This window comes from Dendrobates tinctorius, unplaced genomic scaffold (genome assembly GCF_039654945.1).
Source record: "Dendrobates tinctorius isolate UK_male_01 unplaced genomic scaffold, ASM3965494v1 ptg000056l, whole genome shotgun sequence".
Lineage (NCBI taxonomy): Eukaryota > Metazoa > Chordata > Amphibia > Anura > Dendrobatidae > Dendrobates > Dendrobates tinctorius.
Genome location: NW_027361724.1, coordinates 15,592,351 through 15,664,439, shown reverse-complemented (window position 1 = coordinate 15,664,439; position 72,089 = coordinate 15,592,351). Strand labels below are relative to the sequence as shown.

Genomic DNA, 72,089 nt, shown 5'->3' with positions numbered 1-72,089 from the left:
AATAAACTCCAGGGCAGCGCTGGAGTGACCGTATCTTTAGAGGATGAGAAATGTTCATTTTTGTTATTTTCAAATATTAGTTACCTTTGCGTCAGTTTTTGTAACCTCTTTAAGCAGTTGCTAAAATGTACCTGTGAATGCAGGTTCAAGTCCACCAGAAACTTTTGTTTTTATTTCATTAAAAAAAAAATAATGTACCCCAAAATCTATATACAGTATATATAAAATTGAAAGTATGTGTGTATCACCCACCAATCACGAAGCATCTTTCATTTCACCAGAGCTGTTTAAAAGAAGCTGAGCTGTGATTGGTTGCTATGAGCAACAGTTTTCCTTGCAGCCAATCACTAAGCATCTTTCATTTCACCAAAGCTATTTAATAGATGAAAGCTGTGCTGTGATTGGTTGCTATGAGCAACAGTTTTCCCACTCCACAACTCCTCAGCAGACGCTGACCGGGTGGGAGAAATCTAGCATCCCCGGAAACATAAGCTCCCAGCCATTGTCTGCCCCCCAGAAAGGAGCATATAGCACATGACAGAAATGAATCGCCCCCTCCCGTGCCCATATACCCATCACACATCCTCCATCCCATAGGTACATCTTCCCTCTGAAAAAGGAATCTCCGGTATGAAAGTTAGGGCAAATCCCTCAGCGCTATGATTCTGACCCCAGGTTTCTATTAAAAGGATCATTGGTATGGAAGTCAGGGCAAATCCATCCAGCGCTTTGGTTTTGACCCCAGGCCTCTCTTAAAGGAATACCCGGTATGGAAGTTAGGACCGTTCCACTCAGCGCTCTGGTCCTGTCCCCAGGCTGACAGGATGATGTGGGATATTAGGGGTAGTACGGTACAGACCAAAAGTTTGGAGACACCTTCTCATTCAAAAAGTTTTCTTTATTTTCATGACTATGAAAATTGTAGATTCACTCGGAAGGCATCAAAACTATGAATTAACACGTGTGGAATTATATAATTAACAAAAAAGTGTGAAACAACTGAAAATATGTCTTATATTCTAGGTTCTTCAAAGTAGCCACCTTTTGCTTTGATTATTACTTTGCACACTCTTGGCATTCTCTTGATGAGCTTCAAGAGGTAGTCACCGGAAATGGTCTTGAAGGAGTTCCCAGAGATGCTTTGCACTTGTTGGCCCTTTTGCCTTCACTCTGCGGTCCAGGTCACCCCAAACCATCTCGATTGGGTTCAGGTCTGGTGACTGTGGAGGCCAGGTCATCTGGCGTAGCACCCCATCACTCTCCTTCTTGGTCAAATAGCCCTTACAAAGCCTGGAGGTGTGTTTGTGGTCATTGTCCTGTTGAAAAATAAATGATGATCCACCTAAACGCAAACCGGATTGAATAGTATGCCGCTGCAAGATGCGGTGGTAGCCATGCTGGTTCAGTATGCCTTCAATTTTGAATAAATCCCCAACAGTGTCACCAGCAAAGCACCCCCACACCATCACACCTCCTCCATGCTTCACGGTGGGAAGCAGGCATGTAGAGTCCATCCGTTCACCTTTTCTGCATCACACAAAGACACGGTGGTTGGAACCAAAGATCTCAAATTTGGACTCATCAGACCAGTAACGGGGTCTACCAAGCTGGGGTACCTCTTTCAGTACCACCCCGTGTTTTCGGAGGTCCGCTCTGCGTTGGCTGGAGTCTGAATGAATGACGCTGGCTGGAATCCCTTGTTTACATGGGCGCATATAAAAGATCACTGCTTCTCCATGTATTTCCAGTCTGATAACACTTTACTCACAGGACACAGAATATATCACACAGATACAGAGGGCAGGCCAATAGAAAAGCGGCAGGCCAGACATGCATTACAAAAGCCGCAGGTGGCCGGAGCCTGCCGATTTTTACTGTGGAAATTACAAAGGTGGGGGCAGGGCGGACAAAAGGGGATTGCTGATGCATTAGGGACATGCATCTCACATAGAACCTATTATCCATACATATAACTGCACAACATATTCTGGGTGCTAATTGGTTCTGTAACACGTAACAAGACCAAAGCACAGATTTCCACTGGTCTAATGTCCATTCCTTGTGTTCTTTAGCCCAAACAAATCTCTTCTGCTTGTTGCCTGTCCTTAGCAGTGGTTTCCTAGCAGCTATTTTACCATGAAGGCCTGCTGCACAAAGTCTCCTCTTAACATTTGTTGTAGAGATTTGTCTGCTGCTGGAACTCTGTGTGGCATTGACCTGTTCTCTAATCTGAGCTGCTGTTAACCTGTGATTTCTGAGGCTGGTGACTCGGATGAACTTATCCTCTGGAGCAGAGGTGACTCTTGGTCTTCCTTTCCTGGGGCGGTCCTCATGTGAGCCAGTTTCTTTGTAGCGCATGATGGTTTTTGCCACTGCACTTGGGGACACTTTCAAAGTTTTCCCAATTTTTCGGACTGACTGACCTTCCTTTCTTAAAGTAATGATGGCCACTTGTTTTTCTTTACTTAGCTGCTTTTTTCTTGCCATAATACAACTAACAGTCTATTCAGTAGAACTATCAGCTGTGTATCCACCAGACTTCTGCACAACACAACTGATGGTCCAACCCCATTTATAAGGCATGAAAACCCACTTATTAAACCTGACAGTGCACACCTGTGAAGTGAAAACCACTTCCGGTGACAACCTCTTGAAGCTCATCAAGAGTATGCCAAGAGTGTGCAAAGCAGTAATCGAAGCAAAAGGTGGCTACTTTGAAGAACCTAGAATATAAGACATATTTTCAGTTGTTTCACACTTTTTTGTTAATTATATAATTCAACATGTGTTAATTCATAGTTTTGATGCCTTCCGAGTGAATGTACAATTTTCATAGTCATGAAAATAAAGAAAACTCTTTGAATGAGAAGGTGTGTCCAAACTTTTGGTCTGTACTGTGTGTGTGTGTGTATATATGTATATGTGTATATATATATAATATATTTATTTCTCCTATGCCTCATTGGGGGACACAGAGACCGTGGGTGTTATGCTTTCCTGCCACTAGGTGGTTAAAACTAAAAGAGAAAGAGCGCAATAGGGTCTTACCCAGGTAAAAGGGATATAGTTCAAGCTATTATACTCACCAATAGCAGGAGAGTTGGAGGCATAAAGGAATAGAAGTCAAAGCTGCTGCACATCCAAATGGCCACTCCGTGACCATAAATCATCAGATATCAAAGAAATAATTTTCGGATTAACCGTGCGCTGCTAGACAAAACGACTCCTTTCCAGATTGTGTACTTGTATACTTTTATTTTCCCAACGCGTTTCGAAGTTTCAAACTTCTTCCTCAGGGGATGATATGTACAAACAGACAGAGTAGCTCCCAGTTTTATACATACAAATTTCAAATATTGGCGCCAAAGGTCACATGTTACAGGGAAAGAATGTCAAAGGTCATCAGTACCAAAAAAATGTACAAAAAAATGTTTAAAACTGCATTGTTTCTACCTTAATACATTCTCTTAAAATATTTATTTGCAGGTCATAAAAAGAAAAAGAAGAATAAATGAAAAAAGCAATGAAATAAATATATAAAAATATAAAATGATAGACCTGTGCTAGAACTTATAAAAAAAAGCAAGGAGCAGTAAATCACAGCTCAAACCATCATCCTAAATGGGCAGACGAAAGAGAACGAGAAAAAGAAGAAAAGAAGAAAATGATTATATACATATATATATATATATATATATATATATATATATATATATATATATATATATATATTAAAAAGATTCTTTTATTCAATATAATAAAATAATAAAATAATTTTTTATTATATTGAATAAAAGAATCTTTTTAATATATATATATATATATATATATATATATATATATATATGTATATTCATTATCCATCATTTTCTTCTTTTTCTCGTTCTCTTTCGTCTGCCCATTTAGGATGATGGTTTGAGCTGTGATTTACTGCTCCTTCTTGCTTTTTTTTTTATAAGTTCTAGCACAGGTCTATCATTTTATATTTTTATATATTTATTTCATTGCTTTTTTCGTTTATTCTTTTTCTTTTTATGACCTGCAAATAAATATTTTAAGAGAATGTATTAAGGTAGAAACAATGCAGTTTTAAACATTTTTTTGTACATTTTTTTGGTACTGATGACCTTTGACATTCTTTCCCTGTAACATGTGACCTTTGGCGCCAATATTTGAAATTTGTATGTATAAAACTGGGAGCTACTCTGTCTGTTTGTACATATCATCCCCTGTGGAAGAAGTTTGAAACTTCGAAACGCGTTGGGAAAATAAAAGTATACAAGTACACAATCTGGAAAGGAGTCGTTTTGTCTAGCAGCGCACGGTTAATCCGAAAATTATTTCTTTGATATCTGATTCCTGCCACTAGGAGGACACTAAGTAAACTAGGAAAAGTTAACTCCTCCCCTGCAGCATACACCCTCTCGCTGGATGAGATCTCATCAGTTCTTGCTTAGTGTCTGTAGGAGGCACTTGGGTCTGGTTTCAGACCCCATCTTTTTTATTTTATTTTTGAATTTTTCTGTAAATTTTTATTTTTTAATTAACGGAGTGAAGGGGGCGACGGTTCCTTTCTACGGCCCGCGCTCCCCCGAATCAACAACAGGCAAGCACGTGGAGTAACCCTTCACGTACACTTTTCTGCAACAAATAGGGACTGGTTCTTTACCGATCACGGATTCAAGGGCGAGCGCAGAAGACCCGTTTTGGAGAAGATCGTACAGCGCTTTCTTCAGCCCTGAGTCAGCCCCATAGCTCTCCGTCCCCGATTGAGCATGCCTCTTTAAGCTCTCCATCCCCCTGCTCATAGGGAGGACCGATTGAGCATACTTCTTTAAGCTCTCCGTCCCCCTGCCCAGAGGGAGGACCGATCGACCATCCCCCTTCAAGAACTCCAGCTCTGCTACATCAGTCCAGGATGAGAAGAATGGACTCGGCGCTGAGTGAGCACTGGAGTGGAGGTATGGGGTCGGGTCCTGACCCCGGGAGAAGCGCTGACTTAGCGTCAGCGGCGGCACACCGGCGCCCTCGCGGCCCCCGCGTTCAGCGTTCTCGGGTGGCCCGAGAAATGTTGTCCTCGGCTTTTTCCGGCCTGCTAGGCCGCAATCTCCATAGCGCCGCCCCGGCGCCTACCGCGGGTAGGCCAGAAATTGAGCCCCCGGCTTTTCAGGCCTACTAGGCCGCAGTTTGCATAGCGCCGCCCGCACTATTAACCCCGCCCCCTCCTCTTGGCGCCTCTCATTACTGGCGAGACGCGCAATTGTAATCTCGGGGGCCATCTCCTTTTACCTCAGAGCTGTGAGGTGACCTTTCAGGCGGAAACCGGGTGACACTACAACAGCTATTCCTCCAGGGGGACGCAGTACAGGATCGGGTAAGCTGCATCTGCCTTCAGACTAAGGCTTAACCCTTTCCCGGCACATTCTCTGCTGCTGCAGTTAGACTTTGCCGTTAACCCTTTCCGGAGCGCTAAGCAGGCTGCTAAGAAGCACACTATGTTCTATGCCGTGTGTGCCACTTGCAAATCTACTCTGCCCTGCGCCAGATTAATCCGTTATGCACAGACTGCAACGCGGCCTGCGCCCAAACGCCTCTCGTCGCCGCTGCTGCGAGTCTTCCTGCGTTTAGTCCCCCTGAGTGGGCTGCTCCCCTGTCACGGCCGGTGGAGTCACGGACTACAGGCTATAGACTCTCTCCGGGAAGCCTCTTTAAATCGGAGGGCATCTTCGCGGGGAACCGTCCACCAGCAGGGACCGTACTTGTTCAAGGGACAGTCAAGCGAGAGAGCGGACCCATGACACGTCCCCCAGTCACGCTCGTGCTTCAGCACCAGCAAGTTCTGTTTCTCGCTCTCCCTCTCCTAATGGTGACAGCGAGTACGACTCTGAATTGGAATCTGACGCTTCAGCTCCCCAATCCTCCAACTGGCCAAGAGTCGCTTGATTCACTTATAGAATCCGTCATCAGGATTCTGGAGTTAAAGGAGGAAAATACTCCTCCTCCAGCACACGCTTTGTCGTTTAAGAGGACCAAGCGTGTACGCAAATTATTTACCAGCCACCCTGATTTTAAGGACATTGTCCAGAGACATAGGAATCGACCACATAAGAGATTCTCAGGGCATAAGTCTATTCAGGCTGAATACCCTTTTCACCCAGGCCTAATGAAAGATTGGTTGGAGTCCCCATCTGTGGACCCTGCTGTATTGAGGTTGGCTTCTAAGACGCTCCTATCCGTTTCGGAAGGTTCCTCGGTGAGAAACCTCTCCGATTGTCAAACTGATTATCTCGCCCGCTCAGTTTTTGAGGTTTCAGGAGCAGTGTTTTCCATCGTTTGCAGCGATTTGGGTCACTAAGGCTATGGCCGCTTGGACAGAGGTCTTAATCACTGCTCTTTAGGGAAGCAATCTCCCTCCGGGAGCTACCAAGGTCGCCAGGCTGATAGTTCACGCAGGAGATTTTGTAGTTGATGCCTGTTTTGATGCCGCCAATGGGGCTGCTCAAATTGCTGCTAATGCAATCTCCATTAGAAGAGCTCTTTGGCTCCGTGACTGGCGAGCGGACGCCATGTCTAAAAGTTCGCTGACTTCTCTACCTTATCAGTCTGGTCGCCTCTTTGGGAGAAGCTGGACCAGCTCACCTCTGATTCTACCGGGGGAAAAAAGTAATTTCCCTCCTCAGCAAAAGGCTGTTCGGCCGTTTCGGAACCAACAGCCGACGCGATTTCTTTTCGCAATAACTCGGTTGGTCCTCCTCTACCTTCTCTTCCGACTCTAGTCGGCCCCCATGCGGAGACGGAGGCACCCAGGTCTCATACAGACCTAATCGCTCTTGGAAACCCAGACCCAGGGCATCCGGTTCTCGAGGACCCTGATCCCACAAATCTTCTACGCAATGAGTTGTTGCGGTATCCGGCGGACGATGGCAGAGTACGAGATCGTCTAATTTCATCCAGTCACACCTGGCTCGCAGTCGTCCACGACAAGTGGGTCAGGGAACTGGTGTCCTCCGGATACAAGATAAAATTCTCCGTCAACACGTTTCTTCCCATCCTTCCTCCCCAAAAAGTAGACAACAGCCTCCTTCGGGCTGTGTAGGCGCTGCAAAAGGACGGAGTTGTCATTCCAGTCCTTCAGGACGAACGGTTCAGAGGTTTTTATTCAAACCTTTTTGTGGTTCCAAAGAGGGACGGGACGATGCGGCCCATACTGGACCTCAAACTGTTAAATCAGTTTGTCAAGGTACGACGGTTCCGAATGGAATCTCTCCGATCAGTTGTCACTTCCTTGGAAAAAGGAGAGTTCCTAGCATCCACCCACATCAAGGACTCTTACCTTCACATTCCGATATGCGCGTCCCGCCAGCAGTTCCTACGTTTTGCAATTCACGAGAAACACTTCCAGTTCGTTGCCTTGCCCTTCGGACTCGCCACCGCCCCCAGGGTCTTTGCCAAGGTCATGGCGGCTGTCACGGCCATTCTTCACTCTCTGGGAGTGGTAGTGTTACCGTATCTGGACGTCCTGCTCATCAAGAGCCCGTCCTTTCCAGCATCCGAGAATCCGTAAATATAACAGTTAATGCACTTTCTCGCCTGGGCTGGAAAATAAACTTCGAAGAGTCCTTCCCAAAGCCGGCTCAACAGTTTTCCTTTTTGGGAATGATATTTGATACTTCCCGTGGTTGGTCATTCTCCCTCCAGAGAAGACCCGAGCCTTACAACAAGCAGCGCGGTCTCTCTCTCAACCAGTTTCTCTCTCCATTCGTTTCACCATAAGAATTCTCGGACAGATGGTAGCAGCGATGGAGGCTGTCCCGTTCGCCCAGTTCCATCTCCGTCCCTTGCAACATGTGAGTCTGTTAGCCTGGGACAAGAACCCGTTCTCTCTGGACCATCGGTTCCTCCTGTCTCTGCGGGTCAGACAAGCCCTCAAGTGGTGGACTCTGAAATCCTCCCTGAATCAAGAGAAGTCTTTTCTCCCAGTACAATGGTTGCTTGGTAGTAACTACTGACGCAAGTCTTCTGGGCTGGGGTGCGGGTTTTTGTCGCCACACGGCACTGGGTCGGTGGTCTCCTCGAGAGTCTCGGCTCCCCACCAACATCCTAGAGATTCGAGCGATCAGATTAACCCTACAGAGTTTTCACCATCTCCTTGCAGGCCACTTCATCAGGATCCAATCCGACCATGCCACGTTTGTGGCGTATATCAACCGCCAGGGGAGAACTCGAAGCAGGATGGCCATGCACGAAGTGAGTCACATTCTCCATTGGGCCGAAACCAATCATTCGCCCATCTCGGCAGTCGACATCCCGGGCGTAGAAAATTGGGCAGCAGATTTTCTCAGCCGCAAGGGCCTGGCCTCGGGAGAGTGGTCTCTTCATCCGGAGGTTTTAAGCAGATTTGCCATCTTTCGGGGACTCCGGATGTTGATCTCATGGCTTCGAGATTAAACAACAAGGTTCTTCAATCCATCGCCCGATCACGCGATCCACGCGCCATCGGTGTGGACGCCCTAGTTCTGTCGTGGCACCAGTTCCGGCTCCCGTACATCTTTCCTCTCTTCCCTTGCTTCCGAGGGTCATCAAGAAGATCAGATCGGAAAGACTACCAGTGATTCTTGTCGTGCCAGATTGGCCGCGCTTGGTACGCAGAACTGATTCAACTAGTCGCCGATGTTCCCTGGCATCTTCCAGATCGTCCAGATCTGCTCTCTCAGGGTCCGTTTGACCACCAGAACTCCGGGGCCTTGTCCTTAACGGCGTGGCCGTTGAATTCTGGATTTTAACAAAGGCTGGGTTTTCTCACAACGTGATTTCCACAATGATAAGTGCTAGGAAGCCTGTGTCCATGCGCATCTATCACCACACCTGGAAAACCTTTTTTCTTGTGGTGCAAGGATCGTGGCCGATTCCCTGTGACGTTCTCCATTCCTACTATCTTGGAATTCCTTCAATCCGGACTAACGTCGGGCCTCGCACTTAGTTCCCTCAACGGCCAGATCCCAGCCTTGTCAGTGTTATTCCAACGCAGACTTGCCACCAAACCTCAAGTCAGGACATTCCTTCAGGGACTTGCCCATGTGGCGGCTCCTTATAGACGACCATTGGAACCTGGGGACCTTATCCTGGTTCTTGGGGCCCTACAGTAGGCTCCCTTTGAACCCCTCAACGACGTTCCGCTGACTGTTCTGTCTTGGAAGGTGGTCTTTTTAGTGACAATTGCGTCAATCCGACGTCTTTCAGAATCGGCGGCTCTATCTTGCCGCCCTCTGTTCCTGAATTTTCATCAGTGCAAGGAAGTCCTCAAGACTGCTCTGTCCTTCCTGCCCAAGGTCGTATCCTCTTTCCACCTCACTGAGGAAATTGTTTTGCCTTCTTTTTGTCCGGCACCAGTCCATCGTATTGAGGAAGCCCTCCACACTCTGGATGTGGTTAGGGCTCTGAGATAGGACATCTCGCGGACGGCTCCCTTCCGCAAGTCAAATGCCCTGTTCATACTTCCAGACGGGCATAAGAAGAGGCTAGCCAGGTGGATCCGCATCGCGATTCAAGAATCTTATCGTGTCAGGAACACGCCTGTCCCAGCAGGGATTACGGCACATTCTACCCGCTCAGTGGGCGCCTCTTCGGCCATTCGGCACCTGGCCTCGGCAGTACAGGTCTGCAAAGCTGCGACTTGGTCCAGTCTGCATACCTTTACAAAGCATTACCTGATTCATTCTCAGGCCTCTGCGGATGCAGCGCTCGGCAGACGCATCCTGCAAGCGGCAGTACCTCAGAGTTCAATCAGTGGTACATGGGGTTTTAGCACATGTATGCTCCCCACCCAGGGACTGCTTTAGGACGTCCCACGGTCTCTGTGTCCCCCAATGAGGCGTAGGATAAATAGGGATTTTTGTGTATTCACCGTAAAATCGTTTTCTCCGAGCCATTCATTGGGGGACACAGCACCCACCCGGTGTTTAGCATCTTTATGTTGTGACATAGTTATAGTACAACTGATTAAGCTCCTACTGCTTTTTCACCGAACTGATGAGATCTCGTCCAGCGAGAGGGTGTATGCTGCAGGGGAGGAGGTAACTTTTTCTAGTTTACTTAGTGTCCTCCTAGTGGCAGGAAAGCATAACACCCACGGTCTCTGTGTCCCCCAATGAATGGCTCGGAGAAAAGGATTTTATGGTGAGTACACAAAAATCCCTGTGTGTGTGTGTGTGTGTGTGTGTGTGTATATATATATATGTGTGTGTATAACTTGTTATAACTAACAATAGTTAGTTACCATGCCCAGGCAATGCCGGACTCTTCAGCTAGTGATACCAATAAAAACGACATATCACCTCCAAAAAATAAAAGCTGTAAAAAACAATATTTTTATATTTACAATGTGATGATTGCAGAGATTATGAAAAAGTGCGTTACACTCATTCTCTAGGGTCATACATGGCCTGGGCAACCCCTTTAAGAGAAAATATTTTTATGGAAAGCTTTAGAAAATAATTACAAACTTGAAAGCCATTCTGTATTAAACGATCGACTATTTTCTTGGCTTTATATTTCCTTCTCTCAGGTCTTCTCTGCTGTAGAGTTTTTGCTGACCCACTGGCACCACTCCTTGGAACTTCGCAGCCTCCCTTTCCGACAGTACATAGAGGACGGCGTTTGCAGTGCGTTCAGCAATACCTTCTATCACGATCAGATGGAAAGGAAGAAATCTGGGCTTCCCTCACAAGATCCTGCTGCCATCATTGACTTGTACAATTATGCCATTGCGTTTCTAGCACAGGCAGTTTCTTCAGAGCGACTCACCGAACTGTCCTGGCCAGTAACGGAGTTTTCATCTCCTGATGGCAGCTCTCTAATGCCGCCTACAGACTGGAACAGTCCCAGCCATCTTTCCTGGCTAAAGAAGGCTGTACTTTCTTTCCAGCTTCCACAAATGGACAAGCCTCCACATGGAGGTGAGCAAGTAGATATACAAATAGTATAGCTATAGAAATGGGGTTGCTGATGTTGAAACAAACAAGCATTGCAACGAGGCTCTAATTTAGTGTAACAGTTTCAGCTTGGCTTTGCTTCTGTAATCATTTTGTGCAATTGAGTTTATCTGAAATATTACGGTCATCTCTTCCTGGCAGCTCCTTGGGTCCCAGTTTGCTCCATGATTATGGACTACGTGTCACAGATCACGCGGTCACCAGCAGGTCTTCCCTTGTTGTTCTCTGAAGTTGAGCTCCTCCTGGGTCGCATAAAGAAACCGTTTGCACAGGAATGCACTGCCGGCATCACACCATCGGTACAAGATGTTCCATGGGATGAGATTATTGCTCTTTGCATCAACCACAAACTAAGAGCCTGGGACCCGCCTTTAATTCCTGAATCCAAAGGTAAACTTATGTTCTACATAAGAGAATTTTCTTTTTTGCATTATGTAAAACATTTAATAAACTTAAATTTCTTTCAATTATACTTTTTTATATGGATTTTTGCAAACATAGGGTTAATATGGTAGGAAGAGATGGAACAACAGAGGCACAACCCCCTTTCCTTTTATTAATAATATATATGAAAACCAGCTTACTGTCCCAGGTCTGCTGATGTGTGACGACAAAGAAGAATCATGCAGGATGTGGCCAATAACATGTCATTTGTATGCTGGGCTACAATCCGTGTGATGCTTATCAGTGTCACACGTACCGGTGCCTGGGAAAAAGCAGTATAGTTCGCGCTGTTTCCAGGTGCTGGGTGCTGAAGGCAGCTCTCATCATTTTCGCCTGGTTGCGCTGATCTCAGGGAAACCAGGCAACAATGATGAGAGCTGCTTTAAGTACCCAGTGCGAACTGTACTGGTACGTGTCACACTGGTATGCGTCACACGGATGCCACACATATGTAACACATGGATAGCTCCTTTACTGGTTTTTCCAGTACCGGAAATATAAGGACATGTGAAGGGGGACTTACTCATTGGACCATGGAGGTATGTGTGCTTATAATACTGGTCTTCTGTTAGTTGAGACACGGCATCTCAGTCTCGGAGCTCTGCTTCTTCAGATTTCAGAGTGTCCCGATACATGACTATCATGGGTGCCATTTGAATTATGCAATGGGGGCTGTATATTATAATATTGCAAAACTCCTTTAACTAGGATATTTTACATGGCAGGCTGCATTTAGAGGGACACTGTCAGCAGATTTTTTTTAGACCTCAAACTAATGTCCTCGATGTAAAGTACCTGTAAATGTGGATGATGTCCGTACCTTTGTTTTAGAAGTCTTGTGCCTCTGTGTTCCAGAAATCCTTTGGCTAATTTGTATGCAGATGAGCCACCAGTATGGGGATTTGGCACTTTTCACTGTGACTTACTCTCCTGTCCAAGATCTTGCACAGGCGCTGTCATTCCAGGGGGTAGCAGTCCTGGGCGAGCATCTTGCAATGTCAACAGGACCTAACTACCCATGTGCCACCTTCTGAGAATGATTGTGTCTTTGCAAGATCTCAGATGGAGGTCCGGGTCTTAGAGAATAGTGACTTGTCAGTCACTGACAGGAGGACACAGGTGGGCAGAGGAGATGCCTGAGAACTGTAAGTGCAGAGGGCCTATAAAACAAAAGTATGGACGTTATTAACATGACAGGGACTGTACTGCGATGATGATAATTTGAGGTGTAAACCTACTGCCGGGCTCTCTTTAACTCCAAATGTGCATATCGTATTGGTATTAAATAGGCCATTGCTGTTTATTTCTTGACAGTTTCCCAAGAAGATTTTTATGTGTATTTCTTTGAGGAAGATTTGAGAGACTACACATATCCGGATACATGGGAAAATGCTCGTCTCTCCACTCATCAGAACGGACTAGAAACGTCAAACATGTAATCGTTTTTTTTTTATTTGCGTTTTTAAAATCTGGAATAGCCTGAACCCAAGAGAAATGGTGTATTCTGTTTCATTATTCTAGTGCTTCAAGTGAACCATTGTGTTTCCTTACATTGCAGCCCCCAATGTAACAGGAAGCCTTCCGTACAGACACCTCGGACTCTACACACGGGCCTTGTATCCAGTAAAAATGATACTGAGAACATCATGAGAAATCCAGAGCTGTCTGATCTCGAGTCTCTTTCGTCACAGCTAAACCGCTCCCTCTTAGCCGAGAAAGAGGAGGATGAAAGGTAATGGCAGTCTTCTTCTAATGGCGATTCCTCTTAATATCAGCTTTTGGGGAGGTCAAAACAATCAGCAAAAATAATTTACTGATAAATTACTGATATTGATTAAATTACTGATAAAATACTTTGTATAATTATCATTTTAATTATAATGTGGATTTATAATTACAGATTCAATGAAAAACTGCAGCAGCTACTGGTGGAAGAACCTCTTGATGATGCATCCCTTTGCCTACCTTTATACCTACCCATCCCTTCACTGTCAGATTCTCTAGAAAATTCAATTATAGTTCCAGCTTTGCAGAAGTCCTCAACACGAGGCGCTAAATATTCTCCAGCCAAGACAGATCTTACTGTGCACTTCTCCGCACTAAAACCATCCATGAAAGACAGAATAAATGAGTTATGTGTGAATTTGAGAAGGAATCAGCAAGAGGATATTGCGTTCAGCTTACACCTTAGCAACCTGCTTTCTATGGCAGAAATTGATGAAGAGAGCAGTTCTTCAAATAAATAAGACCCTATTTACATCCAGTGGTGCTGGTCTTGGCTTATTAATATCTAGAAGTCTAAGGAAATGATCCACATCTGCTATAGTCTATCAGCGATTATTACACCATTACAATGGTATTAAAGTGATCAGTTCTTTCATTTGGCTTGTTACAAGATCCAATAAATATATCTTCTGATATTTCTTTTCTTTTAGAACATTAAGTGAAAAATGTTCAGTTTGCAGAGCTGTGTTAGATTTGAAAAATGAAATGGAAAATATTTGCCAAATTATTTAGCCAGCAATTTGTACATATAAAATGGAGTAAAAAATGTATAGTTTTCAGCATATTATGACTATATTTGCTGTGTGTATTTTATTTTATGAAATTGTGAATCACAATAAATTTCAAGTCTGTATAATTCTTATTGAGGTTGCAATATCTGAAAGCTGGATACATGTCTTTTATTTGTGTGTTTTGTTTTTTTTTTATTAAGAATTTGAACTAATCGTAGCCGGAAGTGTGTTCTATGGAGCTGACATAATCGGATAATCTGATCACGTACACCCATACAAATCTATGGGTGCTAGTGAAACAATGTCGTATGAGCCCTGAGAGCATTTGTAATAGCACGGCACATATGGATGTGTTTTGGTGTTACTGTGAAGTAAAACAAAATGAATTCGTTTTAATATCTCTTATCCACATGAAGCAGAGAAATGTCTATTTAGAAATTGACATGCAATGTAGTTCTTAAAGGGAAGCTGTTGCCAGGTTATTGCTACCTAATTTGAGAGCAGCACAATGGAGGGGTAGAGACCCTGACTCCGATATATCACTCACTACGTTAGTTACTGGCGTTTTTTTCTTTTTTTTTAAATCGCTGTTTTATCAGTAGAAGATTATCACTAGAGGACTACTTAAAGGGGTTGTCCACTGCTAGGACAACCCCTTCTTGATCTAAATGTTTGGCCCTGATAAAATTAAAAAAAGCTTATACTTGCCTCCCTTCGCCTTTCTTGCTGTGTTGGCAGTCGCGGTCCTGGGGCTCTCATGCGGTTGTTGTGACACATGAACCTGGCACCCAGTCAGCGCTGGCGTCACTGTCTCCGCCTTCTGTGGAATTGAACACGAAGAGGAAGCCCGGGCTAGAGCTGATCTCCGACTTCCTCTTCATGCTCAATTTGTAGGAAGGTGGGGCCAGTGAAGCCAGCGCCGATTGGGCACCAGGCACTCCATGCCGTACAACCACACGGGAGCCCCGGGAATGTGAGTGCTGGAATGACGCCGACAAGGAGGTGCGTATAGGCTTTTTTATTTTATCGGGGGTCAAATATTTAGATCCAGAAGTTGGTCTAGTAGTGGACAACCCCTTTTAACCTGCTGCTATGTAGTTCAACCTTGTGCCCCACCACTGTTTGGCAGCTTTATGCCTATGCACAGTGTACACAAAAGCTGCCAATCGGTAGTGTGGACGGGGTTATACAGAGCTCAGCCTTCAGAGAACTACTAGATCTGCAACAGAGAAAAGTTTTTAATCAAAACTACAGCAACCACTAAAGTAAGTGATACATCGCTGGATTCCTGTCCTCTGCCCCTATGTCATGCTGTTCTCAGATGGGGTAGCAAAATCTGGTGACAGATTCTCATTAAATCCGCAATGTGTCAGTTATTTCTGCAGGTTGTAATGCATAGGGTAGAATCGGCTGGAAAACCATGATGAAATTTGTGTGTTGATTTGCCTGAAAAGTCTGTAGAATAGCCATCTTCTAAGGGCTCGCTCATACTGGCGTATAACATGGCCGAGTGCTGTCCAATGTTTTATCAGCTAGCACTCAGCTCATTGTTATACTATGGGGCAGTGCAGATCAGTGATTTGTTTTTTCCCTCTTGACAATTCAGCATGAGTCAACAGTCGCCGCGTGCATCCGATAATTGGGCCATGTGCACCCATACAAATCCATGGGTGAAACATCTGACTGCACTCTGATATCATCCTAGAACAGTCCTATGTACGCAAACAGAGAGAATGGAGAAGTAGAAGAAATTAAGTTCTCTATGTTCTCCACACCTGTGATACAATGCTGTCATGCAAAATAATCGGATCACAGTAAGATAACGCTGAAATCGCACTCCGACAGAGTTTGAGATGATTGTGATTAACATAATCGGCCCGATTCTCTTGCATTAGAGAATTGACAGCCGTGTGCCCCCTGCCTAATGGAGTAACTTGTCTTGATGCCATGCACACTCCACAACATTTTAATTGTAAAGCCAAGCAGGAAAAAATGTAGGATTGTGGAAATTGCAGTATGGATAGACATGTTTATGATAAGCAAATGATAAAAAAAAAAATTGAAACAACATTTTTTAAATAATTCTGTATTTTGTGCGAGTGATAGGTGCAGAAATCTGCACACTTGGCACGATATCAGTGAGGTTATTGGTTATCTGAAAATGTTCTGCTACACTGGATGCATTTGAGCAAATGATTAAGATCCGCTGCTGGCAGCTCCCTGTGCAATTGCCGCCAGTGACGTCCCGGATGTGCTCGATGGTTTTCCAACCTAGAGACTTTGTAGGCCATGGTAACTCATTTAGGTCAGGCGGGTTGCATACAGTAGCACAAGCAACATGCAACCTGCCATTGTCGTGTAGAAAAACAACTGGGATACTGGAGAGATGGCCATACCACTACTTTCATCATACATCAATTCTTTGCAAGTGATGTTGGATGTCACATACAAAGCCTAAGGCGTTAAACACTGGCCAAACCATTTGAAGGCATGACATTGGGGTATGAACCTGATGTCCAGCTTCAGGTGCCTGTTGACCTCTTACCACCGCCCACAAAGACCATCATGGTGCAGAGGAAGAGGGCAATAGTGGGTGAAATGGAAGTCTATGCTGCAAGGCTAGGTTCAGATTTGCGGATGTCAGCACTTCGGAGGGCTGTGTACTTCCGTGAAGCTCCGCCCACTGTCGCACCTCCTCCGTTCAGCTCCGTCTATGTCTGCATGCGGCCTGTGTACCTATCTTTAACATTGGGTACACAGGCCATGTGGATGTATGCGGATGTCAACGCTTGCGTTGTTTTGACGCTGCGGCAACCGCAACAAAATGCAACATGTTGCGTTCGACGCAGGTCGCCGCAGCGTCAAAACGACGCCTGCGTACCCAATGTTAAAGATAGGTACGCAGGCTGCATGCAGACGTAGGCGGAGCTTCATGGAAGAACTCTGCAGCTCTGAGATCCGCAAATCTGAAACCAGACTAAGACAATAGTCCAGCATTTGTCTTGGACAGAATGATAGCCGGAAATTGGTTTGGAGACTCTGTACACGCCATTCAGAAACTTTCACAAGGAAACCTCGCACCAGTCCTACTTCCAGAATTTTAATGTAGGGTGACAATATATGGTAATCAGACTGTTCTTCAGTCTAGCTATACTAACATCTTGGTATTCTAGTGATTTGGTGGTGATTCCCATGATATGTCCATTTCTCCAAAGGAACCCTTTTTCAAACCAGCAACACCAGGCCACATGTTGCTTATGATACTGTGAGCTGCCTGCATGGCCTAAACATGCTACCATGGCCTGCAGCGTCTCCAGTCTTGTCTCTCATCAAGGACATCATTGATGATTTGCCTAAGTGCATTCATTGTGGTAGAACGTTCCTCAGACAACCATTAATACATTCATTGATGGCAGCCAAGGCGTGTAAGTGTTGGGATTTCTGCATGTTACGCTCATATTCAATACTGAATAAACTGAGATGTTTGGAAAATTTTGTTTCCATTTCTTCCTTTTGCATAAGACTAAATATCTATCCATCCTGTGATTTCCATAATTTCACAACTTCTCCATCTCTGTTGCAATTTCAATGTTGATTGAATAAGTAGCTTTCCGGTTATTCAGTGTCTGACAGATAAGGAAGTCTAGAAGCATGACTAGGGATTCTAGTTGAATTAGAGGTGTTTCCACTTGTAAATGGCTGTGTCAGGGTACCTGTCCCTAATTACCATAGATGTAGTGCAGCTAGGCTGGGTGAGAGGCCTACAGATGTACAGTGCCTTGCGAACGTATTCGGCCCCCTGGAACTTTTCAACCTTTTCCCACATATCATGCTTCAAACATAAAGATACCAAATGTAAATTTTTGATGAAGAATCAACATCAAGTGGGGCACAATTGTGAAGTTGAGCAAAATTTATTGGTTATTTTAAATTGTTGTGGAAATTCAAAAACTGAAAAGTGGGGCGTGCAATATTATTCGGCCCCTTTAACTTAATACCCTGTTGCGCCACTTTTTGCTGTGATTACAGCTGCAAGTCGCTTGGGGTATGTCTCTATCAGTTTTGTACATCGGGAGACTGAAATTTTTGCCCATTCTTCCTTGGCAAACAGCTCGAGCTTAGTGAGGTTTGAAGGAGATCGTTTGAGAACAGCAGTTTTCAGCTCTTTCCACAGATTCTCGATTGGATTGAGATCTGGACTTTGACTTGGCCATTCTAACACCTGGATACGTTTATTTGTGAACCATTCCATTGTAGATTTTGCTTTATGTTTGGGATCATTGTCTTGTTGGAAGACAAATCTACGTCCCAGTCTCACGTCTTTTGCAGACTCCAACAGGTTTTCTTCAAGAATGGTCCTGTATTTGGCTCCATCAATTTTAACCATCTTCCCTGTCCCTGCTGAAGAAAAGCAGACCCAAACCATGATGTTGCCACCACCATGTTTGACAGGGGGGATGGTGTGTTCAGGGTGATGAGCTGTGTTGCCTTTACACCAGACATATCGTTTGGCATTATTGCCAAAAAGTTCAATTTTGGCTTCATCCACCTTCTTCCACATGTTTGGTGTGTCTCCCAGGTGGCTTGTTGCAAACTTTAAACGACACTTTTTATGGATATCTTTGAGAAATGGCTTTCTTCTTGCTACTCTTCCATAAAGGCCAGATATGTGCAGTGTACGGCTGATTGTTGTCCTATGGACAGACTGTCCCACCTCAGCTGTAGATCTCTGCGGTTCATCCAGAGTGATCATGGGCCTCTTGGCTGCCATATATGATCAGTCTTCTCCTTGTTTGAGATGACAGTTTAGAGGGACGGCCAGGTCTTGGTAGATTTGCAGTGGTATGATACTCCTTCCATTTCAATATGTTCGCTTGCACAGTGCTCCTTGGGATGTTTAAAGTTTTGGAAATCATTTTGTATCCAAATCCGGCTTTAAACTTCTCCACAACAGTATCACGGACCTGCCTGTTGTGTTCCTTGGTCTTCATGATGCTCTCTGTGCTTCAAACAGAACCCTGAGACTATCACAGAGCAGGTGCATTTATACGGAGACTTGATTACACACAGGTGGATTACATTTATCATCATTAGTCATTTAGGACAACATTGGATCATTCAGAGATCCACAATGAACTTCTGGAGTGAGTTTGCTGCACTGAAAGTAAAGGGGCCGAATAATATTGCACGCCCCACTTTTAAGTTTTTGAATTTCCACAAAAATTTAAAATAACCAATAAATTTCGTTCAACTTCACAATTGTGTCCCACTGCTTGTTGATTCTTCACCAAAAATTTACATTTGGTATCTTTATGTTTGAAGAATGATATGTGGGAAAAGGTTGAAAAGTTCCAGGGGGCTGAATACTTTCACAAGGCACTGTACCTCTAGGGGATATTGTAGATACAGCTGGCATTGGGAGTCTTGCAGACATGCCTTTTCTCAATGTGCATTAACTCTAAGAATAAGGATTTTCTCATTGACAATAAGTGATAGATATAGCTCTTTAATAGGTAGCTTTCCACATCACAATCAGATTTGTAATGTGTTGTGCACCTACTGCTCTACAGCTGTAATGTGAAGCTGATCTGGCTGTGAATACAGCATGTTTTCTGGTCGCTTGGTGTAGTGACACCGGATACCAGCCATATTGTTTGAACTTTTTGGTGCATGTCAATGTGCAAGTTGCATGGACCTGGCTGGTGGTCCACAGAAAAGGGTTGGCAACTGCACATTGACACGTCCTCGAGTGAGTATATGCTACCCAACGGGAGCTTCGTGGCAGTACAAGGAGGCTGCTCCGCACCACTCTATATCCATTTATAGTAGATGAACCCGTAGCGCTCATTCATTCAGACATCTGTATTTTTCACAAAAAAAGTTATTCTACCTTGTATCTAACAGTCCCTGAAGAACGTTTGGCTTCTTAGTGTTTGATTTTTTCACAGACCCATAAGTTATATTGCCGATTTGTCTTGGATGAATATCGGACATGTCTGTGATTTTGCGCTGAGCACCAGGTCTATAAAAAAAAGATTGGACATACAAACAGCTCCGTAGAATATATACAAGGTCTATCCATTAAAAACTCAGAACTCAAACGCTAAAAACCGTCGTCTGAATGAGCCTTTATACAAAATGAGCGGCCTGTACAAATAACCATCCCCCATCTCTATGTGAACATGAGGTTATACACGAGGTTATAAGCTGCTTTTAAAAATAATTTCTGTAGAAACTTGTTTGATCAATAAGATAAGTAAATAATAGAAACCTGAGCATCTGGTATATTTCACACGTTGAGGGATCAGACGTTTTCTTGCCAGAGATTCTGCGGCTCATAGTTGCAGATTTAGGAATGATGGTGAATAAAACAGTCCCTGCATAACGATAGATAAGCATTGTATAAGAATGGACACAACACTTACGCAAATGCAAAGTATAAACACATGGTCCAAATATGTCCTCATGCAAATTCTACCATTATTGGTTACAGAATTTCAAACACCGAATGGATACAAAATATAAAGAAATACAAACTCTTCCATAAAGGGAACCAGAGAGCGACTTCATGCTGTATTGAATAGTATGGTCCCAAGTCATCAAATTATTTATTTATGCCAGAAAACTGGTATAAAACACTTTAAAAAGTTGCAATTTTTTTTTTTTTGCACATTGCAGAGTTGTGCAAAAAGTTTTATGTATTTTGGCTAAAATGGAAGGAGCTGTGATGGTGCAAATTCATCAAGAGTGACAGCATGTTTTACCCCAGAAATGTTACGCCAGTAGAGTAGCATTTCATAGAGGCGCAAGGAGGCACACGCCACTGAGAAGCTGCACCATATTACGTGGCGTTCACCTCTCAATGAATCTGCCGCATCTGACTCCAAAGCGACCTTTTATTAAGCCTGGAGTATACAACACCATCGGACCCCATGTATGTAATTTATGGTGTAGCCAAAAACACAATTTATTTGTATCAGTGCAATAACAGATGAGACAGGAAGTTAATAAATTAATTAATTGGCTAAAAGCAAGGACATAAGAGTCGATGTAGAGAAAATGTGCCCAAAAAAATGGAAAAAAAAACGTGCACTAGGCAGCTTTTCTCTTTATAATAAACTAGCTGAAGAGCCCGGCGCTGCCTCGGCATAGTATCTAACTGTGGTTAGTTATAGCAAATTATAATTATCCTCCATCCCATAGTCCAGTGCCTATATACCCATCATACATATCCACGATCCCATAGGCCCGTGCCCATATACCCATCATACATATCCTCCATCCCATAGTCGAGTGCCCATATACCCATCACACATCCTCCATCCCATAGGCCCGTGCCCATATACCCATCATACATATTCTCCATCCCATAGTCGAGTGCCCATATACCCATCACACATCCTCCATCCCATAGTCCAGTGCCCATATACCCATCATACATATCCTCCATCCCATAGTCGAGTGCCCATATACCCATCACACATCCTCCATCCCATAGGCCCGTGCCCATATACCCATCATGCATATCCTCCATCCCATAGTCGAGTGCCCATATACCCATCACACATCCTCCATCCCATAGGCCCGTACCCATATACCCATCATACATATCCTCCATCCCATAGTCGAGTGCCCATATACCCATCACACATCCATCCCATAGTCCAGTGCCCATATACCCATCATACATATTCTCCATCCCATAGGCCCGTGCCCATATACCCATCATACATATTCCCCATCCCATAGTCCCATGCCCATATACCCTTCATACGTATCCTCCATCCCATAGTCCCGTGCCCATATACCATCATACATATCCGCCATCCCATAGTTCCGTACCCATATACCCGTCATACATATCCTCCATCCCATAGTCCCGTGCCCATATATCCATCATACATATTCTCCATCCCATAGGCCCGTGCCCATATACCCATCATACATATCCTCCATCCCATAGTCGAGTGCCCATATACCCATCACACATCCTCCATCCCATAGGCCCGTGCCCATATACCCATCATACATATCCTCCATCCCATAGTCGAGTGCCCATATACCCATCACACATCCTCCATCCCATAGTCCAGTGCCCATATACCCATCATACATATTCTCCATCCCATAGGCCCGTGCCCATATACCCATCACACATATTCCCCATCCCATAGTCCCATGCCCATATACCCATCATACATATCCTCCATCCCATAGTCCCATGCCCATATACCCATCATACATATCCGCCATCCCATAGTTCCGTGCCCATATACCCGTCATACATATCCTCCATCCCATAGTCCCGTGCCCATATACCCGTCATACATATCCGCCATCCCATAGTTCCGTGCCCATATACCCATCATACATATCCGCCATCCCATAGTTCCGTGCCCATATATCCATCATACATATTCTCCATCCCATAGTCCCGTGCCCATATGCCCATCATACATATCCTCCATCCCATAGTCCCATGCCCATATACCCATCACACATATCCTCCATCCCATAGTCAAGTGCCCATATACCCATCACACATCCTTCATCTCATAGTCCCATGCCCATATACCCATCATACATATCCTCCATCCCATAGTAGCGTGCCCATATACCCATCATACATATCCTCCATCCCATAGTCCAGTGCCCATATACCCATCATACATATCCTCCATCCCATAGTCGAGTGCCCATATACCCATCACACATCCTCCATCCCATAGGCCCGTGCCCATATACCCATCATGCATATCCTCCATCCCATAGTCGAGTGCCCATATACCCATCACACATCCTCCATCCCATAGGCCCGTGCCCATATACCCATCATACATATCCTCCATCCCATAGTCGAGTGCCCATATACCCATCACACATCCATCCCATAGTCCAGTGCCCATATACCCATCATACATATTCTCCATCCCATAGGCCCGTGCCCATATACCCATCATACATATTCCCCATCCCATAGTCCCATGCCCATATACCCTTCATACGTATCCTCCATCCCATAGTCCCGTGCCCATATACCATCATACATATCCGCCATCCCATAGTTCCGTGCCCATATACCCGTCATACATATCCTCCATCCCATAGTCCCGTGCCCATATATCCATCATACATATTCTCCATCCCATAGGCCCGTGCCCATATACCCATCATACATATCCTCCATCCCATAGTCGAGTGCCCATATACCCATCACACATCCTCCATCCCATAGGCCCGTGCCCATATACCCATCATACATATCCTCCATCCCATAGTCGAGTGCCCATATACCCATCACACATCCTCCATCCCATAGTCCAGTGCCCATATACCCATCATACATATTCTCCATCCCATAGGCCCGTGCCCATATACCCATCACACATATTCCCCATCCCATAGTCCCATGCCCATATACCCATCATACATATCCTCCATCCCATAGTCCCATGCCCATATACCCATCATACATATCCGCCATCCCATAGTTCCGTGCCCATATACCCGTCATACATATCCTCCATCCCATAGTCCCGTGCCCATATACCCATCATACATATCCGCCATCCCATAGTTCCGTGCCCATATACCCATCATACATATCCGCCATCCCATAGTTCCGTGCCCATATATCCATCATACATATTCTCCATCCCATAGTCCCGTGCCCATATGCCCATCATACATATCCTCCATCCCATAGTCCCATGCCCATATACCCATCACACATATCCTCCATCCCATAGTCAAGTGCCCATATACCCATCACACATCCTTCATCTCATAGTCCCATGCCCATATACCCATCATACATATCCTCCATCCCATAGTAGCGTGCCCATATACCCATCATACATATCCTCCATCCCATAGTCCAGTGCCCATATACCCATCATACATATCCTCCATCCCATAGTCCCATGCCCATATACCCATCACACATCCTCCATCCCATAGTCCCATGCCCATATACCCATCATACATATCCTCCATCCCATAGGCCCGTGCCCATATACCCATCACAAATCCTCCATCCCATAGTCCCGTGCCCATATACCCGTCATACATATCCTCCATCCCATAGTCCAGTGCCCATATACCCATCACAAATCCTCCATCCCATAGTCAACCATTATGACATCATAATGAGCGGCGGGGCTTGATGACATCAGCGTCGCGATGGCAACCATTGTGACATCATAATGAGGGGCGGGGCTTGACGTGCACACACTGTTTCCCCATTATGTAGACAGGGGAAAAATTGTTTGGTGAATTGGAACGCGCGGGGTTAAAATTTCACCTCACAACATAGCTTAGGACGCTCTTGGGGTCCAGACGTGTGACTGCCAAATTTTATGGCTGTAGCTGCGACGGTGCGGATGCCTATCCCGGACATACAAACACACATACATACATACATACACACTTTGAGCTTTATATATTAGATCGGTAACTTGTTGCAAGCAGATTGAAATCATTTTTTAATATAGATTTTGTTGTGGAATGTTGACAGTTTTTTTGTATCTTTCTCTTTTTCCACTACACAAAAATACACAATAGGCCTCCTTGACACATGGGGTCTGATTCATCATTTTAATTTTTTAAAGTCACTTTTCTTTTTTTGTCTTGTGGTCTTCGTTAATTTTTTTTTTTTTTAGCCAAGTTCTTCAAAATAGCCCTCCCGATTCATGAATTTTGTGCAAAATTAAAAATTCTCTTAATTTTTGTCTTGAGCCTGTTTTACCACTTCTTTGCACAAAAAGTCACCTGTTAACACTAAAATGTCACAAAGCTGCACAAAAATTATAGGTGGCATAAAATCTCTCCAAAGAATTGCACATTTGTGGAAAAATGTTACTACTTTTTAAAAAGCCGTACTTTAATATTCAGCCGAAAGTATCTGGAAAGCCCAAAACTCCATCCACAAACATAAAAAACAAGCAAAGACGTATATAAAGACTTCCAAAAAGGCACAAATTACAAGGAAGAAGGCTAAAGACACCAAAAATGATAGGAAAAAAAGGCACAAATACAGTAATGAATCAGGCCTGTTGTTTTTTTTTTTATAGCTTTTTTGATGGTGAAAAGCACTAGGACTTGCATGCAAACTAACAATATCTTAAAGTGGTTACGATTTCAGAAAGATCCACGGCACCAAAGAATTTTCATAGGGATAAAATGTAGCCTTTGGTCCATTTTTAAAACAATACGGCGAAAGTTAAAAATAAAGTAGATGATGTGACGTTTCGGCCATAATTGGCCTCTTTCAGGCATTGTCTGGCTTGAAAAAGGCCTTTTATGGTCGAAACGTTGCATCATCTACCTCATTATTTTACTTTTGCCACATGTTTTTAAAAATGGATTAAGGCTATGTGCACACGCTGCGGATTCACCCGCGGATTTGTATCTGCGGATCCGCAGCTAAAATGACCTGCGGTTTTACCTGCGGATTGGCCAGCGGTTTTCCCCTGCGGTTTTACCTGCGGATTGGCCAGCGGTTTTCCCCTGCGGTTTTACCTGCGGATTGGCCAGCGGTTTCCCCTGCGGTTTGACACCTGGACAATGGAATAGGTGGAAAACCGCAGCGGAATCCGCAGAAAGAATTGACATGTCAATTCTTTCTGCGGATTCAAAACCGCAGCTTTTCCGCAGTTGAAAAACCGCAGCGTGTGCACAGCAGAATGTAAATCACATAGACTTACATGGTACTGTACACTGTCTGCAGAACTGCTGCGGATCCGCAGAGGCGAAATCCGCAGCAGATCTGCAACAGAATCCGCAGCGTGTGCACATAGCCTAAAAGCTACGTTTTAGCCCTATGAAAATTCTCTGGTGCCTCGGAACTTGTGGGGGGGTCACCCCGAGTCTTCACAGAGCAGCCATTGGTGCATGAGAAATATCCCCTGGATTCATTAATATCTTAAAGGGGTTTGCCGGGCCAGGCCAAGTTTTGGCAAGCACCGTAGCATGCCGAATCTGTAACATTGGATTCACAAACATATGGCAACGTGACAACCATTCACACAAGCAGAGCCAAATCTTTACAGTGCGTATATTACACGCTTTTAGGGCAGGTTCAGACGAGTGTACTTTCAGTCCGAGTGCGATACGACAACACATTACATCACACTTGGACCAATGTTTTGCTTAGGGAGCGTGCATATGTCCAATTTAGACTATGTGGAAAAAAAATCATTATGGCGGAGATTGATCCAATATTCAGATTGCACTCGGCCATGCAAGTCAATGAGTGCATGGAAAACATCAGACTGCACTTGGATGACATCTGAGTGCAGTCCGATTTCCGTACACTGACAGAATGGAGAAGATGGAGACTTTATTTCTCTATCTTCTCCTCTGAGAGAATCAGATTACACTTTGATCAAACTATGATTAGAGTCTGAGCAGAGTGTGATTAGTATAATTGATCCAATTTTCGCTGATGGCAAAATATATGCTTGTCTGCGCCTGCCATTAGGATTAGGATAGTACTTGCTGAAAATTTGTCCCAAACTAGAAAACCCCTTTAAGCTATAATGATGCTGCTGGTTCAGGTCAGGACTCAGGAGGCGCATTGATTATGGACAAGAAATACGTCTGCTATATGGTCATGTGAACTAGCCCTTATATTCGGTCCTTCTTGGAGGGAATTGCTTCTCCGATAGAGGTTTTTGTCCTTTCTCACTATATAAGCCTGGATGTAGGTATTACCCATTAGCCTTATTTGCTTAGAGTTCTTGCACAACACCTGGTTAAATATTAAATGGGACCAGTTACCTTTGTCTGTCTGTACAGGACTGTGACTCCCAAATATGACTGTTTTGTAGAAAGTGTTCTCAGACCACAGCAGTGATCTGGAATACGCCGCTCTCTGAACTACATCTTGTCAGGTCATATTGAGAGTTGCAATATTAAAAGGGTCGTCCAGGAACAAAATACTGATGCACGATCCACAGCATAGGTCATCAGTATCAGATCTGTGGGGGTCCGAAACCTTGCACCCCCTTGATCAATTGCTCTAACTGCGGCTGGAGATGTACACATGGACCTGAGCAGCAGAAACCAGCGCTATGTAAGGGTATGTGCACACGTTGCGGATTCTGGTGCAGATTTTGCTAAATCCGCAGGTAAAATGACCTGCGTTTTACTTTCGGATTTAGTGCAGATTTCCTGAGGATTTTCTGCAGATTTCCTGCGGATTTCTATAATGGAGCGGGTGTAAAACCGCTGCAGATTCCGCACAAAGAATCGACATGCTGCTGATTCAAATCCGCATCAAATCTGAGTGGAAAACGCCGCAGCGTGTGCACAGCGTTTTTTGATTTACATAGAATAGAATGGTACTGTACAACGCAGGAGAATCTGCTGCAGATCCGCAGCAGAATCCACAACGTGTGCACACACCCTAAGGCCTCGTTCAGACGTTCGCATTGTATCTTTTTCTGTCACAGATACATGTACCCATTATAATTATAATTGGTGCTGCTATTCACAGGTCCATGTTTTTTAACGGATTGTGTTTCCGTATAAAATACACTGAGACACATTTCCGTTTTTTTCCGGTATCATGGATGAAAAGGGCCGATATAAGTCTATGGGTCCGTGACAAATACGTACAGCACAGGGATGGCATCAGCGTGCAGTCTGTGTGCTGTCCCTGTATAACATTACAAAGCATAGGAGAAGTTGTGGCATTTATTTATATATCCATCCATGAAAAATACTGATGGTAAAAATACACTGATGACACCGGTACCATTATGTTCACGTACGTCGAAACACAGCCTAATATGTAGTGGCTGCCGCCAAGTCCTGCAGGACAGCTTCTAGTCTTTTGCGAGCTTGGTTCTGATCAAATCATTTAAATAAATTTTAATAAATTAAAGTTGAATTTTGGCAATAACATAAATGTTGCAAAAATAGTTTTTTTGGCATACCAACACTATTACATTATATTGATTACAAAATATTCATTAAACAATAACATAGACCTCTGTGAGGCGTCTGGAGTTTTCTTTCTCATCATGTGACTCCAATTGATTAGTTAATTTGTAACTGCTGCGTGTAGGACAACAAACAGCTCCCTGAATCGCTCCGCAGACAGACTGACAGCTTTCAGTAGAAGAGCAGGTGAACGTGAGCGGAAATATGTCCAAACTTGTGGAATGTGTCCCGAATTTCTCAGAAGGGACAAAGAAAGAGGTACCGGAAATGTGTTACTTTTCCAGCAATGTTTGTGACGCTTTGCACATCTGATTTTTCTATATGCTATTACTACTTGGGTCATCTGGGAAACTAGGTTTTTATCCTAGTAGTCAGTGTGCCTTTTCATAAAGTGGACAGACAAAAGATGTTCTCTTATATTTTTTTTTTTATCTTTTGCTGGAATTGGATGTAATTCTGGTGCTGTATGCTTGATATTAACTTTTGAAAGAGGATGTAACAAGACTACCCTATTAACAAATTTGTGCAACAAATGTCTCTAAAAATAAAAGGCTCTGCTCACATGTGGGTTGGGGCTCAGTTAGGCGTCTGTTGTTCGCACATGAGAGCTATGTGTTTTGTTTTGTTTTTTTCAGTTTGAACTCTTACCTAGTATAGTCTATGGGGCTGTGTGCATACATACTTTATATGTTTTTACAGACTGATACATGTGGATTTGCTCAATATTGATCTGGGTGTTAAGATTTGCACTGATGATTTTGATCCATGGCTCTATGAAAAAAAAAATTGACTACATTTGGATGCCATCTGAGTGCAACCCATTTTTCATGGGCTGCTAGATACCTTGTTTTTTTTCCCATCTATGAAAGGCACACCCATCTGAGACCAGTTTTCTTGTATGTCAAGGGGGGGGGGAACAGACGTATGAATGAGCCCTTGCTTTTGTTCCATGGGGAAAGAATATCGAGATTATTAAGCTTTTTCTTGCTGTTATACATAAGAAAAGCAAAAAAACCTCCAAAGGAAAAACTGACCGATTTTGAATTAATTAAATCATAATTTGTTGGTATCTGTTTGCAATTGTATCCAAGATAAGTTTTATATAATCCACTCTTCCATTATCCAGACTGTTGATGCGCTGGCAGCAGCTATATTTCAGACTGAGGGATGTCGATTGTTGGATGTGGACCCCGGCGCGTCCACCAACAGAACGGTGTACACCTTTGTGGGTTCCCCCGAGGCAGTCGTTGAAGGGGCGCTGAATGCGGCACGCATTGCTTTTAAGATGATCGATATGAGCAAACACAAAGGTAAGCGTCTGCCTCTCTCGTATTAACCTGACCTCATTGGAAACGCAGCACAGTCTATAATATAGCCTGAAAATCAGAGGTAGCAGCAGTCCTGGATGAGAAAGTGGTTCCTGGTTTCAATAATAATTTTGATCAGGGTTTGGGCTGATGGTGTGTTTTTTTTTTTTTTTTTTTTTTTTGTTTTTTTTTTCCCTCGAGAATTGACCACTGGTTCTCAACTGGATTGAGATCTGGTAAGTTTCCTGTCCTTGGCCCGAAAATATTTTGCTCACCGAGTCACTGTCACCTTTGCCTTGTAACACGGTGCTTCATCATGCTGGAAAAAACACTGTTCATAACCAAGTTGCTCCTCGATTATTGGGAGAAGTTGCTCTTGGAGGATGTTTAGATACATTTTCCATCCCTGATTCATTGGTATTTGTTAGCGATGTGCTAACAAACAGGTAATCCTTGCATGTGTGGCGGCTGTCAAACGGCTGCGTGACAGGCAGCCGTTGGGACAAGGAACGTATTTTTAGAGCTCACCAAAGTCGCTATGTTCGCACACAAGCATGCTCAGATAACACCTTATCTCAGCACGTTCACGCATGACTAGTTAGCAGATTTGTAGGACGGTAATTAATGTATAGCTGACTACATATTCCACACAGTTATATCCTTGCCCTTCAGGTGAGCATCCTCGTATGGGCGCTCTGGATGTGTGTCCATTTATTCCTGTCCGAAACGTGACCATGGCTGAATGTGTTTCCTGCGCAAACAACTTCGCTGAAAGACTAGCGACTGAGCTGCATGTCCCAGGTAAGAAATGTGCATTTATAGCCCTTATTCTGGTGACATTTGATTGCTAGTCAAAGAATCATACGAAGTTAAGTGAAGCCTAATTCATGAGGCCAACTTGGGGAAATAAGGCTCCGTGCTAAATACAGAAAATTATAAAACCATATAAAATCTTGGTGCCAAATTGCAACTTCTTAGTCCAATTTCTAGAAGGAGCTAGGCTCTTTGACAGAATGCCGAGTTGTAGATACAATCTTGTTAACGTAATCCACAAATCAAGTCTTAATTTTGGCCTCACTTAAAAATTACCATGATTATTTGCCAGGTATAACCCATATTTACCAGCAGAAATACGACATTAACAGTGAAAATGTAGGTAGGAACATGGCTGAAATGTCAGCCAAGAGTGGCAAGCCCAGCAGTTGAGGCGACCATTGAGCCATATAAGAATCCTGTTGGGAGATGGGAGCTGATGCCTAATAGAGGGGTAAGAATGGCAAACTGTATAACCGAAAAGGCAGAAACTGGAGACGTCTGGATGAGGGCAAGTGAGGGCTACGTGTGACGGCATCTTAACTCGCAAGATAATGTTAATGGGATATTGATCTTTGCTGTAATTTACTAGTGATCTTTTACCTTCACTATATTTTATTCATAGCTTCATTAATTCCACATCTTTTACATTTGCAGACATTATCACTGTCCCCATTGGGGCCCACAATCCCTATCACTATGTGTTTCTTTCCAAACTCCTCGCAGATGTTGTCGTTGTATTTCTTCCCCCTATGTCGGCAGCCTGTTGCATTGAAATTACTCATTAATATCCTGTAGCACTTGTCTACTAAACTATCAAACTTTTTTTTTTCTCTTATTCTAGTGTATCTTTATGCTGAGGCCGCACGCACTGAAAATCGAAGAACTCTCCCCACTGTGAGAGCTGGAGAGTATGAAGCTCTTCCCACCAAGGTAATTTAGATTACTTTTTACAAATATTATTGTTAATTTTCAAACTTTTTTTTTTACCCTGTAACATATTTGTCATTTATTTAGGTAGCTGTATATGTACAATAGGAAGTTATTTTAGATAAATATGGTCACTACAATAGGTCATGACAAATGTTTTACCAATCTTGTATCTTAAATTGCGGATCAATTTTAGTGGGGCCCTTTACAGCAATGGGTAATCTGTCACCTCTGATTCCAGCAATGTGTCACTTACTGGGCTGCTTGCTGTAGTTGTGGGGAAGGTGACTTGACGGACAGACGTGACTGGTAGAAGGCGGGGACGGTTTGTGCACTAGGGACAGAGATTGACAGGTTAGAAAGGTAACAGCAGGGAAAGACAGAAAAGGGAGTGCAGTACCGTGAAATGACCACAAGATGGCAGGGGAGAGTAGTACAGCGCAGATCCTGTTATCACAGAATGATGTGATTCCCGGGCACTGTGCTTGGGGTGCGCGCTCCCCCTTGTTAAGGGGCCGCTCACACTGTCCTAAAGTGTCCCCAGCCAATGGCTAGGAGACACTTATTTAAGGCACCTCCTCCTGCATGGAGGTGCCTGTGCAACCTTGTTAGTTCGTTATGAACACACTTGCTACTTCCTAGGTTCCTGCCTAGTTTGGCTAGTGTCTGTCCATCCCTAACATCCGTGCCAGCACCTGCCTTTGTCAGCCTGTATACCAGCCATGCTCATCTACATCTGTGTTCCTATCTTGCCTGCCTGTACTCAGCTTCCTGTCCCTTGGGGGTCAACTCTTGTGTCTGAGGTCTGTTATAGATTAGCACCTGGTGTCCATTGGGAGCCAAGTAGAGGCTCTAGTGAAGTCGGGTGCTTACCTAGTTCCTCCCCTCCAGGCTCTTCTCAGACCACAGGACAGTGGTTCCACCACTCCTATTACAGAACTTTTTTTTTTTTTTTTTTTGAATGGTTTTCCCCATTCTATAGCCACAGAATATAAGCACACATAGGTTGCAGCAGACTGAAAAATGGAACAATGCAAATGGCTAAATCTGTCTGGAAAATTCACAGTATAAATGGAGATGGTAGAGATCTCTATTCCACAGAACTAATGAATCAAATCTCAGTGTTATGGATGAAATCTCTAAGTTTACTACGTTTTGCTGTCAGCCTCCAATAGGCATACACGGCTGCAAATGATGCACGACAGAGCCCACGGTGACTCCATCTGCTTCATTAGTCCATGACCTCGCTGGTGCATGCGCCAGAATCCTTTTGTTGAGTGGTGCAGATGTAAGCTCCGATGATGCCACTGAATGTGTGTGGTGGTGGTGGAGCGCGCAATATGAAGGGGGGCCGCAAGTGATGAGTATGATTAATGGGCAATGGTGCTCATCCAAGCTTCACAATTCCTTTAAAACAGCTGATTGCTGGGAATTAGACTCCATCAATCTAATATTGATAGCCTTTCCTAAGAGCAGAACATCACTATAAAAATATCCCTGTGTAATTCAGACTGAACTCTAGTTTACTTTAATCTTTTGTTTTTTTGTTTTTTTTTTCCCCTCTAGTTGCAAAACTCAGAATGGAAACCAGATTATGGAGAGCCAGTTTTTGTTCCAAGTTGGGGGGCAACTGTGACGGGAGCACGGAAATTTCTCATAGCGTACAATATAAATCTATTAACTACAAAGGAACTTGCTCATCGTATAGCGCTTAACATCAGAGAAGGTGGTCGCGGGAAAGGTCAGGTGAGCAGAAATGGGTCTTTATGTGCTAAAGTATGACAAAATGTAATGGAATTTTTTGCAATCTGAATAGAGGGCCTGGCTTTAGAAATGAGATACAAAATGTTCACTATAAGACAGTTTTGAGATCTCTGATGGTGATAATGGGACCAGCCATGGGTTTCCTGACCACTCGGATATGAGGCTGTTGAGTTTGGCTAAGGAGACCACCGGCCGGTCGGGATAACTATACCCGTATTCGGACCCCAACGGTATGTCTTGCACGTACTTCTGCATACTTATTCACATTGACTTCAATTTTGGAGGATCTGTAGCCAGGCTTGCACTACAGGTTAATATATAGTGAGCGAAACCCTGATGGTCTGTCACCTAATAGGATGTTTTTGTAGCACTTTTCTATATCTGCTGCTCTTGATTACAGGCGACAGAATGCTAAAATTGGAGTCTCTCAAATAAGGCTGCCTAAATCTTGTGCCAGATTTTATTTAACTCATGTGAGACTTGCGGCTAAGAGGTTTCTTTCATTGACACGGTCATTTGATTGGTAACACCGGTGGTTACTCTGATACTTGTCATGATCAGACCACTTTCAAAAAAGCTGTTCTTGACATATATTTGCATAGGAAAAGCTCTGCAATGTGCATTTATTTTTCTCCCTGTTTTATTTCAGTCTGGACGTCTCAAAAAAGTGCAGGCGATTGGCTGGTATCTGCAAGAAGAGAATCTGGCTCAAGTGTCTGCAAACATATTAGATTATGAAATTACTCCTCTTCACATGGTGTATGAAGAAACGCGCAAAGATGCCAAGGTGCTTGATATTCCTTTTTGTGCCTGTAAGCTGTGTAGGTGTTTTTTTTTTTTTTTTTTTTTCCTCTTCGCCACGACAGCACCCACTGAGAGAGGGGCTCCGCCCCCGGAACAGGAAACCTACAGAGAGATAAATGGGGCGGTCCCCCTCGCTCCCTCAGTTTGGTTTCCTGTTCCTGGAAAGGAACCCGCAGAAGAGGATACCTGGTCTGGTAGCCGCCTGCGTGCATAATATGAGCAGCAGGGGCCCCAGGACTGGAAGCGGCGTCGGGCGGAGAGGCGATATTATTTATTTATTTTTTATTTTTTTATTTTTTTCCCCCCCCAGAGCTGGTAATGCAGGTGAGGCCGGAGGTAAGAATATTACCCCCCCCCCCCCCCCCCCCCAGGAAGGGGCGAGCGCATTACAGAGGCCATGAGGGCATATCCGGGATGGTGGCCGTGCGCCCCCCCCCCCGGGAGAAAGCAGAAGAGCCTGAGCGTTGTGCCAGGCAGCGCTACTGGGGATCATACCTGTGGCAAGGGGTGTGGCCGGGTGCGTGGGTGTCACTGTCCGGCGGCTGCTGCATCAGACTTCCAGCGGCGCTCCCAGGCAGAGGCGACCCGGAAGTGGTATGACAACTTCCGGGGTCAACACAGGAGGCGGCGATCGCGGGGAAACGCCCGCGCATGCGCAGATGGGGCAGAAAGAGAAAAAAAAAAAAAAAAAATGGTGGAGCATCAATAATAAAACCTATAAAAAGAAGCCACGAGCACAGCGCCAATGCGCAGTCATGTCATCCATAGATGACCCAGCTTCGCTCCCGTTAAATCAGCCAGTGAAATCCCCACATGGCAGCAGACAAAGCGGTACTACAAGGAGGAGAAGTAGCACCAGAAGAAGTGGCAGCTCCAGGAAGGAATCTAGCGGACCTTCCAGACAAGACGAGCCCTTAGAGAAAAAACGTAAAGAGAAAAAACCGTCCCACGCCTCGCCTAGGCCTGAGTCACGGACCCCGCAGCCGGTAGTTTACTGACGAAACTCACGGGTGAGTGTTTTTAGTCAGAATAAATAACTGATGTTCGTTTTTTCTGGTCCACACCCCCCTTTTTTTAGGCCAAAAGAACGGAGAAGGCGAAAAATAGAGAGTGTGCCTTATGTTCTCAGCCCCTCCCAGACGGCCACCCTAAGAAATTATGTCAGTCGTGTATTGAGGAGGCCTTACAGGACGAATCCTCGCGGAAGAAAGAGGATATCCGAGCGATAATTAGAGAAGAGCTACGGGCCTTAGGCAACTCCAGTAGTCTGGGAGGTCACGCCTCCGTGAGAGAAATAGGTTCACCGAGAGGGGGAGCTTCGCCGGCGTCAAACTCACCGTCAGAAACCGGGGATCTAGACTGATATATCCCAGGAATACCCTTGCTCAGAGGATGAGGAACAGACGTGCTTCCCTACAGATGGCGTCAGTAACTTGGTTAAGTCTGTCCGGAATACCATGGGGCTACCAGAGAGTAGGGACCCCAAGACTCCGCAAGACATAATGTTTGCAGGCATTTCCCGTAGAAAGGTCCGAGCGTTCCCAGTGGTCCCAGCTATAAAAGAGCTAGTAAAAAGGGAGTGGGAGAAACAGGGGCAGAGAACCTTCCTCCCCTTAACGTCAAAGCGTAAATACCCTTTTGACGACGAGGGATTGACGGCTTGGTCGAGAGCCCCCAAGGTGGATGCGGCAGTGGCCTCTACCTCTCGTAGATCCTCCCTGCCGGTAGAGGATTCAGGAACTTTGGATGACTCATTGGATCGTAAGACCGATACATCCTTAAACAATCCTGGGAAGCATGTACGGCAGCTTTTAAGCCCACAATAGCAGCCACGTGTACGGCAAGGTCAATGTTGGTGTGGCTGAATGACCTAGAGGACAATATTAAAAATGGAGTGGCCAGGAATAAACTCCTGTCCTCTATGCCCCTCATTAAAGGAGCAGCTGCCTTCCTCTCCGATTCCTCAGCGGACTCTCTCCGTTTATCCGCTAGAGCAGCAGGACTAACCAATGCAGGCCGGCGGGCCTTATGGTTGAAGGGGTGGAAAGGAGACACGCAAACAAAAACTAAACTGTGTGCTATACCCTGCCAGGGTAAGTACCTATTTGGCACGGAACTGGACGAGATCTTAACAAAAGCGGGGGAGAGAAAGAGAGGTTTTCCTAACCCGTATATTCCCTTTAATAGCAGGGCCTACAGAAAACCGCCGTTTGGCAAAAAGACTTTAAACCCCAGGATCGCTGGGGAAATAAGGAGCAATCTATTCGGAAAACGTCCCTTCAGAGGAGACAGGTTCCGCTAATACCAGTACACCGGTAGGTGGCAGACTACTGAAATTGAGCCACCAATGGGGGAAGGTAACATCCAACCCATGGGCCATTGATATCGTCTCATCGGGCCTAAAACTAGAATTCGTTCGGCATCCACCGAACCTCTTCCTATTGACTTCCATGAAATCCCAGATACAGCAGGAAGCACTAGAGATGGAGATTGCAGTACTACTAACTAAACAGGTCCTGATAGAGGTCCCAAGGGACGAAAGAGGAATGGGCTTTTAGTCTCCTCTATTTTTAATCCCAAAACCAGATGGCTCTTTCAGGACTATAATAAATTTAAAGAAGCTTAATACCTTCTTGAGGCTGAGGCCATTTAAGATGGAGTCAATAAATTCTGCAATAAAACTTTTGTTTCCCAGGTGTTATATGGCAGTCTTGGACCTAAAGGATGCCTATTACCATCTCCCCATATTCCGAGAGCACCAGAAGTTCCTGCGGGTAGCGGTCTGGTTCAAGGGTCGGATTCAGCATTTCCAGTTTGCGGCAATGCCATTCGGGCTATCCATGGCTCCTCGGGTATTTACCAAATTGATGCTGGAGGTGATGTCGTATGTAAGACTGAATGACACCCTAGTGATCCCTTACTTGGACGACCTGCTCGTAGTGGGGAATTCTGTTTCTCAGTGCGAAACAAGAATGGCTAAGATTATCTCATCCTTACAAACACTAGGCTGGCTAATCAACTGGGAGAAGTCCAGGCTAGAACCAGTGACCTGTCAGAGGTTCCTAGGCCTGCAAGTAGATTCCGTAAGTCAGAAATGCTTTCTACCAGACGCTAAAGCGGTGGCCATAATCAATAAGATACAAAATACTATAGGAAGACCCGTAATATCATTGAGACAGGGTATGTCCTTGCTGGGGTCCTGATATTGTGCATCCCGGCGGTGCAATGGGCTCAGTTCCACTCCAGAAAGCTACAGTGGGCTATTCTGCAGGAAACAGACTGCAGGGACGGTTGGAAGGGAGGATGTCCCTATCGCCGGAAGTGGTTAATTCCCTAAAGTGGTTGAATCCTACCAATTTGTCAAAGGGAGTGCAATGGTGGGTAACTCCCTCCAAGGTGCTCACCACGGATGCTAGCCCCTTGGGTTGGGGGGCCCACCTGGAGGAGCACATGATGCTAGGCCGGTGGCGTAAACATGAAATAGAAACCTCCTCTAATGTAAAGGAGCTAAAAGCAATTTACTATGCGATGTCTCAATTTCTCCCGCAGTTAAGAGGAACCCACGTGAGGGTCCAGACAGACAATACCACCGCAGTGGCCTATATAAACTGACAAGGAGGTACGCGATCGGGACCGTTGATGTCTATCGCGGAAAAGATCCTACAAGTAGCCGAGGTACATCTTCACTCCTTGTCGGCGCTCCACATAAGAGGAGTGGACAACTCTCAAGCAGACTATCTCAGTCGCCAGGTCCTATATCAGGGCGAGTGGGTCCTCAGCAGGCACGTCTTCGAGACGATAGCGAAAGAATGGGGCAGACAGACCTGTTCGCGACCAGAGCCAACAGACGTGTAAGAAGGGTTGCTTCGCTCTACAGGTCAGACAACCCAGACATCTTGATAGCCCCGTTTTGGCCCAAAAGGCCGTAGTTTTCATGGCTGAGAGCCATGTCAATAACCGACCCGTGGATCCTGCCGCTGCACCAGGATTTTCTCTCGCAAGGACCCTGCTACCATCCACAGGTCAAAGCCCTACACCTAGCGGCCTGGAATTTGAAAGGGAACTATTAAAGCAGAAAGGCTTTTCGAAAAACCTGATTAATACCCTGCTACAAAGTAGAAAAGAATCTACAACAAGAATATACGCTAAGGTGTGGAGGAAATTCCTGACCTTTCACCCAGCAGAGCTAGCCGGTGAACCACCCATTACGGCCATCTTAGAGTTTCTTCAAAGAGGCCGAGAATTGGGCCTCTCAGTAAATACTCTTAAAGTCCATATATCGGCCTTAGGAGCCCTATTTAACTATAACGTGGCAGCAAATAGATGGGTGACCCGTTTTGTTTCAGCCTGTCAACGATCAGAACCGGTGCATATTCCTCGGCTTCCTGCATGGGACCTTACTCTGGTCTTGGATGCCTTTACTCAGGCCCCGTTTGAACCCATAGATTCAGCATCAGTGAAGTGCCTTTCATTGAAAACTGCTACACTAGTGGCTTTAGTATCAGCTAGAAGAGTAGGTGATCTTCATGCTCTCTCAATAGACCCTCCGTTCTTGTCAACACGAGACAGACAGATCCGTCCTACCTTCCCAAACGGGTAACTAAATTTCTTAGGTCTCAGGAGATATGCCTACCTTCCTTCTACGAAAACCCGTCAAACCAGGACGAGGTGAAATATCACACCTTAGATGTGAGAAGAGCTGTGCTAGCCTACCTTGATAGGACCAGTCCCTGGAGGCAGAGTAGGTCTCTTTTTGTCTCCTTCCAGGGCAACAGAAAGGGGTCTGGAGTTACAACAGGCACACTATCCAGGTGGATTAGAGATGCGATCACAATGGCATATTTGGCTAAAGGTTAGAACCTCCGCTGGGGATTAAGGCGCACTCTACTAGAGCCATATCATCCTCCTGGGCCGAGAGGGCAAACGTCCCAATTGAACAAATATGTAAGGCTGCAACCTGGTCTTCTCCATCTACCTTTTATAGTCACTATAGACTAGATTTATCCTCTACCGAGGATTTGTCTTTCGGTAGATCAGTCCTTAACACGGTGTGCCCTCCCAGGTGGTGATCTCTGGAAATCTCTCAGTGGGTGCTGTCGTGGCGAAGAGGAAAAACCGGATTACTTACCGGTAATACTCTTTTGTAGAGTCCACGACAGCACCCGCTCACTTCCCTCCCGTAAAATTTTTGTTTCACATGGGTCTCCTTGGTGGCGGAGACTGTAATTAGAATTTAATACGTGGTTAAGCTTGGCGAACATAAACGATGTAGGGGTAAGATAGATGAATCGCCCAAACAAATTGACTAAAACATGTATGGCGGTTCCTCCGTTGTTCTCGGTAACACAAACTGAGGGAGCGAGGGGGACCGCCCCATTTATCTCTGTAGGTTTCCTGTTCCGGGGGTGGATCCCCTCTCTGTGGGTGCTGTCGTGGACTCTACAAAAGAGTATTACCGGTAAGTAATCCGTCTTTTTTTTTTTTTTTTTTTTTGTGTAGCTAAACTACTTTTGCCTTGTTTTAGGCGCTAAGTCTTCCGATTCTCGGCTCGCAGTTGGTGGGTTTAGTGCCCCTTCAAGCCTTGTTGACGTCTGCAGAATATTATATCAAAGAAGAGAACTTGTTTATATTAGAAGAACAACACAAAATCCGACTGGTAATCTTTTGCCTTCCTTCAATGTAGAACCAGTTATTCATAAGCTGCTGTTCCGACAACTATCATTCCCGTATTGTGGCTTTTCTAGGACAGATTATACAATGCGCTAATCATACATTTCATTTTGTTGTACATCTTGATTTTATGCATAATTTAAATGGAATCTGTCAGCAGGAAGGTGCTGAGACCCTGATTTCAGTGAGGTGAAAAAATGAGGATGAATGAACTCATGGAGATCAACATCCAACACTGCAGAGACGCCATCACATGTTTCTCAACGCAGTGATTCTAGAGCAATGCCCCCATCCCTTATGGGAATTATGCAAAAACATGCAAAACACAAGCTGCGGAGACACCATCACATGTTTCTCAACGCAAGCAATGACTAGCCAGGTCTTTCCCTGGGAAGGAACAACCACGGGAAGGGCAGTCTCCAATGAAGGAAACCACCTATGCCAAAACATGGTATCCATCCACAGACAGCTGTTTCTGGGTATTGCCCCTCATCAGTGTGGAGTAGGAAACTGACTAGTAGGAGCAATGCCTAGTAAAAGACTGTGAAAAACGAGGATGAATAAACTCATGGAGATCAATATCCAACACTGCGGAGACACCATCACATGTTTCTCAACGCAGTGATTCTAGAGCAATGCCCCCATCCCTTATGGGAATTATGCAAAAACATGCAAAACACCAGCCGCGGAGACCATGTTTTGGCATAGGTGGTTTCCTTCATTGGAGACTGCCCTTCCCGTGGTTGTTCCTTCCCGGGGAAAGACCTGGCTAGTCATTGCTTGTGTTGAGAAACATGTGATGGTGTCTCCGCGGCTTGTGTTTTGCCTGATTTTTCAGTGATGTCACGAAGATGTGTGGTGGTACATCTACAACAGAGAGAACTTTTATCACAACGGCTGCACTCCGTAAAGTGACTAATCGCTGGAATCGGGGTCTCTCTCCCTGCATCATGCCTTCAAATGGGGTAGCGAATACCTGTCGACAGATTCCCTATAAAATAGTGGAAAATGTATTGAATATTTAGAATGAAAACCCAACAGATTTGTATTATATACTGAACTGTGTTTTTTATAAGTTTCCTGCTTTTCAAGGTTATTAACAGACTTGGACTTGACTCATTGGCTCCTTTTGAACCTCAGAAAAGAATAATAGAGTAAGTCGACCTTGCTCTTCTCTTCTACTCACTGTTATTCTGCCTATTTTCCCTCAAACTTCTTGCCTGTAATTGATAATGAATACACATTATGTATTGCAGGTATCTTGTTCAAGATGACTTGTCTGGATCACTTATCACACAGACATTGAAAGGGTTTGTGCACAGTGTGGGGGCGCGGACGGCCACCCCCGGAGGTGGCTCTGTGTCTGCTGCTGTGTCGGCTATGGTAAGAACAGTGAGCAGGGGTAGGAACATTTTGGATTATGCAATTTGTTTGAACTCAATTATTGTGTAGGCCTAAAGCGAAACACACAACCAGTGTGTCGGTTAGGCACTTTACAAACTTATTTTTTTTTAATTAGGTAATCTTCTTATTGAAATTTTTCCAAATACAACATAAACACCAATTCCAATTTTACAAACTTTGTTTAAAAGCCTACTCCACCACTTTTTATATTGATGACCTATCCTAAGGCCACATTCAGTATTTGGAGAGTAGGTGATAAATGCAGAAGTGGTGATGTTTTTCTATTAGACTTTTCTCTGATTGCCCCACTCCTGATTTTTGGTTTACAAACCCGGATGTAAAATGCTGAACGTGTGCATGTGGCCCTCCTGGATAAGTGATCGATATCCGACCGGTGATGGGCTGGACCCCCCCCCCCCCCCCCACTGTTCAGCTTTTCTAGGTGTCAGTGGCAGCCGGATGTTGGCAGTATTGTAGCTGAATAGCTCGGTTCCATCAACGGTGTAGTGGCCATCGCTATGTACTGCATGATCCCACTCTTGGGCTGTGTGCACATGCTGTGGAATCTGCTGCGGATTCTGCAAAATCCACAGGTCAAAAGACCTTCTGATTAACCTGCGGTTTATGATCTCCACAATGGAGGAGATGGTAAACCGCTGCGGAATCCGCAGAAAGAATTGACATGCAACTCTTTCTGCGGATTTGAAACCGCAGCAAAATCCATGTGGAAAATTCTGCAGTGTCTGCACAGCGGTTTTTAATACCCATAGGGAATAATGGTACTGTACACCACAGCAGAAACTGCAGGTGTACAATGCGCCAAAATCATTAAGTGGCATACGTAACGTAATGAATCTGGCACGTCTTCTCGGGGGGTTTGCACCTCTGTGGCAATGTCTTCTACACAATAGAATTAAAGTGCTTCCTTTTTGAGGCGTTTAACTAAGGGGTAAATTGCAAAGTTGCTTGATAATAACAATAACCAATTGCAACATGTTTGAGAGGCGATCACCCCTTTTTAATGAAATCACACTTTCCAGTTTGCTGGATGATTGCAATATTGCAGTTTGGGTCACATTCTCATTGTAGGGAGCGGCACTAGGATGTATGGTGGGGCAGATGACTTACGGAAAACGTCAATTTGAATCTTTGGATGGAGCGATGAGAGAGTTGATTCCCTCTTTTCATCATGCAGTCGATCAGTTGCTGGCTCTCGTAGACTCAGACTCCAATGCATTTGGAAGCTATATGGTAATTTATTTTTAAATGTATTTTGACTCTAGCTCTGTTTGAACTCCAATTCCTAACGCCATTAAGTCTGATCTTCTCTTACACTCTAATTTCCATTTGGTGTCCCCCCTCTGCAGGCTGCACTAAAGCTTCCCAAAGACACGGAAGAACAACAACAGAAGTAAGTATAAATGATTACTACTGTAGCGCACAACCTGTCTCTGTATTGACCTCATAGTATAGGGTTAATAACCGGGGGTGCACAAAATAGTAACATATATACTTTTGAGACCCATTATCTCCTGTGTTGGGTCCTTTCTTGGGTGTGTTAAGCTTTGTATTTTCAGATTTTGGCCCAAACTACCTCTTCGGTGCATTTTTGGACATTCATTTGCAGAAATTTCAGTTTTTGTGACCTGTTCTTCCAGGCTGTAAAATAAAAAAAAGCAATGTGGTATTTGACATGTCTAGAACTACACAGTGATCGTCAGTCAATCGAGTTGCGTTCTCATATCGTCTCATGCTTTGCAATTAGGTTTTTTTTTTTTTTTTTTTTTCAGCTCTGAGACAGAATCATGGTAACAATTTTGCTTTCAAGCTGCAAATTTTTCTTTGACATGGATTGTATGGCAGCAACTTTCACTGTGTAGCCCCAGACTGAACAACTGTGTGTTTTTTATAAAAAAAAAAAAAAGTTGGCGGCTCTCATTAGCGTTTTTTGTTACTTTATTTTATTCAGTCGCCACAACACCACCACGAGAGGGGATCTGCCCTTCGGGGACAGGAAACCTATAGGCACAAAAAGGCTGCCCTCTCCCCCCGCTTCAGTTGGTTTCCTGAACCTCGGCATATACCTCGTCACTTTATGTAAGGATCCCAGGGCCGGTGGGGTCGGGTCTAGCAGCGGGAGGGCCCCTGTGACGGCTCCCCGGTCTTCTGGAAGTGCCCACGACAGGGGGCCTGTCCGTGAGGCAGCAGCACGAAGGCGCCCTCCTGGGGGAAAGTTGTCTTTAGGGGGCCCATCGCCATGTGTACAGGTAAGTACACGCGTGGGAGCCTCCCTTCTCCTGGTGGGGCCTCCAGGCGGCGTCCGGGGCGATGCTTCTCCGTCTGGGAGCCGGCGGCCTCGGCGTGTCACCGTCGCGCGGCGGCCGTGACATGTCGGAAAAGGCAGTCCCTGATGACGCGGCCGGGCACGTGTGGTGGGGCCGGCGACGCAGGCCTCCGGGATGCCGTGCTGCATAGTGTCAGTGGACAGGGGGAGGCACTGAAACCCACGGATGGGCGCCGTGGGGGGGCGGGGGATATGGTTAAATCCCCTATGCGCATAGTACCGGGCAGGCCACCCGGATCCGCCTACTGGCCCCACTGGGGGCAGGTACCATTGGGGGAGGCCGGCCTATGTAAGGAGGCTGCGTAGGCGCCTAGAGGCTTCAATGCCATTACGCAAAATGGATTCCTCAGAGCATGCATCAGCGGCATCATCGGATCGGCCTCAGCTTCTCAGCAGTGGTCTAGTGGCAGTAGCCGCCCTGCAGAAGCTAAAAGTGCCCACAAGGAGAAGGATAAGTCCGGCAGGTCCTCAGGCCACAGAGACACATCAACACACACACACACACACACACACACACACACACACACACACTTCCCCTTATGTTCCCCCTCTCCAAATTAAGCAGGGACAAAAGTTCTGCTAAAACCAAACACAGGGAGTGTGCCGAATGTGGCGTTCCTCTCCCTGATGGCCATGGGAAGAAACTTTGCAGACCCTGCATCCAGAACCTAATAGCAGAAGAAACCCCAGACCTGTCCACCACCCTGAGAGAGTTGGTTAGACAGGAGATTAAGGGTTCAGTCAGAGCCTGACCACGGGAAGGACGGGTTAGAGAAGTGGGACCCGGGCTCCAGTGTTCAGACTCAGGGAGCGATTCAGGAGAGCTGTTATCGGATTCATGCCCTTCATTCTCGTCATCCTCAGAGACGAGCTGGTCGTCCTTGTTTTCCGCCGGACCAGATTAACTGGCTAGTAAAAGCAGTCAACACCACTATGGGGCTCGAGGAGCCCCAGGCAGAAAGTTCCATTCAGGATCTTATGTTTAAAGGACTGGATAGGAAATCGCGTAGGTCCTTCCCAGTTATTGACAAAATAAATTTCCTGATTTCTTGGGAGTGGAAGAAAACAGAAAGGAAGGGTTCCTTGCCGTCAGCATTTAAGTGGAAATACCCATTTGAGGAGTCAGCATCAGCCGCATGGGATAAAGCACCAAAGCTGGATGCGGCGGTAGCCAAGGCCTGCAAAAAAAACACTCTGCCAATCGAGGATTTGGGGAGTCTGAAAGATCCACTAGACAGAAGGGCTGACGTGTTCCTAAAAGGGTCGTGGGAAACTTCAGCAAGATCTTAGGCCAGCTATTGCAGCCACATGTACAGCCCGGTCTATGATGGTGTGGCTAGACCGCCTAGAGGAACAGCTCAGGGACAAGGCCCCTAGGGAAGAAATTCTATCCTCTATCCCTATGATTCAGGAGGTGGCATCATTCCTCTCGGATGCATCAGCAGACTCTGTAAGGCTTGCTGCCAGATCAGCAACTTTGCCTAATGTCGCCCGCAGGGCCTTATGGCTGAAGTGTTGGCCAGGGAATATGCAGGCCAGGTCGAAATTGTGCAACATCCCTTGTGAAGGGAACACCTGTTTGGCTCGGTACTAGACGAGCTCTTGGAGAAGGTGGGCGACTGTAAAAAAAAAAAAAAAACGGTTCCCCTACTTAGGAAGACCCTTTTACAGGTGAGATTATAGAAGAAGGTGGTTTGACAGGAGAAGGTCAAACAGAGATCGAGGGACAATACCGGCAGGAGGAAAGGTAGAGGATAGGTGCTGATCCATACTTGAGAAAGAAAACTGAGAAAGGGAGGGATTAGAAAGGTGCTGTCGTGTGCTCCTGAAAAACACCGCTACCGGTTAGTAGCTAAGCATTTATTTAGTCGCCACGAAAGCACCACGAGAGAATTACAGAGATGTAAAGAGCCTAGGGAGGGATAGCAGCCTCAAGCACCTTTCTCCCAAGTGCGAGATCGGAGGAGTCGACTAAATCCAATCTATAGTGTTTAAAGAACGTGAATGTAGATGACCAGTTAGCTGCCTTACAAATGTCCTCAATGGATACTTCTGAGCACTCCGCCCATGATGTCGCCACAGCCCAAGTGGAGTGTGCTCTTACGCCTTCCGGAGCTTCTGCACCACCTGCCGTATAAGCTAGAGAAATTGCCTCCCTAATCCACCTGGCTAAAGTGTTTTTGGATACCCTAAGCCCTTTCCTAACGCCCTGAAAGGAAACGAATAGGGATTTGTCCTTCTTCCAGGGGTCTGTGGCCCTAATGTAAGCAAGGAGACATCTATTTATGTCTAAAGAGTGAAGTTCTCTCTGACTGGCTAGTAGGGTCTGGGCAGAAGGAGGGAAGGACTATTCCTGCAGCCTGTGGAACTTTGAGGCGACCTTAGGCAAATACAAGGGGTCTGGTCTTAGAATGACTATCTTCCTTAAACTGGGTATACGGGGAGAGTCTAGAGAGCCTGCAAATCGCTAACTCTCCTGGCTGATGTCAATGCGACCAGTAGGTCAGTTTTGAAGGATAGGACCTTAATAGGGGCAGAATCAATAGGATCAAACGGGGCTTCTGTTAGAGCTGATAACACTAAGTTCAGATCCCATGGGACTAGTTTCCTTTTAATGATGGGCCTAGATCTAGACGCTGCCTTTATGAATCTGGATACCCAGTAGTTGCTCGCTAGGTTACAGTTATACAATGCCCGTAGGGCCGAGACCTGGACTCTAAGCGTGCTTGTAGCCAGACCCATCTCTAAACCCTTCTGCAGGAACTCTAAAACTTGACCAATACGGATTCGATCTCCGCCCCAGAGGCTGACAAGAATCTTTTCCAAATTTTTACGTAGATATTTGTCGTGGAAGGTTTCCTACTCTTTAATAGGGTGTTGACCAACTCCTGAGGGAAGCCTTTTCTACTCAGTAGTGCCCCCTCAAATTCCACGCCGCTAAATGTAGATTGGATACGTGCGGGTGGAATACTGGACCCTAGGACAGGAGATCTGGGAGAATCCATGGCTGGGTCACTGACATCTTCCTCGGCCAATTTAAACCATGGCCTCCTGGGCCAGAATGGGACTATCAGGATCGTGAGTGCCTTGTCTTCCCGGATCTTCCTTAGCACTATTGGAATTAAATTCAGTGGGTGGGGGGGGGGGAGGCGTAAGCCAGACCAAAGTTCCACGGGATTAGGAGAGAGTCTACTGCAAGCGGGTCTTCTCTGGGGTCCAGCAAACAAAACTGATGCAATTGCCTGTTTTTCCTGTTGGCGAACAGGTCTATTTCTGGAGACCCCCACATGTGCACGATCTGTTCGAAGACGGCCCTGTTTAGAACCCACTCTCCTTACCTGAGTCTGTTGCGGCTTAAGAAGTCGGTTGTAATATTGTTTTTTCCCCTTTTAGATGGAGGGCTGTAAGGGATAGCAGAAGAACTTCGGCTATCTGAAAGATATGATTTGCCACCTCCATTAAAGCCCTGGAGCACGTTCCCCCTTAATGACTAACGTAAGCCACAGTTATCTGATTGTCTGAGAGAACCCTGGCATGCCGGCCCTGTAGGGACATAAGGAAGCCACTTAAGGCCCATTCTACTGCTAACAACTCCTTTATATTAGATGTGTAGTCCTGCTCCTATGGTGACCATACCCCTTGGATCCACATCTCCCCATATATGCCCCCCAACCCCTGGGGCTAGCATCTGTGGATATGATTCGGGAGATCTGATTTATCCAAGGGACCCCTCTACACAGGTTTGGTCTGTGAGTCCACCACCTTAGGGAATGAATCGCCTCTTGGGACAGAGTAAAATTTCCTCTAAGTGACCTAACTGGCAAGTATTGTGTAATACATCCCACTGCAGGGACCTGGTGTGGTATTAGGCCCAAAGAACCGCTGGTATACATGAAGTGAGTGAGCCCAATAATGACATTGCACCCCTTAGAGTGACCGAAGGGTTCTGTATTGCCCTGAGTGTTTGCCGCTGAATACTGCCCACCTTTGTTTCCGGTAAGCGACACTCTTGCAACCTGGAATCTATTAGCGGACCAAGGAACTGCTGCGTCTCCATGGGTTTCAATCATGATTTTTTTAAATTAATGATCCATCCCAAGTGTTGGAGGCTGGCTACTACTTTCTGTAATTGTGCGGTGCAATGTAAGGCTATGTGCACACGGTGCGTATTCTGTGCATGCATTTTTTTTGTGCAGAATTCACGAAATCCGCAGGTCAAATGACCTGCATTTCTCCTGCGGATTTCTTCCTGTTTTTTTGCGGTTTTCGTGCGGTTTTCCACCTGCAGATTCCTATAGTGGAGTAGGTGGAAAACCGCACCAAAGTCACATGCTGCTTTTTTCCGCACGAAAACCGTGCGGAAAAATCCGCAGCATGTGCACAGCGGGTCTTCTTTTTTTCCATAGTGTTTAATGGTACTGTACATCACCTGCAGATCCGCGGCAGTATCCGCACAGGGCCTAGCTCTGAGTCTCCCACAATCAACAGGTCATCTAAATAGGGGATCATGAGAATATCCTGTTCGTGTAAATGGGCCATAACCTTCACCATTATCTTAGTGAAAACTCATGGTGCGACCGCCACCCCGAAGGGGAGTACTCTGAATTGGAAGATGTTTAAAGTCCCCCCCCCCCCCCCCCCCAACGAAACTGCTACTCTTAGGAAACGCTGATGATCTGTATGTATCGGGACATGATAATAGGCGTCTTTAAGGTCTATCACCACCATGAAGCATCTGTTAAATAGTAACTTTATGGCAGATTTAACAGATTCCATTTTGAAGGTGCGTATGAAAATAAATTTATTGAGGCCTTTTAAGGTTTATGATGGTATGGAAGGAACCATCAGGTTTCTTGACCAAGAAGAGGGGGGAGTAAAAACCTTTACCTCTCTGAACCTCTGGAACTTTCACCAGGACACCCTTCTGCTGAAGTTCCCGGACTCTAACGCCCGTTGTTCCACAAGGGAAGAACGAACAGGAGTCCGAACAAAATCGATCGATAGTCGTTTCTCGGAACTCAAATTTAAGCCCCGGTTTAATGACGCTAAGGATCCAGTAGCTATTTGAAATGTCCTTCCAGGCAGGATAGAGTTGCAGCAGTCTGCCTCCGACCTGGTCTCAGTCATTGCGGCTTTCTGCGGTCACAAGAGGAAAACATATTTTCCAGGACGTCCACCTGACAGCACCATGGAGGACGTCCTCCTCCTCCTTACAGGGACAGGAAAAGTACACGAGAGGTTAAAAGGTCATGTCCCACCCCCTTTCCCTCAGTGTTTTTCCTGTCCCTGCATGGAGGGACACACGAGAGACTTACTGGAGGGGTTCAGGGGATCGTACGGCCAGTCCAAGCCTTCCCCTGTCAAGAGGTCCCGGGGCCGAAACTCTCCGAGGGGGGAGTCCCTCTGCCCCAAAGGCCAGGAGCAGGACGACGCTCCTGGAGGGAGCCGTTCCTCCCTATGGGAGGCTCTCGGCTCCAGGACGGACCACCATAGAGGCGATGGTCGGCTCCCCGTAGGCGGCTGGCCGAACGGGCACCGACGACAGGATGGTGCGGGCGGCCCTGGGAGGCAGGAGCGAGGCCTCCAGCAGTCCGCCATATCAGGCGAAGGCCGGGCCCCCGTGGCAGAAAGACACAGCAGACTGCTGCAGCAGGCGGGGGTCAGCTCCCCGCGGCGGCAGGCCAGGCGGCCGACAAGATGTCGGCGCCGGGAGGGGAGCGACTGCTCCAACAGGCCGCCATAGCAGGCAGAAGCCGCGCGGTCAGCCCGGGCAGGAAGTGGGCGGCCTATCGCGAGAGGTCGCGCATCACATCCAGTGACGTCACACGCCGGCCTTGAATCTCAGCGCGTGCTCCTGAGGTCCACAGAGCGTGCTCCTGAGGTCCACAGAGCGCGCTACTGCCACAGCGCGCGCTTCTGAGCCCACAGCGCACGCTTCGGAGATCCATAGCGCTCTACAGACTGCGCCAGGATGGAAGGAAACGCTCCAGCAGGTGGAGTGTTAAGTGCGCATAGCGCAGACCACCCTCCCCCATCCATCCCCACAACTCAGATCTAAGTAGAGCCCCTTCTGTATTAGGAGAAGGTAACCCCGGCAGAATCCCCCTTGGGGGTGGAGGACCCGGCAAAGGCCCCCTCCAAATCAGTCCGCTGCCCCGTATGCAGGGTAAAGCTGCCAGACACCTATAACAAGACCCTATGCGGACCCTGTACCTCAAGGGTCATAGGCGAGGAACAGCCATCCCTCCTTGCCGAAATGAGATCGCTGATAAGGGAGGAAGTCCGGGTCTCTACAGCCAGCTGCGCACGTCGTCAGTCCCCCAGTCCAGGGCCGAGTCGCAAACGTCCAAGGTGGGAGGCAGACCCAGAGTTGGAAGCAAGCCCTAGTGAGGAGTCTGACTTCCGGGACTCAGATCAGGAGGAAGAAGGCGAGATACTGGGGGACAGACAGGATCAGAGCAGGAAGTACCTGTTCAGACTGGAGGACACGGACGAGTTGGTCCAGGCAGTCAGGAACACTATGCAAATAGAAGTCCCTAAACCACAGTCCAGACAGGACTTGATGTTTGGAGGACTAGTGGCCAGGAAACAGGTGGTGTTCCCCGTAAGTGAACACATCAAAACGATGGTCCAGGAGGAGTGGAAGGAGGCAGAACGTCGGTTGATACTCTCCCGAGACTTTAAAAATAGACTGCCTTTTGATCCCGAGGAAACCCGGGCATGGGAAGTCCCTAAAATGTCCCAGTCGCCAAGGTTACCAAAAAAACGGCCATCCCATTCGAGGACTCATCAGGTCTTCAAGACCCGATGGATAGGAAGGCGGACGTCTTGTTAAAGAGAGCATGGGAGACGTCGGCGGCTCTTATTAGAGCCAACATAGCAGCCACCTCGGTGGCCAGGTCTATGTTTTTGTGGATGGGGCAGTTGGAGGAACGCCTAACCAACAGGACCCCTAGATCAGAGATCCTAGCGTCTCTTCCTCTCATGAAATCGGCCACGGCGTTCCTATCGGATACGTCGGCCGAATCAGTAAGGTTTGCAGCCAGAAACGGCTCCCTCTCTAATGCGGCCCGAAGAGCAGTCTGGCTTAAATCCTGGTCGGGGGACAACGCTTCTAAAACTAAGCTATGCTCCATCCCTTTCTCGGGCCTGAGGGTATTCGGGCCAGCCTTAGATAACATTCTAGAGCTGGTGTCCGATAAAAATAAGGGTTTCGGAGAGGCTCCTTTTCTAGGAGACAGACTGAATTCAGGGGTCGGGCAAGGTCCAATAGGAGCTCCTTCAGCCAAGGTTGGAGGAACAAGGGTCCCCCATTCACGTCAACATCTAGATCAAGGAGGCAATGACGCCATAGGTATTGGGGGGAGACTTCGCCACTTCGCAACAAACTGGTCCCGAGTCGCCCACAATCAATGGGTCCTCAGAACCATCGCGGAAGGCTACAGCATAGAGCTTTATTCTCCTCCCCCCCAGAGATATATTGCCCCCACTGTTGTCCTGGAGAACTCCACAATGTGGAAAGATCTACAGGACATGGTAGACTCAAAGGTCATAGTACCAGTTCCCCCGACAGAAAGAGGAAGAGGGCACTACTCTTCCCTGTTTTCGATCACAAAGCCATCGGGCGATGCTCGTACCATCATAAACCTGAAACCGCTAAATGCCTGGGTCAGGTACAAGAGATTTCGGATGGAATCGATCCGTTCCGCAATCCTCTTAATAGACAGGGACGCCGTCATGTGTACCCTAGACCTAAAAAAGGCTTACTACCAGGTCCCTATCCATCCCTCATCCCAGAGGCTACTAAGGTTCGCGGTTAGTTTACCGGCCTGGACCTGCCACTTCCAGTTCCAGTGTCTTCCATTTGGGTTGGCCTCAGCTCCCAGAATCTTTACAAAGCTGGTGTTAGAAGTGGTGGCCTACCTGAGAGATCAGGGTATCGTGATCATTCCATATCTAGACGACTTCCTACTGGTGGCAAGATCCAAAGAAGAGCTCATTCGCGACACAAACTGAGCAATTACCGTAATGGAGTTCCTTGGCTGGGTGATCAATTGGGAGAAGTCGGACCTCAGGCCAGAGACCAGGAAAGTATTTCTTGGAGTCCTTCTAGACTCAGCCGACAGAATATCTTGGCTACCCGAGCAGAAGCAGAGGACCATTCAAGCCAGAACCAGAGACCTGTTGAGGCGTCAATGCTCCATAAGAGAGGCAATGGAGGTCTTGGGCTTCATGACGGCCTGCATCCAGTGTGTCCGATGGGCCCAATTCCACTCGAGATCATTACAGAAAGAGATCCTCGCGAGGTGGGACAGAAGTCAGGCATTGCTAGACAGACCCTTAAGGCTGCCAGAAAGAGTAAGGGAATCCCTTCGGTGGTGGACATAGTCCAGAAACCTTCAGGTGGGCGTACTATGGACACCCTCTCCATATGTGGTAGTCACCACAGACGCCAGCGCGTGGGGTTGGGGAGCCCACATAGAAGAGAAGATCTTCCAGGGGAGATGGCCAGTAGACATCAGGACCAGATCCTCCAACTTCAGAGAGCTCTTCGCGGTCTGGGAAGCGTTGTGAAGAAACCAGTCGGTAGTAAAGAATCGTCACGTCCGCATACTATCCGACAATATGACAGTGGCATTCCTGAAGCACCAGGGAGGGCCCAGACATCAACCACTACAGGCCCTAGCGGGAAAGATATTCGCGTGGGCGGAGCGAACAGTCCGATCTGTGACCGCAGTACACCTAGAAGGATCTCAGAACGAAGTAGCAGATTACTTGAGCAGACAACGGATCCACCCGACAGAGTGGGAACTGAACGAAGAGATCTTCGACCATCTCTGTCAGGGTTGGGGGACCCCCAGTATAGATCTTTTCGCAAGCCGAAAGAACTCGAAGGTCCCCAGATTCTATTCCCTGAATCCGACGGACCACCCGGAAGGTGTAGATGCCCTGAGCCAGACTTGGGGAGAATCCCTCGCTTATGCATTCCCACCACTGGCTCTCATACCGGCAGTGCTCAGGAAGATACGCGAGGACCACGCAAGAGTGATGTTGATCGTTCCATACTGGCCAAAGAGAAGCTGGTTCCCTCTTCTAGGGGCCATGGCAGTAGGAAACCCAGTCGAGCTACCCCTGCGGAAGGACATCATCCACCAGGGCCCGATCTACCACCCAAACCCAGCAAGACTCCACCTATCGGCTTGGATCCTGAGAGGGACATCCTGAAGGCAAAGGGATTGTCGGATCAGGTCATATCCACCCTACAGGCCAGTAGGAAACCAGTGACATCTGCAATCTACCAAAAGATATGGAAAAGATTCTGTCTGGAAGGTGGCAGGTCCGATCTCGGGGCGGGCACCCCCGACCTCCCTAGTATACAAAGTTTTTTGCAGGCAGGTTTTAATAAAGGCTTTAAGCACAGCACTCAAAGTACAGATTTCAGCCTTGAGCGCCTTCTTCGACTACCGGCTAGCCTCACATCCCTGGATAATCAGATTTATAAGAGCCACGCAGCGCCTGCGCCCCACGATTAGGCAGCTCACCCCGCCTTGGGACCTGGGCCTGGTACTCAGGTTTCTCTGTACGGAACCCTACGCCCTCAGCGAGAAAATAACCATCCCTGTTCTCACTCGTAAAACGGCCGCCTTAGTAGCCATTACCACGGCCAAAAGAATAGGGGCGATCCAGGCCCTGTCCACTAAGGACCCATATCTTCAGATAAGAGATGACCGTATAATCCTAAGGTTAGACCCGGCATTTACCCCAAAGGTAGCCTCCGCAAAGAATCTAAACCAAGAGATAGTGTTACCATCGTTCTGTGACAATCCCCGTAATAAAAAGGAACGGCGTCTTCACTCGCTGGATGTGAGGCGCGCAGTTCTAGACTATCTAGAGGCCACCAATAGCTGGCGCATCGACCCAAACCTGTTCATTCTTTTTGGAGGCAAAAATAAAGGGGGGAAAAAGGCCTCTAAGGCGTCCATCGCGCGCTGGATTACCTCAGTAATCTCTGACGCCTACCAAGCCGAAGGCGCCAGCCTGCCAGATTCCATAAAGGCCCACTCTACGAGGGCGGTATCGGCCTCATGGGCGGAACGGGTGGGGGCCTCGGTTGATCAGATCTGTAGAGCAGCAACCTGGGCCAACCTTAATACATTCTGCAAGCACTACAAGCTTGATGTGTTAGCTGGTCAGCAGACCGCATTTGGGAGAAAAGTTCTCCAGGCGGTAATCCCACCCTGAGGAGGTGCTTTGGTACTCTCCATGGTGCTGTCAGGTGGACGTCCTGGAAAATAGGTATTAGACCTACCGGTAATGATGTTTCCAGGAGTCCATCCTGACAGCACGGGTAGTTCCCTCCCTGTTATGTTATACTACGTTGTATTATATGTCGTCATATGCTGTAATATGATTGTTTCATTAAACTGTTACTAGCATCATCCACCTTGTGGTACTTGTTAAATCACTGAGGGAAAGGGGGTGGGACATGACCTTTTAACCTCTCGTGTGCTTTTCCTGTCCCTGTAAGGAGGAGGAGGAGGACATCCTCCATGGTGCTGTCAGGATGGACTCCTGGAAACATCATTAGCGGTAGGTCTAATACCTATTTTTCCCTCGGAAGTTAGATCTTAGTCACGGGTGTAAAAAGTATTTAATCATCGTTTGTGTAAAATATATATATATATATATATATATATATATTATATTATATTGCTACTAACCAGGGAGGTCCTCTTATGCTCTGTAATCCAACTGAAGCGGGGGAGAGGGCTGCCCTTTTTGTGCCTATAGGTTTCCTGTCCCCGAAGGGTGGATCCCCCTCTCTCGTGGTGCTGTCGTGTGCTCCTGAAAAACACCGCTACTGGTAAGTAGCTAAGCATTTCATTTGGATAGTGGTAAACCATAAAATAAAAGCCATTGGGGGGGATAAGGCTAGTGTAGGAGAGAGATTTTTCTAGCCAACAACGTTTTATATGTACTTCAGCTATTCATATCCGGCTTCCGTGCCTGTGAGTTTTAATATGGATATTTAACAAAGGCCTCAAGCTCATCCATTCTTTTTCTCCAGACGTTTCCAGGCTCTTCAGAATGGCCTTAAGGAGGCCGTTGGTGTGCCCCTAAGTCTTGCTGAGAAAATAAGCACCTTGTGGAAGCCACTGTTGGAGCTGTCAAAATGCGGCAATATATCATGTATATCTGACTTGCAGGTACTGACATGAAATGTAGTAGTTTCCACTTTTGTGTAAGTATCATACAATGCATTGGGCTAATGCTGATAAAAACCTTAGTTCTTGTGTCAAGAAGAGGAGACGTTATTAGAATATTCCACACGTTGTTTTTTTTTTTTTTTGTTTTGTTGTGCTTTTAATTTTTTATTGCATTTTCATCTTTTATTTTGGTACATCTGTGACTGGATTTATTCTCTTTAATTAGGTGGCAGCTAAAGCTTTAGAGGCTGGAGTCTTTGGAGCTTATTTCAATGTTCTCATTAACCTCCGAGAAATCGAGGATGATGAATTTAAAAGTCAGGTAATTAAAACTATCATTTTCTTCCACCAAATGTGTTTGGGCATAATTTTGAGGCACTACTGGATCCCATTATTTTTTTGTGAATTATTGCCCATTAGTGTAGCATTTGGCTTATAAAAATTCAGATGCAATAATGTGTGGATTCATAGAAAATGGCTTAGTGGAATAGTTCAGATGACTCAAAAGCTAATTAAAAATTTGCGCAATATACAACCCAATCAAGCTACATACATATAGTATACCAATATAGGGGGTGTCGACTGGGCTGTCGGGTTCATACCCCTGAAGACGCCAATTCCAGTGTGTCTGTATAGTGTAATGTGTCTTTTGCACATATTGTGTCATCATTATTTTTATTTTTTATTTTTTTTTAATGTAATGTGTCATGTTGGTAGTGTATAGGATAAGGCTTAGGTTAAGGCAAGTAGCATAGATAGTGACTGGAGTTAATGTTTGGGACTAACCCATAGTGGGAGAGGATTGGTGTTGGGGGAAGTGATTGCTTCCTGTAGTTATGCAGATGGCGACAAGTTTGAGTAGGAAATGACTGAGCAGTGCTGTTGGGTGAACTAAGAAAAGGAGACTAGGGAGTAGTGCGACCTGCAAGTGACTGAAGACGAGACAACGTCCTCCCACCTCTAAGGGGGTCTCTGGACAGGACGACTTATCATAAATCCTAAGCTTGCTAAATGCCAAAATTAACTGACCCAAACAGGTTTAAGTTTGTGGGACTAGTGGGTGGTCCTGAGCCAGATCCAGGGCACCAGTAGTGGAAGAAATAGTACGTGGGACCATTGAGCAGGTAGAGAGACTTGCAGATCAGGGCTGTAGTGATAAGCTAGGCTGTGAAGTAGGGTGAAACCTTCACAGGCCCTGGAATTGATTACCGTAGAACACTGTGTGAAAATGATTTTCACTGTGAAGGAAATGTTCATAAGACACTGTACCCATAACCCTATCCAAGCTACTGTTCAGTAAAGACTGAGATTTTGAACGGGAGTCTAAATCAGGTTTCCCCAACTCCAGTCCTCAAGGCCCACCAACAGATCATGTTTACAGGATTCCCTTTATATTGCACAGGTGAAGCAATTATCACCTGAGCAATACTAAAGCCCCCGTTAAACTAAACGATGTCCCAGCGATCCCACCAACGATCCGACATGATGGGATCGCTGGGACATCGTTAGGCTGATCACTGGTGAGCTGTCACATAGACAGCCCCTCCAGCGATCAGGACCAGCGACTCTGGTTTCTAATGTAAACGTCGGATATACAGGAGCAGCGCGGCTCTTGGATACCCGACGTTTACATTAGAAACCAGCGTCGCTGATCGCTGGTTTCTCGCTGCCACACGCAGCGATGCATGCTAGGCAGCGGGAGACCAGCGATCAAAAAACGGCCCAGGCCGCTCGAGCACAATCAGCGATAACCGTCAGGTGGGCCGGTCACTGATTCCCCTCCCCCCCCCCCCCCCCCCCCAAAATCAGCGATCTCACTAGCGAGATTGTGTGACAGGACCCTAAGGAAATCCTGAAAACATGATCTGTTGGTGGGCCTTGAGGACTGGAGTTGGGGGAACCCTGGTCTAAACTACTGAACTCTGGAGCCTATATTCCTCGCTGGCCAACACAATCGGCTACAGAGAGCCTGCACGGGTGCAAAGCCCTCACAGCACCAACACCCAGGCAGGACCCACTCTTTCAAGTAGTGCCCTGGGCAGTCACAGAAGTCCAGTACCTAGCCCGTGGCTACTGCCCGCTCCACGTTGCACCAAGAAGATACGGAACAATAAATATGCATTGTAGCCCCTAAAATAAAACAACCCAGCTTAAAGGGAAGCTGTCATTAGATTAATGACCGGAGAGGTGGCTGCACATGTTCGACTTTCTCTATTCAATGCCATGCAAGTTTTTAAAACGACTGAACGAGCGCATAGCTGTGTGAGGAATCTTAAATAGGGGGCCGAGTGACCAGACTTGCCAATAAGCCTCCTCTAGTTGGAAGAACTCTAGACATGGGAGAGCTGGTTATTTTGAATGAGGCTGATGGGCCGATCTGGTTACGTGTTCCTTCATTAATTACCATTTTGAGAACCGTAGTTTTATGCAGTCTCAATGAAGTGCTGTCTGCTTGTTAATGACGCTTTCCTTAAGCAAGGAGATCAGAGCCGCATAAACTGGACAACAGAGAAAATATGGATACCGGTGCTTGTCCAAACTTCAATGGAAAATGTTAAAAGCTGCAAGAGGCAATACACACCATTGGTGGTGTGATTAGTTCACATAGAGCACAACTTGGTAAATAAAGGATAGTATGGCCCCTCCAAGTCTCCGTACACGAGCAACATGTTGACATTGCACGCCGACTGCTCTCGCGCACAGCTCTTCACTACTTCGGGTGAAGACTCCCTGAATTTAGTTTGTTGCGACTGATTCCTGGACTTTTCTGCCTACCGAGGTTATGTGGCGCGGACCACTATATTGCACTTTGAGGTACTAATCAGACCTACATATTGGTTCAAGTATTTTACGCTCAGTGGCAACAAAACGACTGGTTACCACAGACTTATTTACATGTTTTGGACTTGTGCTACTCATGAGCAAATCCAGTTACTTGGACACCATCTATGCATGATTCATGCCAAACAGGTTATACAGTCTATACACAGAGAATGTACCATTGCCTCTTAAAGCAGTGCTTATAAATAGTGATGAGCGAGTAGCGTCGTTGTTCGGGCTTTCCCGAGCATGCTCGGGTGTCCTGTGAGTATTTTGGTGTGCTCGGTGATTTAGTTTGTGTCAACACAGCTGCATGATTTGTGGCTGCTAGACAGCCTGAGTACATGTGAGGAATGCCTGTTTGTTAGGGAATCTCCACATGTATTCAGGCTGTCTAGCAGCCACAAATCATGCAGCTACTTCGACAAACTAAATCTCCGAGCACGCCAAAATACTCGGAGGTCACCCGAGCAACGAGTATACTCGCTCATCACTACTTTATAAATACTTTGTCAAACACAGTAGGAATTGCAGCCTTTTGGTACTATAGACATTAAGTGAATTGTCTTGCACTACCATAGATGGATGTGTGTGTATATATACATAACCTGGCTGTATCTGACTGCATTATATGCTTGACCTGGTGTGGGTCAGTTTTTACCTGTTTGGTATTGATATAATACATTTTCAGTTGGTAACAAAACACGTACTACTTCTTTTAGCGCGCTATCCTTTGTGCAGATTAGTTGGTACTAGTTTCTTTCAGCCTTGCATTTTTTTTTTTTTTTTTTTTTTTTTATACTGCTTTGTTTGAAATGCTTCACTGTCTGATGTAGGAATTTGAAGCAGAGTGATTAAAATGTATCCTTCAATCCGAGATGACTTCATAAAAATTATCAGTGGAGCATCTACCAGAAAGACACGATGCAATTATTAAACTTTCTGGTGGTTTGCGAGCCTGCCCTGACGCTACGGGAGCTCAATGCATACAGACTTCTACAGCTTCTAATGTGTTCAAGCATTAAGTCCTGCTGCATTAAGTATTTTGAAATTGATCAGCAAAGAATTTTGAACCTCAATATGGAATAGTAACAGTAACTCAAAGCTGTTGCTCATTGTGCACAGTGACGTTGTCTCCAGAATGTTCCCTCGGGTACATACGATGTAGGGAGCACATCAAGGTATTTACATTAGTTTTCTGGCATAAAAATTGCAGATAATTGCATAGCCCTGAACAATTCCCTATAATTTACTTCAGAAGCTGGTAATAATCTATTTTTTTAGCTTGGGCTTGGTGAAGACTTCAGTTTGTGGTGCCCAAAGATGCACTAACGTTATTAACACTGGCGTATGAAACCGGGCTCTTAATGAATTCCCACCTAAGTGGTATTTTTTTTTATTTTGCATGCTCTAGTCTACAAAAACTGATATACATTTTTGTTTTTCCCATAGACTCGGAAGAAGATTTTCCAGCTGTTGGACGAGGCAAACACGTCTGCTGAATCTGTGCTGCTGCTTTGTGAGGGGCGAGAGTGAAATTTAACTAAATAAACATTTATTTGCTGCCACTTTTGACTCTTTGTTTTTACATAACTTTTTGGCAAACAGATTCAATACATTGAAATATTCTTATGCTTTTAAATGGACTCCATGTTTGGGGTATTTACTGGTCTTTAATCTTTCAGGAGATTCAGATTTTGATAAATTCCAGTGCAATATTTCCAAACTTATCATAGATTCATAGAATGGTAGAGTTGGGTGGGACCTCCTGGGCCATCTGGTCCAACCCCCTGCTCAAAGCAGGATTCGCTAATTCATCCCAGACAGATGTCTGTCCAGCCTCTGTTTGAAGACTTCCATGGAAGGAGAACTTGCCACCTCTCGTGGCAGCCTGTTCCACTCATTGATCACCCTAACTGTCAAAAAGTTGTCTAATATCTAATCTCTCTCCTCCCATTCAGTTTCATCCCATTGCTTCTAGTCTTTGCTTGTGCAAATGAGAATAAAGATGCTCCTTCTACAATGTGACAGCCCTTTGAGATTTGTAGACAGCTATTAAGTCCCCATCTCAGTCTTGTTTTTTTTTTTTTTTTTTCCCAAGCTAAACCTTCCCAAATCCTGTAACCGTTCCTCATAGGACATGGTTGGCAGACCGGTCACCATTCTGGTCACTTTTCTCTGAACTTGCTCAAGTTTGATGTGGTGTGTGTGTGGGGTGTTTTTTTTTTTTTTTGTGCCCAAAACAGGACACAGTATTCTAGATGAGGTCTGACCAAAGAGGAGTATAGGGGGATAATGACTTCACATGATCTAGACTGTATGTTTCTGTTAATACATCCCAGAATTGTATTTGCCTTTTTTGCTGCTGCATCACACTGACTCATGTTTAGTCTGTGATCTATTAGTATACCCAAGTGTTTTTCACATGTGCTGTAGCTTAGCCCTATTCCTCTCATTCTGTACATGCTTTTTTTCATTTTTATTGCCCAGATGTAGTACTTTGCAATTTTCCATTAAAAACCATTCTGTTAGTTGCTGCCCACTTTCCCCAGTTTATTCATATCTTTTTGAATCCTCCCTCTCTCTTCTCTAGTATTGGCTATCCCTCCTAGCTTTGTGTCATCAGCAAACGTAATCAGTGTACCCTCAATTCCTTCATCTAAATCATTGATAAAGATGTTGAACAATACAGGGCCCAGGACAGAACCCTGTGGTACTCCATTTGAGACCTTCTTCCAACTGGATATGCAGCCATTTACGACCACCCTTTGAGTCAGATCACTAAGCCAGTTATGAGTTCACCTAATAGTTGCCTTGTCCATTCCATACTTATTTTTTCAATAAGGATGGTGTGAGATACTTTGTCAAATGCTATGCTGAAGTAAAGATATATTATATCTACAGCATTTCCCTGATCCACTCAGTCAGTGGTTCTGCCATAGAAGGAAATTAAGTTAGTCTGACATAACTTATTAGTTATAAACCCAGGCTGACTCTGGTTAATCACTTCATTTTTATCAAGGTACGTACATGCATGTTTAATAATTTGTTCAAAGTTCTCTCCTGGTATAGAAGTCACTCACCGTCCTACAGTTCCCTGGGTCCACCTTCCCCATTTTTTTTTTTTTTTTTGAAGATGGGAACATTTGCAGCTCTTCAGTTTTCTCTGACTTCTGTTCTCCAAGAATTTTCAAAGGTTATGGAGAGTGGTTCAAAACGTTCTTCTGCTATTTCCTTCAGTACTCTAGGGTTTAATTCATTTGGATCTGGAGACTTTAATTCATTTATGTTAGGTTAGTTTCACATTAGCGTTTACGGCCGCAGCGTCGGGCTGCGCACGGCTGCCGCTAAACCCCGCCCCCTGCTGCGCCTCCGCTGGTAGCTCTGCCTACGGACGCATGACGCTGCATGCGTCCTGCGTCCCCTATCTTTAGCACTGGGGATGCAGGCCGTGCGCAGTATGCTTTTGGCGGCGCATGCGTCCTTTTGACGCTGCGCCGACAAGCGCCAAACGCAACAGGTTGCAATTTGGTGCGCGCCGCGCAGCGTCAGAAGGATGCATGCGCCGCCAAATGCATATTGCGCATGGCCTGCGTCCCCAGTGCTAAAGATAGGGGGCGGGGCTTAGCGGCGGCCGTGCGCAGCCCGACGCTGCGGCCGTAAGCGCTAATGTGAAACTAGCCTTAGCTAAGTGTTTCCTTACTATATTTCTGTTTATAGATATCCTGGATTCTTCTATTCCTTTAATAGGACAGTGAAGATTGGCTGATGTTACAGTTCCTTTCTGAGAGAAAACAGATGCAAAATAGGAATTTAAAAGTTTGGCCTTCTCAACATCCTTTCTTACCATGTCATCATTTTCATCCTGTAAAAATCCTATAGGATCTTTGACTTTTCTTTAACTTTTGACATATCCCCAAAATCCTTTTTTATTGCTTTTGATGTCTCTTGAAAGCCTTAATTCATTGTCAGCTTTAGCTAATCTGATTTGTGTTCTGCAGACAGCATTATATTCTTCATTAGAAATGCCTCCCTCTTTCCATTTGATAAACATTTCTTTCTTCCTTTTTATAGCATGTGTTTAAGTTCTGTGTTCATCCATCCTGGTTTCCTTTAAATGCTTCGTATTTTTCCCTCTTTTTGGAATTAACAATAGACCGGACTGCGGATACCTGAATACCGGGTCTGGAACTGAAAGGGCTGCATCCTCTGCTTCCAGGGGGAAGCCTGAGAGGTGGACCTTCCCCTGCTGCATGAGGGAAGCATTAGTGAGATGGAGCTTCCTGCTGAAAAAAGAGGGCGGAGAGTGAGTAGGGAAAAGCATGTGCAGCAGAGGTATAAGAGCAGAAAGCATGCACTGCAGGACAGTTTTGCGTGAGCGGAGAGCAGCGCGCTCTGCTTCCCCCTTCCCTCAGAGTACCGGCACTGCGACAGGCCGCTGAGAGAGCCTATTGCCTGTAGAGGGCTGTGTAGAGCAGAGCCATGCAGAACAGGGTCATGCAGAGCCAAGTCGGGTGCTGCAGTTGTCAGAGAGGAGTGCTCCATCTGGGGACCTCCTACGCCTCAAAGTAGTGACCGTCACTCATATTAGCCAAAGCTGGTGACAGATTCCTTTTTAAGCTAAAATGTATTGCAGCGAAGGGAATCGGTCACCACCTTGCGCTGCAATACATGACACTGGCCAATCGGAGGCAGGTGGTTGATGGCATGACTGGAGGTGCACAGCAGTGATCTCATGTGCCACTGAGGGGATGCCGAAGTCAAGCTGCTGGCTCCCACACCGGGAATAGAAGAGGATCTTGCACGGTGTGGGGGAAGGTAGGTAGTATAGTTTGTTATTGATGCATTACAAAAAGGACCACGTAGGATGGAGTATATTACAGATGGTTGGGGACATATACATAAGGTTGTGACCAAGGATAAGGGGCGTATGTACCAGATAGGGGCTCATTATACTAGGATGGGACACATTATACTAAGGTCAGGTTGGGAGACATTATCCCAGGAAGGGGCCCAGAATGGGCGATATTATTACTGAGAGGGTCTCCCTTATTGCGTACCATCCTCTCTAGTTATGTATGGGGTGGTCATGTTTTATGTAGTGTCCTCTGTTTATGTACAGCACTGTCTCATTATTGCATAGCATTCTCGTTATATATAGCACCGTCCTTTACATCCGATATGTAGGCGACGGGGCTGTACACGAGAGAAGGCACTGTGTAATAAGGGATGGCAATATACATTATGAGGAGACTATATGTAATAGAGGTGTGTAAAATACGTAATATATCATAAAATTGTATACTATAAAAGGAGGGGGGCCCATACACAATTCTTGCGCAAGGGCCTAAAGCTGTCAGTCTGCCCCTGCCCTCACATATAGCATGACCGACCCCCCCCCCCCCCCCTTTTATACCCACTCATGCAGCGCGTGTGTTTTAAAACTAAAAAAAAACCACACTAGAGGGAATACAGTTGAAGTTGATATCTAGCTGAGTGCTTGCAGGTGAATACCGCCAAGTGATGGGTTCCTACTACCGTAATTTTCTATTATTGGGAGCCTAAAACTCCTACAGGAGGAGTTTTGACGACTGTGTAAAGCAGGTACTTGGATGCAGTGACAGAGGTGCAGAGTAGGGGTTAACTATTTACTTAACAGTAAAACTTCCTGTAGGGAGATAACAGGGAAAAAGGGGATGCAGGGTAAACAATATAACTGCTATTCAACTATACAGTCTTTATATCAGGTTTAACATGTTACCGTGTCATGGTGGGATAGCTTTCATGCTACTCTTGATCAAAAACAGTATTACTAAAAACTGTTATTTAGATGCACCTTTGTTTTTATTTATTTAGTTACAGCAGGGTTTTTGCTCACTTTGTCTTTGGCCATAAAACCTGCAAATGTCAACATGCATTTATATGCTGCATGTGTATCAACTCAAACCAAGCTCAATTTTTTTTTTTTTTTTTTCTCTGTATTTTTGCATTCTGTGCAAGCTGGGGTGTGGCCTCCCTCTCCTGAGCTGGAAATTGTATATAAGGCTTCCCCAGACTGGTGTCTACTGTTTGGGACCCAGTTCTTTTGCCTGCCCTTGTTCACACATTGAGGTCAACTTTGACACAAGGCAAGGTTTTTAATATTAGACAGTGTAGGACTATCCCGAACAGTGTTACTAAAAACTCTGTATGTATGTAACTCTGCCCAGGTATGTCTTCTGAAGGATTCTTCCTGAGGTTCCCCTGGGAACAGGAAACCAAAACTGAGGCGAGGCGGACCGCCCCCTTTTTATGTCTCTGTAGGTTTCCTGTTCCTTTGGGGCGGATCCCGCTACCTCCAGTGGGTGCTGTCGTGGACTCATTAAAAGAGCATTACCGGTAAGTAATCCAGCTTATTATTTAGATGCACTTTTGCTTTTACTTATTTAGTTACAGCAGGGTTTTTGCTCACTTTGTCTTTTGCAGGTTTTATGGTCAATGTCAACATGCATGTGTGTTATGAATGGGTCACCGAGGAGAAAAAAAACAAAACAAACTAAGTCACAGAAAACCAGAGAGGTTCGTAACTATGCAGATTGCAGATCCTTGATCCTAACCACACACCTAGCAGCAGCCATGGAGCATACCTACGATGGTCCTAGATGCTTCATCACAGCCGGAGGACTAAATAAGCCTGAAGCAAGAAAGGGGAAAACTAACTGCCCCAGAGCAGACCCCAAAGGAAAGACAGCCCCCACACATGTATTGACGGTGAAACAAGATGAAAGCACAAACACAGGCAGGAAAATAGGCTGAGCAAACGATGGGGCCCAAACTAACTAGAAAGGATAGGAAAGGAAAGACACTGTCTGCAATCTGCAAAAAAAACCTACAAAAATAAAGTTGAACACTTCTGATAGCAAAATTTAACCCTAAAGTCACTAGACTTCTCCCACTATATCAGCACTCTAAAATATTCTGAGAGAGAGCAAAAAGAGGCCAATCTAATATGGGACAAAAAGCAAATTGGCAAATACAGATAAATACGAGTGGAAATTTAGCACAGCCCCAGCCGGGACTGGCTGACCACACAAAAAACTGAATAGACCAACAAAATCAAGTGTGAACATTAGCAGAAAAAACTTAGCTTTAGATGACTGGAACAAAGCTGAAAACCAAGACCTGACAAGCCAGAAGGAATCACCAGCACCAAACTAGTGCGTCGGCGGTCTTAAATCCAGTCTGAGATTCCTGAGGTCCAATCGTCATCCTCATTATCAAGTGGCAGATTTCTACTGATTAAATCAGCCTCACTACCTCCAGTTACCACCAGAGGGAGCCTGGAAGGAGAACTCACAGCTGGTGGACCGGAAAATGAGCTCACAACAGTACCCCCCCCCCTTGAGGAGGGGTCACCGAACCCTCATCCACGCCACCAGGCTGATCAGGATCGGCCCGGTGAAGAGCACGAACCAATCTATTGGCATGAATATCAGAGGCAGAGACCCAAGAATTATCCTCCTGGCCATAACCCTTCCATTTGACCAAGTACTGGAGTCTCCGTCTAACCAAGCGAGAATCCAATATTTTCTCTAACTCATATTCCATATTGCCTTCAACCAACACAGGGTCAGGAGGTGCTGCCATAGGAACCACTGGCTCAACAAACCTCTTCAACAGAGACTTGTGAAATACGTTATGGATCTTGAACGTAACTGGTAGAGCCAATCGAAAAGAAACAGGATTAAGAATCTCCAAAATCTTATAAGGTCCAATAAATCTTGGCTTAAATTTTGGAGATGCAACCTTCATAGGAATATTCTTAGACGACAACCAAACCATATCACCCACTTTAAACCGGGGACCAATGGTCCTATGCCGGTTAGAAAATCGCTGGGCCTTTTCCAGAGAGTGACCACTTATCCACCACTTGGTCCCATATCTGCTGCATTCTCTCAACCACAGTGTCCACACCTGGGCAAGACGAAGATTCCACTTGCCCTGAAGAGAATCGAGGATGAAACCCAAAATTACAGAAAAAGGGTGACATCAAAGTGGCAGAACTATCTCTATTGTTCAGTGCGAATTAGGCAAAGGGCAAAAATGAGACCCAATCATCCTGATCAGCAGATATAAAACATCTTAAATAAGACTCCAAGGTCTGCTTTGTTCTCTGTCTGTCCATTGGTCTAAGGATGAAACGCGGAGGAGAAGGATAACTGAATTCCCAGATTGGAACAAAAGGCTTTCCAGAATCTGGAAACAAACTGGACTCCTCTGTCGGACACAATGTTCTCAGGAATCCCATGTAACCGAACCACCTGTTGTAAAAACAAGCGCACCAACTCAGCGGAAGATGGCAATTTTGGGAGTGGTACAAGATGGACCATCTTCGAAAATCTATCACAAATCACCCAGATAACAGTCATTCTCTGAGAGACAGGAAGATCAGAAATAAAATCCATTGAGATATGGGTCCATGGCCTCTTGGGCACCGGCAGGGGCATCAGCAACCCACTAGAACGAGAACAGGGTTTAGACCGAGAACAAGTCCCATAGGACTGTACAAAATTCCTAACGTCACGAGATAAGGCAGGCCACCAAAAAGACCGACTCACCAAATCTCTGGTATCAAAAATACTTGGATGACCAGCCAATGCGGAGCAATGAATTTCAGACATCACTCTTTCTCCACTGGTCAGGAACATACAATTTTTCCATAGGGCAGCGCTCCGGTTTATCCTCCTGAAATTCCTCCAGGGCGCATCTCAAATCGGGTGAAATGGCAGAAAGAACTACCCTCTGACCTAGGATGGCAGTAGGCTCGGTCACATTAAGAGAATCGGCAAAGAAACTCCTGGAAAGGGCGTCTGCCTTAACATTCTTAGTGCCCGGAAGAAAAGAGACCACAAAATTAAAACGCATGAAAAACAAGGCCCATCTAGCCTGTCTAGGATTCAAGCGTTTGGCCGACTCCAGATAAATCAAATTTTTGTGATTGGTGAGGACCACAACTTGATGTGTAGCTCCCTCCAACCAATGTCTCCACTACTCAAATGCCCATTTCATGGCCAACAATTCCCTATTCCCCACGTCATAGATACGTTCAGATGGGGAGAACTTTCGAGAAAAGAAGGCACAGGGATTCATCTTAGAAGTCACAGGGTCTTTTTGGGACAAAACGGCTCCTGCACCAATCTCAGAAGCATCTGCCTCCACCTGAAATGGAAGTGAGACATCAGGTTGCCGTAAAACTGGAGCTGAAATAAATCTCTGCGTAAGCTCCTGAAATGCTGAGACAGTCTCGGGAGACCAATTCAGCACATCAGCGCCCTTCTTGGTCAGATCAGTCAGTGGTTTGACAATACCAGAAAAATTATCAATAAATTTACGATAGAAATTGGCAAAACCCAAAAACTTCTGGTGGGCCTTGAAAGAAATAGGCTGAACCCAATCAAAAATGGCCTGTAACTTGGCCGGGTCCATTTCAATATTTGGAGACAAGATAAATCCCAAAAATGAAATCCTCTGTACACCAATGAGGCATTTCGATCCCTTAACAAACAGGGAATTCTCCCTCAAAATCCGAAACACAGTCCGGACGTGTTCCACATGAGAATCCCAATCACTAGAAAAGATCAAAATATCATCCAGATAGATGATTAAAAACTTATCCACAAAGTCGCGGAAAATATTCATAAAGGACTGGAAGACAGAAGGGGCATTAGTGAGCCCAAAAGGCATGACCAGGTACTCAAAATGTCCCTCCGGAGTATTAAACGCCATCTTCCATTCATCCCCGTGCTTGATGCGAATAAGATTATACGCCCCCCTGAGGTCAAGCTTAGTAAACCAGCAGGCACTCAACTCTGGAGAATAAATCAGACATCAGAGGTAACGGATATTTAACAGTCATCTTGTTAAGGGAATGATAATCAATACACGGTCTTAATGAACCATCTTTCTTGGCCACAAAAAAAAACCAGGCCTCAAAAGGTGACGAGAATGGTCTAATATGACCCTTCTCCAATGACTCCTTAATATAGGACCGCATAGCATCATGCTCGGGTACTGATAAGTTGAAAAGCCGACCCTTGGGAAATTTACACCCAGGCATCAACTCAATTGCACAGTCATAACTCCTATGAGGAGGCAAAGACGCAGACTTGCTCTCACTAAATACATCAGAAAAATCGGCTAGATAATCAGGAATATCATGAGACTGAGGAGAGGTGGAGAAAACAGGCGCGTCCCTAAGAACACACTGACAACCCCAACTCACCACAGACCCAGACTTCCAATCCAAAACTGGATTGAGTTTGCAACCAGGGAAAACCCAGAACAATAGTATCATGCAAATTATGCAGCACCAAAAATTTACAATTATTCTTAAAATTCAGAAATTTAGACCGATCCCCAAAAAACACATCAGGAGTAGGGATCTTAGGTTCAGCAGCATGTGACTGAATGAGGTAGGTGGAAATTCCCTGCACTTCAGCAGCAAGTTGCTCCACACGATCAGACAATTGCTTAATCTCCATTAGGAAAAAAAAAATCCTCCTACGGCCCCAGAAAAAAAAGAGGAAAAAATAAATAAAAAAAAACCTGACACATTTTTTTTTTTTCTTTAACAACTCCTTCCTGCTTTTGAGTACCCTAGAATCTGCGGTATGGCTGGTGATTCTGTTATGAATGGGTCACCGAGGAGAAAAAAAAAACAAAACAAGCTAAGTCACAGAAAACCAAAGAGGTTGGTAACTATGCAGATTACAGATCCCTGATCCTAACCACACAACTAGCAGCAGCCGTGGAGCATACCTACGATGGTCCTAGACGCTTCATCACAGCCGGAGGACTAAATAAGCCTAAAGCAAGAAAAGGGGAAAACTAACTGCCCCAGAGCAGACCCCAAAGGAAAGACAGCCCCCACACATTATTGACAGTGAAACAAGATGAAAGCACAAACACAGGCAGGAAAATAGGCTGAGCAAACGATGGGGCCCAAACTAACTAGAAAGGATAGGAAAGGAAAGACACTGTCTGCAATCTGCAAAAAACCCTACAAAAATAAAGTCCAACACTTCTGATAGCAAAATTTAACCCTGAAGTCACTAGATTTCTCCCACTATATCAGCACTCTGGCCTTTTTGCTCTGTCTCAGAATATTTCAATCTAATAAGGGATAAAAAGCAAATTGGCAAATACAGATAAATAAGGTTGGAAATTTAGCGCAGCCCCAGCCGGGACTGGCTGACCACACAAAAAACTGAATAGACCAACAAAATCAAGTGTGAACATTAGCAGAAAAAACTTAGCTTTAGATGACTGGAACAGAGCTGAAAACCAAGACCTGACAAGCCAGAAGGAATCACCAGCACCAGACTAGGGTGTCGGCTGTCTTAAATCCAGTCTGAGATTCCTGAGGTCCAATCGTCATCCTCATTATCAGGTGGCAGATTTCTACTGATTAAATCAGCCTCACTACCTCCAGTTACCACCAGAGGGAGCCTGGAAGGAGAACTCGCAACTGGTGGATCGGAAAATGAACTCACAATACATGTGTATCAACTCAAACCAAGTTCAATTTTTTTTTTTTTTCCTGCCCTCACATATAGCATGACCAACCCCCCCTCTTTTATACCCACTCATGTAGCGCGTGTGCTTTAAAATAAAAAACACACACTAGAGGGAATACAGTTGAAGTTGATATCTAGTTGAGTGCTTGCAGGTGAATACCACCAAGTGATAGAAAATTACAGTAGTAGGAACCTATTATTGGGAGCCTAAAACTCCTACAGGAAGAGTTTTGACTATGTAAAGCAGGTACTTGGATGCAGTGACAGAGGTGCAGAGTAAGGGTTAACTATTTACTTAATTAGCAGTAAACTTCCTGTAGGGAGATAACAGGGAAAAAGGGGATGCAGGGTAAACAATATAACTGCTATTCAACTATACAGTCAATATATCTTGGGCCGAGAGGGGAGATGTTCCAATCGAAGCTATGTGTAAGGCGGCAATTTGGTCAACCCCTTCTACTTTCTATAATCACTATAGACGTGACCTCTCATCAAGCTGTCCGACCTAAGCTTTGGCAGGACTGTCCTTGGCACGGTGGTCCCACCCAGGTGATGGTCTCTGGAATCTCTCCAGTGGGTGCTGTCGTGGTGAAGGGTAAAAAGACGAATTACTTACCGGTAATGCTCTTTTAATGAGTCCACGACAGCACCCGCTCACTACCCTCCCTATAAAGATAATAGCGATAGATACACCATGTATTAATAGTGTATTCCCTAAATATGAAGTAAATAGGTTAAACTTAAAGTGCAATAACTTTGCCTAACTATTGGCGGTCCTCCTGATACTCTGAAATACAACTGAGGAGAGGCGGACCGCCCCCTTTTATGTCTCTCTAGGTTTCCTGTTCCTTTGGGGCAGATCCCGCTACCTCCAGTGGGTGCTGTCATGGACTCATTAAAAGAGCATTACCGGTAAGTAATTGTTTATTATTTAGCTGCACTTTTGCTTTTACTTATTTAGTTACAGCAGGGTTTTTGCTCACTTTGTCTTTTGCAGGTTTTATGTTTTATGGCCAATGTCAACATGCATGTGTATCAACTCAAACCAAGCTCCATTTTTGTTTTTTCCCTGCCCTCACATATAGCATGACCAACCCCCCTCTTTTATACCCACTCATGTAGCGCATGTGTTTTAAAACAAAAAAAAACACACTAGAGGGAATACAGTTGAAGTTGGCATCTAGCTGAGTGCTTGCAGGTGAATCCCACCAAGTGATTGAAAATGACAGTAGTAGGAACCTATTATTGGGAGCCTAAAACGCCTACAGGAAGAGTTTTGATGACTATGTAAAGCAGGTACTTGGATGCAGTGACAGAGGCGCAGAGTAGGGGTTAACTATTTAATTAACAGTAAAACTTCCTGTAGGGAGATAACAGGGAAAAAGGGGATGCAGGGTAAACAATATAACTGCTATTCAACTATACAGTCTTTATATCAGGTTTAACATATCATAGCGCCGCTGTCCGTTACTCTCTGGAGGTCTAACAGGTGATGAGATACCGGCGGAGGCCAGTGCAGCATCTTCAGGCATCTTCACCCAAAACATGGTCTCACTTCTGGCGGCAGAGGGCAGTCACCAGTTTTGCCTGCTGAGCCCCTAGTCCATCTAACTTTTGAGCTGAAGAGTGAAGCTCTCTGCAACTTTCCAATCGGCGTTTGTGCCTCTGAGCAGCTGCCGTCATCTGCATAGCTGCAATGTAATGCTCTGCACGGCGTACATCTCCCTGCACGCCTGCTAGTCTTTACTGTGCCAGTCCTGGATCTGTGCTCTGTGGCTGGGAGCCTTTCCCAACAAACTCTCGCTCTGCATGCTCGGCGATGCTTCCCGGGTCCTTACTGAAACAGACCCTTATTGTTGCTGTGCTGACTATTGCTGCTCGCGGTGCTGGTCCTCTCTCTCAGCACTCTGTTGGGATGCCTCTCTCTCTCTCTCTCCCGTGCAAGTCTCCTTATACGCTCCTGACTCGCCACACACTCTCTCTGCAGGTCATGGGTCTCCTCTGTCCTCAATTCCCCCTCGAAATTGGGCTGAAAAGATGTCATATGCATATACCGTGGTGCTGGTGGTCCCTACTGCCTCAAAAGATGCTGGCTTGCTCTTCTATAAAACATGAGCTTTCAGATACTGTTTTCTTCTTCTAACCATATCAGACATATCTAGTTTCTGGAGACATGGTTTGTGGCAAGTCTTTAATGCCATTGTGGTGCCCCTGAGGGTTCACTCGCTACAGAGGTATTGCACCTCAGCCAGAGGTGTGGTATTCCGCTCTCAGGTAAGGAGGGAAGCACTACCTAGAACCCAGAAACTTGCATCCAACATCAGACCTCTACATGCAAGGGAGGGACTAGGCAGAGGGTGTGGGTGGAGAAAGCAGGAAGGGAGAGCTGAAGAAAGTGACAGTGAAAGGGTGAGTCAGTTGGAGCTGGGGACTTGAGCAGTGAGGAGCTCATCCCTAGACCAGAAGACAGTAGAAGGAGAGAAAGGAAAAATGGGAGAACAGAAAGATAAGCTTCAGTGAAAGAGAGAAAGGGGTCTTAGGGGCACGGATGTGAGGAATACACCCATGGGGCCCGCACCCACGCCGACCATAGTCTGGTGGAGGGACCAGGTCGCAGTAGGGGACCGGCCCCAGACTAGTGGAGAAGCTAAGGACTCAGCTAGCTAACCGGAGGGTTGCAGTATCTGCACGTGCTGCAGTCACATCCAACACATTCGCTGAAAAGGCAGCCGGATAGGATCAAGGGGACTTAGAGCATGTTGTCCGACAAGATCCGGGGCCAGGGACACTATGTGTGAAGATGTAGCGCAGAAGAGGAGGGAGCCAGCGCAGTGAGACGGCCAGGGAAGAAATATATGAAGGGGGTTCTGACACTGTGTACCCCAAATTACCTGAGAGCTGGCTGGACCACCAACCCAAAGGACACAGCACCCCGGCTGGGGACTGTACTGGAAGAACTGAGAGTAAAAGCGTGAAGACTGCACTCTACTGTATGCTCTGACTTATTTACAGCGTCACCTGCCTTGCACCACAACCACCATCACCTCTAACACGTATAATTGCCTTGGGACTAAGCTCTACCTGTGGAGAGCTGTCAACTGTGCTGCATCACCATCAGCCCCAGCGGTCTCTTTAAGCAGCGCTGGCCACCCTTGGCTGAGTATCACAGGTGGTGCAACAAATAATCTCTTATAAACTATATTTCCCCTTAATCATCATTTTTCATTGGGCGCCCAGGGCAACGGACCGGGTTACTGCTGCCGTGACACATCCCCTTAAGAACCGGACCGGTACAGAGTAACCCCACGGCCCTGGTGGGCGCTCCACGATTATCCCTCTTTAATTGTTTTTCCTTTGTAGTTTGCAGGTGTGATGTTATGGAGATTACTTGGAAAATGAGGAATTGGCCTCGGAAAACAAGTGTTCGTGACAGCCAAAAGGCATTTTGGAAATTATTTGGGAATGCATTATACAGGGCTGGACTGAGACAAAAAAACTGCCCTGCCACACAAACCCCCACCAACCAACATACTATAACGCCTCCTCACCCCCACATCGAGGAAAAATAGGGTT

At 45.7% G+C, this 72,089-nt stretch overlaps 2 protein-coding genes across 6 annotated transcripts in view; both read left to right on the top strand.

The window, feature by feature from the left end:
- Positions 1–14,082, top strand: part of MCM3AP (minichromosome maintenance complex component 3 associated protein) — a 135,712-nt gene extending 121,630 nt beyond the window's left edge. For all 4 annotated transcript variants that reach the window (XM_073577522.1, XM_073577524.1, XM_073577525.1 and 1 more), the window contains 5 exons: positions 10,565–10,955; positions 11,133–11,381; positions 12,750–12,870; positions 12,994–13,167; positions 13,336–14,082. In XM_073577522.1, coding sequence (XP_073433623.1) covers positions 10,565–10,955; positions 11,133–11,381; positions 12,750–12,870; positions 12,994–13,167; positions 13,336–13,681 — 1,281 coding nt within the window. In that variant the 3' untranslated portion in view covers positions 13,682–14,082. The remainder of the gene's footprint in view (positions 1–10,564; positions 10,956–11,132; positions 11,382–12,749; positions 12,871–12,993; positions 13,168–13,335) is intronic.
- Positions 14,083–28,003: 13,921 nt separating this feature from the next.
- FTCD (formimidoyltransferase cyclodeaminase) lies at positions 28,004–58,529 on the top strand. Of its 2 annotated transcripts, XM_073577520.1 has the most exons (14): positions 28,004–28,156; positions 29,025–29,208; positions 29,878–30,006; positions 30,863–30,951; positions 32,515–32,694; positions 33,362–33,499; positions 39,041–39,172; positions 40,279–40,340; positions 40,443–40,569; positions 41,680–41,841; positions 41,958–42,001; positions 54,003–54,141; positions 54,368–54,463; positions 58,414–58,529. In XM_073577520.1, exons 1-14 carry the CDS (start codon positions 28,103–28,105, stop codon positions 58,495–58,497), a joined length of 1,620 nt encoding a protein of 539 aa, XP_073433621.1. In that variant the 5' UTR covers positions 28,004–28,102; the 3' UTR covers positions 58,498–58,529. The 2 variants fall into 2 exon arrangements, with proteins under 2 accessions (XP_073433621.1, XP_073433622.1); XM_073577521.1 differs by lacking the exons at positions 40,279–40,340; positions 40,443–40,569.
- The last annotated feature ends 13,560 nt before the right edge of the window (positions 58,530–72,089 follow it).

Excerpts from the sequence above, each read along its gene's own strand:
- FTCD (XM_073577520.1), top strand. The coding sequence starts at position 28,103 with ATGTCCAAACTTGTGGAATGTGTCCCGAATTTCTCAGAAGGGACAAAG. Across the intron at positions 30,007-30,862 it reads GACTGAGCTGCATGTCCCAG|TGTATCTTTATGCTGAGGCC; the intron begins GTAAGAAATGTG and ends CTCTTATTCTAG. Across the intron at positions 54,142-54,367 it reads CATGTATATCTGACTTGCAG|GTGGCAGCTAAAGCTTTAGA; the intron begins GTACTGACATGA and ends CTCTTTAATTAG.